General features: G+C 46.5%; 1 protein-coding gene across 4 annotated transcripts; it reads right to left on the bottom strand.

Annotated features, from left to right (window-relative positions):
* Positions 1–31,891: 31,891 nt before the first annotated feature.
* Positions 31,892–68,914, bottom strand: ARHGAP40 (Rho GTPase activating protein 40). Of its 4 annotated transcripts, none has more exons than XM_039728209.1 (15): positions 68,769–68,914; positions 47,250–47,452; positions 42,384–42,604; positions 41,477–41,552; positions 40,566–40,717; positions 39,823–39,988; positions 39,408–39,499; positions 39,212–39,289; positions 38,794–38,953; positions 38,032–38,114; positions 37,062–37,268; positions 36,648–36,788; positions 35,601–35,761; positions 34,744–34,799; positions 31,892–34,402 (listed from the first exon to the last, which is right to left on the bottom strand). In XM_039728209.1, exons 2-15 carry the CDS (start codon positions 47,428–47,430, stop codon positions 34,296–34,298), a joined length of 1,881 nt encoding a protein of 626 aa, XP_039584143.1. In that variant the 5' UTR covers positions 47,431–47,452; positions 68,769–68,914; the 3' UTR covers positions 31,892–34,295. The 4 variants fall into 4 exon arrangements, with proteins under 4 accessions (XP_039584143.1, XP_039584140.1, XP_039584142.1 ...); XM_039728206.1 differs by lacking the exon at positions 68,769–68,914 and adding an exon at positions 56,468–56,822; XM_039728208.1 differs by lacking the exon at positions 68,769–68,914 and adding an exon at positions 56,468–56,822 and having other exon boundaries at positions 40,566–40,714.
* Between the last annotated feature and the right edge of the window lie 2,621 nt (positions 68,915–71,535).

Below are 71,535 nucleotides of genomic sequence, written 5' to 3'. Positions count from 1 at the left end.
TGCTGCAGGGGTGCCCATCATAACCCTGGATAGCTCACACTGCAGGCAGTGCTGACCCCAGAGCCACTCACGGGGACAGCACTCAGTAATTACAGCCTAAATGTAACATTTCTACAGAGATTCTCAAATACTCTGGCCTGAAAAGCTTTCCTGTCAGCATTTCAGATTAGCAAAGCTGGGGCAGGATAATATTTATTGTCCTCATGACCAAGCTAGCAGTGAGTTTCTTGTCCAGAGGCACCAGAGGAGTCCAGCCAGCCCCGGGGGTCTCAGCAGCAGCCCCACAGGCAGAAGACCAGACCTTTGCAGAGGAGTCTTTCTTCTTTCATCTAGGATAATGTACAGAAAGAGAACAGATATTAGGGCAGGACTGAAATTACCCCTTGCCAGGACACAATAAGGAGGGAACAGACCATAAGCTGGAAACAGCAGAGGATGTATTTTTGGTGACACAGCACAGTGCCCAGCTGTACAGCTTACACTGACACACAGCAAATATTTCAGCAAAATAGAAATTTCACCTGTTACCACTGCAGCAAACCTCCTGTGGGGATTTTGGTCACTCCCTGGTGGGATGCTGGGCTCCATAAGAGGCAGAAATGGGCCCAGGACTAGGCAACTTGCAGGCAGGGTGGTTCTCACCCAGGCTCTGCTCTGCCAGGAGCCTGAGGGTCTCTGTTTCATGGGTATTACAGTGACAGATTCTCTGCCTTTCCATTAATTTACCTTAAGCCTGTGAATTAAGACAGGAAGGAAAATGAAATTAAAAAATACTTGCAAGTAAAGTACTTTCTGGGCACTAAATCAGGATTTCTGCCCACTGCCTCCATCCTTGCAGAGAGCTGAGGGCAGCAGCTCAGGGTGGTTCCCCAGGGCTCGGAGATGCTCGTGGTACCAGCAGCACCCTGCACTGAGCACTCCAGGAGCCCAGCCCAGTGTGGAGCATCCCTGTGGGACACCCTGCAGGTTATGGAGGGGCTTGACCCTCCCCTGCTGCTGCTTTTCCAGCAGGAAGGAAGCTGAAACCTTGGGGAGCCTCGCTGTGCTGGTTTGCTGCTCCCCCACACCTCTTTCCTCCTCGGACAGCTCCTAAGAAAAGGGGCAAGCTGTTGAAGTGCATCACTGCATCCCATGAAAGAGGGCATGAGTGTGCCAGCTGGGCTCACTCTGTGGCTCAGGAGCTTCCCAAACCCACTCAGGACCACCAAGACTTCAGGCACCTCTACAGCTTTGTGTGGGGATCCAAGGGTCTTCAGAAGTAAAATAACCAAAATTTTAGCCACATTTATAGCTTTTGATCCATTTGTATCATGTTGTAGGCCACTGTAAATGCATACCAGAATATTTATTTCACAAGGGAGTGTTAAGCAGTCTTTAAACTTTCAAACTCTGAAACTCTGAACTTAGCAGCCTGTAATCCCAAAGTATTACTATTAAAAACATCATTCTCATAATAAACTTTTGGCATCACAGCACTATTTGCTTTTAATAGAACAGTACTTCTTAAGCAATTTAGTTAATTTGATTTATGACAAAAAGAAATTTGGAGAGTATAAAACCTCAGGAAGAGAACAGCAGGGAAGGCAGCTCTGTGATTACCTCCCCCTGCACGCATGTAAACTGCAGATGAGGTTAATAATGAGACTTAAAGTTACTCCTTCTCCACGTGAGAACATTGAGTGAGAGGAGACTGCAAGGCTGGGAAAGGAGAGGGCAGTGCTGTCCCACAGCAGGACTGTGTTTCACAACTCTCTCCCCTTACTGAAACACCTCACCTTAGGACTGGCTATTAAATAAACATTTGGTGGTGCATCAGGGAGAAGGTCCTCAAGATTTGTTTCCTAAGGCTTGCAAATGTCATTGAACTCACCAGGCTGGGCACGGCAGCCTCTCAGTTTTCCCAGGAGGAGCTGACATCCTTCCTGCCACATCAAGGGTCTTTGGCCATTCAAGCTGGACACTTGGTTTTGCCAAAAACTTCTGTACACAGCACAAACCCCTGGTGGGGAAAGGGCAGCCCGGGATTCCAAATTTCCAACTTGTGCAGGAGGGCAGAGATTAAACTTCCTTGTTCCAGTTCCGTCGCTGTAGCTCTGTCACTGTAGATAAATCACCAGAGCCTGGTTCAGCTCACATCCCAGCTGACAACGGGACAGACGTGCCCAGAGGGAAAGTTAAACTAGAGGGTCTCACATTCCTTGGTTTCTCTAGGTTTGATCCTTCCTACAAACCAGGATTCCTTCCTGGTGCCTGATGTCAAATTTCTCCCTGACGTTCCCTCTGTCACCTCGCTGGCTGTCACTGCAGCAGAGCCCTGCACAGAGACCCCTCCTCACCCCATGGCCCAACCACTAGCCACGCTGGAGGCTCCTGCACATCCCAGTTCATGCTCCTCCCTCGCTCTGTCCCTTCTTTCCTTCCCCAGGAAGTCTCAATCCTGATGTCCCCTCTCCCAGCCCCTGCGAGGTGACCTGGGTGACACAGCAGAACTACAGGGGCCAGAGGTAACATTTATTTGCTCTCATTAACAGGCAATTACCCAGGGCTCTGAAGCTGTCAGATCTGATAAAGGGACATTAAAATAGTCCTTATCTTCCTTCACTTTTCCAGTTTCCCTCAGAACAGAGCAGTGGTCACAGAGTCCTGTCTGGGAGGACCGAGGGTGACCTTACAAGCCCCTGTCTCCAGAGAAGCTGCTAAAAGCAGCATGTCCTCCTGCTGAGTCAAACCAGTATCTGTTCAGATCCCCACCCATGGCTTCTCACTTTGTTTGTACCCATCAGTTCCATCTTTCCAAGGAAGTTCAATCTTTAGAATGATTTTTCCCATTAACCTTCACCACAGAAAGCCACCAGGAGCAGCAGTGAAACACTCACATTCAAAACCAGGTCTAAACAGCTGCTGGCTGGAAACTCTGGGGCAATATGAGAGGCTACAAGAGCCCAAAAGGGACCATTCCCCAAAGAAACAGCAGCCAAAAAGGGACTATTACCCAAATAAACTCCTTGAAAGCCCAGTTCTGAAGCAGGGAGGTGTCAGAGAAGATAATTCCGTGCCTCCAGGAGCTCAGGTGGTGCCCTGCAACAACACAGGCTGTCTGCAGAACCATCATCAGGGCTGAAAGCAGGGAAATAAGTCAATAATTGTGTAATCAGTAGCATCTTACTTTTTTTAAATGAACCTATGGGATGAGGGTTTCCCCCGGCACCCTTCCTCTCCTCTTTTTGCCAGAGCTCATCTTTCACTCTGTCATGCAATTCCCAGCTGGCCAGCTGCAGCCTGCCTCCATCTCTTTTCCATTACACACTCGGCTGAGCCCAGGACGAAAGGGCCCCTGGATTCCAGCGAGAAGGTAATTAATTGACTTTCTGCTCTCGTTGCTATGCGGCAAAGGTGGAAGCTGCAGCAGCTACAGTTCATTTTTAATCCGGGAAGATTAGTCACAAACGGCATCATTACCGAGGTGATCGGCTGCCCCAGCAGAGACAGGCTCGGGGAAGGGGTGTTCTCGGGAGGAGGAGGAGGAGGGCTGTGAGGAAGACACCTGAAGCCAGGAGCAGCTCACCAACCCCGCTCCCAGTTAACTCATCAGCCAGGGGTTAATTTTGTAGCTCATCTCCTGGGTAGTATTTCCCTTTGTATCTTAAGCCTGTCCTAACCTCCAGGCTGAGCAGAGCAGAACCAGCACTGCTTGGCTGGCTGGTGCCAGCCCCCCAGGCACACACTCCAGGTAGGAGCAAAAAAAAAAATCACTTTTGGGGGCTGAAAACAAATATGTGGATATCCTGTCCCCGGCAGTGTCCAAGGACAGGCTGGGCTGGGCTTGGAGCACTCTGGTCTCATGGAAGGTGTCCCTGCCCATGGAGGAGGGGGAATGAGATGGTCCCAAGGTCCTTCCCAACCCAAACCACTCTGTGGTTCTGTGACTGTGCCACTGAGCACCTTTCCCTGTCATGACAGCAGTGCTGTGCCCTTGAAGGCACAGAGTTCACCAAATCTTAGTGTGATGGAATGGAAAACTCTACCAAAAATTTTAAGATAATTTTCCCGTTCAAAATACTAAAAGCTATTCTCTAGCTGAGACGGCAGGACCAATCAGGAAATTATGCATATGCTGAAAATATGTTTGAATTTCAACTCCAGACATACACTGGAAATTAATTCCTCTCTCTTCAGCAGCAAAAATTAATGGCAAAAATATGTCTGTTATTTGGACACATTCATCCAGGTAAGGACTTCTTACTGCGCTGGAATTTGACTCCCCTGAGTAATCAGCTGGTTCTCTACAGCCCTCTCTGGCTTTTGGTGATTTCTCACTTCCCCAGCAGCACGATGCCTCCAGCCCCACAGGGCCTGGTGTGCTATTTGCCTGAGAAGGTCAGCAGCAGAACAAATATTTGCCATTCCTGTGTCTCATTTAGGGCTTTATAAGAATTAAAGTTTTATTTTATGATCAAACTCTGTATCTTTCTCTCTGTTTTTTTCCCAGGTTTCTTATCACTCTGAGATTGTTTCCTTTGAATTTCAGGTAGTACCAATGCTATTTTGCCAGCACACACACAGAACCTTGCCAGGACCCAAGTCTTAGTGATAGTACAGAAAATATTGTTTTCATGGAATTACAGAATGGTTTGGGTGTGAAGGAACCTGAAAACCATCTCAGTCTAACCCCCTGCTATGGGCAGGGACACCTCCCACTATTCCAGTTTGCTCCAAGCCCTGTCCAACCTGGCCCTGGGCACTTCCAGGGATGGGGGGCTCTGCAGGAGTGCCTCCCAGGTTTCTTATCACTCTGAGATTGTTTCCTTTGAATTTCAGGTAGTACCAATGCTATTTTGCCAGCACACACACAGAACCTTGCCAGGACCCAAGTCTTAGTGATAGTACAGAAAATATTGTTTTCATGGAATTACAGAATGGTTTGGGTGTGAAGGAACCTGAAAACTATCTCAGTCTAACCCCCTGCCATGGGCAGGGAGACCTCCCACTATTCCAGTTTGCTCCAAGCCCTGTCCAACCTGGCCCTGGGCACTTCCAGGGATGGGGGGCTCTGCAGGAGTGCCCTGATGTGGGGCCAGCTCGACACACTTGTAACAACAGAGGGGATTTTTCTGCTGCTGTGCCTTGTCCTCCATCAGCAGTGGAAGTTCAGCCTTTTCCACTCACTCATGTGCCAGGACAGACTCACCCTGGCTGGCTTTGGTCAGACCCCAAGCACTGCATGAGGAGCACACATGGGGATGTGCTGAGGGTGGAGGGTCACTGCCCACAAAGTGAAACTTGTCACTGGAAACAAGGCAGGGTCCTCTTCTCACTCCTGGCCAGGGTCATCATCAAATTTACAGCACCTGTAAAAGCACAAAGCTCCCTCCCCTGCCAGCAGAGCTGCCTCGTTTGCTGAGGTGGCAAATGCTCTCCCACATGGACCTGAGCACAGGCATGACACGCAGGGAGAGGTGGAGGGGCCTCAGCTGTGACAGCACCAGGAGTAAAAGCACATTGTTAAAGGTGTCATTTACAGCACAGGACTGGGGCGAGGCACAGATTCATTTTCACCTTTCTGAAACTGTTGCAAAGCCTGAAAGTAATTTTCTTTCACGATTCTTCCAGCGGTGTGAACTGCCTCCTTCATCCCTGCGAGGTGTTTGCTCTGAAGCTCGATGAAGGTGACCCATGTTCCTGTGCTGCTTGCACACAGCTGTTCTGTGATCCTCACAACCCCTGTGGCTGTATGAGCAGTAGCACAGCAGCAGCAGCATCCCAAGGAGCTGATTCCAGAAGTTCCCATCCCCCCTTCCCATTGCTGCATCCCAGGGATTTCTGCTGCCGTCACCGATGGCATTCAAGCCCTCACCTGCATAAGAGCCGTGCTTCCCCCTCCTCCTCCCCAGCCGTCTGCTCTCAGGAACTGGGACACACCTCTGACGTGCAGAGTGAATCTGAAGAAAATCAAGAGCTAAAATGTGTTTTACTGTTTGAACATTTAACACCTCGCTCAGATTTCGTCAGCTTGGCGTTTACAACCCGCTGTGCTTCTCCCGTGCCTGATGAGGCATTCCCTGAGCTGTGCTTTGTGCAGCTGGAGCACTTCCCTTTCCCTGTGCCCACGGTGAGGCTGCAGAGCTGCTGCACCGTGCCTCTGACGCGGGATTTGCATCAGCAAAAAACAATGCCTGAGGTTGTAAAGAAGAATTTCTGAATGGGCACACGCCCCTCAGCAGAGTACGGCATTATGAAAGAAGCAAGTTTATTTCCTGAGATGTAATAAAATGAATTGTCTTCAAACGTGGAGGTGGAGAAATGTACGCATATGTCCTGCATGTAGAATCAAGAATCTCCTGAGCTGGAAGGGGCCCATGAGGATTGAGTCCAAGTGTTGTCCCTGCACAGGGCACCCCCAGGAATCCCACCCTGTGCCTGAGAGCAGTGTCCAAGCCCTCCTTGAGCCCTGGCAGCCTTGGTGCTGACACAGATTCATCTATTATATACAGAATACTGTGGCTACAGGAGATTAATTTTTCCTCCCCATGGAGTTACAGCAGAATATGAGTTGGTTCAGGTTTTATGTCCTCAGACTCTCTCTAGGGCAGTTTCTGTAGGTTCCTGGGCAGATACTGAAGGTACAGCCACTCACCAACATCCATCCATCCATCCATCCATCCATCCATCCATCCGTCCATCCATCCATCCATCCATCCATCCTGCATCTGTCCATCCATCCATCCCTCCTCCATCCTCCATCCATCCATCATCATCCATCATCCATCATCCATCCATCCCTCATCCATCCATCCATCCATCCATCCGTCCATCCATCCATCCATCCTTCCATCCTGCATCTGTCCATCCATCCATCCCGCCTCCATCCTCCATCCATCCATCATCATCCATCATCCATCATCCATCCATCCCTCATCCATCCATCCATCCATCCATCCGTCCATCCATCCATCCATCCATCCACCCATCCATCCACCATCCATCCATCCCTCCATCCATCCACGCTAGTTCCAGCTGCCCTTTGCTCAGGAGGTCCCTTTGCCCTTTGGGTCAGTCACAGAGGAGCAGCCAGCACCGGCTCACAGCTCTCAGAGGGGTCGAGCGGGGCCGACTGGGAGCTCTGGATTTGGAACATTTTGTTGTGCTGCTGATACGCTGGGTGGGTATTGTTGGGCCGAGTGCCAAACGCTGGGCAAACACAGAGCGAGGGGCTGTGATTGTGTAGATAGGAGACAGTGAAACAGTGGAGGCAACGGGGAATCATTCCTTGCCTTATCTCCTCTGCTCAGTGCACGTCACCGTCCCTGATCTCACAGGTCCCAGAGGATGTGGCTGCCAGTGCTGCTCACCTGATAAGGGAAGCTGTGTCACATGAGCTTGTACAGTTCCTTTCCTTACATATTTTGCATAGCCACGACTGTTATTCTGCATTTCTTATACAAGGAGACACATGGAAGGCAGCACATGCAATGGGCTCTGATTAAAATGCATGTGTAGGCTGCTGCTGTCACAGCATCCACAGTGGGGACCAGGCCTGCAGACCTGATATTACAGCATAACATGCAAATTGATGTTTGAGGGGAAGCAGTATGATAATTGCCTCAGAAAAAAAATATTGTCTGCATAAGAAGATGTGGTGAGCACTCACCTCTCTGTCTCTCCCTTCCCCACATTTAGCAGCAGAGGTGAGCCTCAGTGGGAGTTTGAAATACTCCATAGAGAGCAGCCCATCCCCAAGGGCACCATTTCCCTGCACATCCCAGGTGAGCTGGAGCCTCTTCTTTCTCCTCCAGTTTCATTACACTGTAAATAAACAGCAGAGCATTTTAAGGTACTGTCACCTCTCTTCCTGCACATTCCTGTGGCCGAGTGATCTCCATTGCCACTGACTCATACAATGAAACCAAAAAAAGCAAGCTAAGAAAAGGCAGGTCATAGCTATCCACGTGGGAAGTTTATCCTCTACACATCCTGCACAGAATATTTGTGTGCTTACCCAGGGATATTTCCTGCCTACAGCCATCCAAATAGTCCCTGGTCCAGGGGACTTCTGTGCCCCATGCAGGGACACACTCAGCTACTGCAAATTGTGCCTGTGCCCAGCAGAGACATGGGCTGGGTTCTGCAGTTCCTGTTGCAGAGCCCCTGGTTAGCATTCAGACTGTCCAGGGGAAGAAGGGTCAGCCTGTGCTATCTCCTCAGCTGGAAAAGAGGGAGGCTGGCTAAGACGTGTCCATCACTCATTCAGTGGCCAGTGTCTGATTCTCAGGTGTGGCTCTTTTTAGGATGAAGCCCCAGCCAGCAAATATTGTGTGTATCATGTCTGCAGCACCAGGCGAGATCCCTCAGCTTTTGTGCTTTTAGCCAAGGTGAAAACACCACAATATTCAGGAGAGCTGGAGGTCCAGGTCTCATTTAAATAAGAGGTGACATCTGGGAAAGGCACACCATGGAACAGAGGGGTCTTTTCTGCCTTTCAGAACTCCTCTCTTTGTTGGAAAGAGGCTAAAGGCAACTTCTAGACAAGAAATTAGGGAAGGAGATGCTCTGGGCAAGTAAGATGTGCCTCTTTATTCATACATAGAAAAAGGTTTTATGCATCCACTTTTAAAAACATGGCAAAATACCCCAAATCTTTCTATATGTCTCAGCCTTCCTGTTCAAAAACTGGCAGTGCTAAGCCTACTTTTGTTCACAGCTTTTGGGGAAGTTAAATATTTTGATCTCTACCTTTAGATCACTGGGCCCTTGGTGTTTCTTTCCAGGCACCCTACTCTGATCCCATTGCCAGAGGTGGGGGAAATTCTAATGCTTTCATGGGCAGATGGATCAGGCTCATTGGCAATTTCAGACCTTGCCTCTTTGTTGTGTTTCATGCTCGTGTGTTTAAGAATTGGCTTATTGTCCAGCCTGCTAATGTTTTCAATTATGTGGAGGCCAATTCAATATCCCTACCTGATTGGGAGGCAGCAGGAGTTGGCTTTTTGTGTTTTCTGACCTAGAGCTGACTCCATTTGCTGCCTATCTGACTAACTAGTGAAGCAGAAAATGCTCACAATACAGCACAATTAATGACAGACTGAAAAACACACCAGATCCCAGCGGAGAGGAAGAAATTAGGCTCTTGCACAGTGAAGGAGTTTGTTGATGATGTTTTTCTATTTATAACATTTTAAAGGGCAGGCATGAGTTAGGCTTACTGGAAAATCCTGATCCTTATTTTTTTTCCTAAAATTAGTTTAATTTTTTTTTTATTGGAGAGAATAATATTCAAATTCACTCCAGCTGTGTGGCCCTGTGGAGTGCCAAGAGAGGGAGAGGGTTTTTCTGGCCTTTAACAATCTGTCTCCTTTGGCAAATATGGCAAAGTATTTAAATCTATATATAATGAGAAATACTCTTTAAAAATTGTTGGCAGTGGTGATATACTACCATTAAACAGGATTTTACAGCAAAGAATCACATGAAAAGATACATTTGGATTGTTGTGTCCAGTTCTGGGCTCCTCAGAACATGAAAGGGCTACTGGAGAGGTGCAGTGGAAGTCACAAAGGTGATTTGGGGTCTGGAGCATCTCCCTTATGAGGGGAAATAAACTGGGGCTGTTTAGTCTGAGAAGACTGAGAGGAGATCTCATCAATTCGTATAAACATCTCCAAGGGATGTCAGAAGATGGTGCCCAGTGACAGGATGAGGAGCAATGGCCAAAATACAAGAAATTTCACCTCAACATGAAGAAAAACTTTATACTGAGGGGGGAGAGCACTGGAATGGCTCAGGCTGTGAACCCCTCAGTTTGTAGGAAAACGCCAACACTGTGTCAGCTATCACTGATTTCATGAAGTTCACCAGGGGGATGGGTTGCTGTTGGATCCTGGTCTTCAGCCCTGGTGTGTGAGGTGCCTTTGACACTGTAAAAGAACCTACAGGAGCAGCATGAGCTCATCAGTGTGAGGATAATAGAGGGAACAGGACCCAAGGCTTCACAATGAGGTGTAACAAGGGGAAAGCACAGGCACATGGAGCACCCTCAAGGCATGATCTCTGTAAATCTGGAATATATTGACTTATTTACAGTGCCCTTCTCTCCAGGCTCCTTTAGGAGGAGCAAATGCTACTTTGGCAGATGGTCTTCACTAATATTTTTTAAACACTTCCTGCCACATTTAAATATCCAATCTAAATTTTAACTTCATTTCATCTCTACCCTGGAAAGTTTCCCCATGCCCTGTATTCTCCCATGGCAGCACACAAGTCCTGCTTCACATGGGAAGGACTGTGCTCCAGGAGGAGTACAGCAGCAGCATCATCCATTTCTGCTGTTCACTCTGTGGCCTCAAGCTCCATTCATTGCACAGAGGCAGACACTGTTCTCAATGATGAGTCTGTGTTTCCCCACAGGCTGCTTTTTCATGGCCAATAGAGCAACCAGATTTTTCAAGCACTGATAAATACATCTGCCCATGATTCAGTAGGACACAGCAGCATCAGTCCCACCTCACCTTGGCAGCAGAGTGCTTGGCTGTGTAATCAGCTCAAAACACTCAGCAGCTCCTGGTTTTCCAAAGGACTTTCATGTTCTCCCACCTCTGGTGTCTTCAAAATCCAAACCACTTGGGTTTAATTGCAGACTGGAGGAGTTGGACTACTCAAAAATCAGGTCTCAGAGTATCAGGCTGTGAAATGCCAATGTAGATCTTTAACATTTAGTGAGCAGTTTTTGAAAAGCAAATATTCTTTATCTTGATAACATTAATTTTAATGCTAATATCTTTCATGAACCCTCTCTGCAAGCACTGAGCACTGTGCCAGGCCAGGGCTATGACAAACAGGAGTATGGCATTTGGCCTCTTTGAACTTTACATCATTTGCATATTTTAGCAGTGAATTTCTATTTCTCTCCTATTTACAACAGTTTGTGAGGGTGGTTTTTTGTTAGGCTTGGGGTTTGAGTTTTGGTGGAGTTTTTTTGTTTTTGATTTTTTGTGGTTTTGGTTTGGTTTGTCTTTGTTTTGTTTTAATGGTAATTTAGCATCTGAACATATATTTTCATTAAAAAAGAAGGAAATCTTTCAGAAATTCCAGTTCACCAACTGCTTTTCCACTTTCCCCCAGTATTTTATTAAGAAGACATAACCCTGGATCCACGTGGTAACACAGGGCCTTGAGAGAGCCTGTAAATGGATTCTAAATTGATGTTTAAAAGCTTTTTTCCCCCCTAAATGGTAGAGGCTAATGAGTTTTAATTCCTTGAAAAGCCAGCTACTGCAATAAAAATATAGTTTTCTATTACCAGCAAATCATCTTCTTTGGAGACTGGTTTACTTATTTATGTAAGACCTGACCAAAAAGGTATTTGATTAAGGCTGTGTTTGGTCTTCCAATAAATTCTAAGGGGTGCTGCTGAAGCAGGCTGTACTTCATAAGCATTCATAAAGAAGGAGAGGTGGGATGGAATAGACATATTAGCCAAAGGGAAAAATCTGAGCATTCCTACCAGCACCCTGGTATATACATAATTTCCATGTGCTGAGAGCACTGAAACACACACAGAGTGGTTTAGGCCCCACAGGAAGAACAGCAGCAGCCAGATCATTCTCAAGACAAGAAAAGCATTTCAGATCTTAATTCACAATTTGGGCTCAACCTGAGGGTTGTCTGCCCATGGCAGGAGAAACCCTTCCAGTTTCAAGAACAGAAAAGACAACAGTTCTGCCTCTTGCCATCTTCACTGGTGAGAACCTGGTGTTGCCATGATATTTTAGTGAAAAAGCCTCTGCTAGGATTTTTCCTGTCCTGAGCAGCTGAGAGCCTCAGGAAAGAAATGTAAACAATAACTCTCTGCTGCTGTGGAATGCCACAGGTGCATCTTCCATTGGTCCATGTGGATTGTATTCAATTAGAGACCAATCACAGCCACCTGTGCCAAGGCTGTGAGAGTCACAGGATTTTTGTTTTTCATTCCTATTCTATTCTTGTCTTTGATCTCCTTCTCTCTGTTCTTTTAGTACAGTTGTAATGTAGTATTTTAGTATAATATATAGCATAATAAATCAGCCTTCTGATGAAAATGGAGTCAAGCCTCGTGTCCTCACACAAGGGGTTCTTGCCAAAACAAGACCTGGAGTGTCAGATAAACAGGGATGAGATGAAAAACCTGCTGCCCTTAGAGAACAAGGCGTTAAGGAGCGCTGGAATCCAGCTGGGAGGTCTGGACAGCTTCCAGCTGCTGGTGGGGCAGAGGAGAGCCATGGAAAGCCCTGTGGGAGGGGGACTGAAGCCCTGGATAACACAGCAGCAGCAGCAGAAAGAAGGATGGGCTTTAGGGAAGGACAGCAGCCTGTGCTGGAGCCCATGGAGCCCTGACCTGCCCCCAGCAGGATTCCCTCTGGACAGGCAGAGGTGCCTCCATGCAGGGACAAGGGGAGCTGGGTGCCATCCCCTGCCTTGCAGCCCAGAGCTGCAGGGGAGAAAACTAAAACTGGAAGCCTCAGGAATGAGATTTATTGCTTGGTTAATGACATCCTTCCCTTCCCAATGACCCCGGAGAAGCAAGAAAAGGCTGAGTGGCTTTATCTTTATTCAGTGCCGTGGTCCTTGTGGGACACTTGAAGCTGATTGCATCACTTTCGGTGTCAGCCTCGATAAGATGCTGATTGTGTTTCCCGGGTTTCAGCGGCAGAGGAGTCCCCCGGCAGCCTGGGTGGTTAATGGGAGCTGACTGGCTCTCCGGTTTGTCAGCAGCTCCCTTTGGCTTCCTGCTGCAGCACATTAGCACAACAAATTAACATTGTAATTGCGTTTTAACTATTTATCACTATGGAAAAAGGGGGGGGAAATCTAGAAAAAAAGGAAGATCACAGGCAAGGGCCCAAGAGACAGGTTAGTCAAGCAAGTCTGTGTCTGCACCTCCCTTCATTTCTATTTATAGCCAGCCATTAAGTTATGCTAATAAACAGCCAGCCACAGGCTATGGCAAATCCCCTGCTCAGACACAGGAAAAGCTGAGTGAAATACATGCAGCTTACTCAGCTGCCAGGACCAGTGTGACAGCTTCCAAACCCAAACCACAGGGATCTAAGGGCAGCTCCAGCACCTCTCACTGACACCCATTCATGCAGCACAGCCGTGGCAAGGCACGTACACTTGGCATTTTTATACACACATATGTAAATCTAGCACAGGATAAATAAAACATGGAAATACCAACAAAATACCCCCTATCAATGGCTCTGACTTAATCAATTATTTTGGCAAAGGCCAAAATAATTCACTACAACAATTCACTACAGTTCATAAACTGATTCATCTGGGAGACAGCAGCTCTTTTAACAACATAGCAGCATGAGGCATCTGCCACCAATTTCTCCAGAGCAATTGGAACAAAAATAGCATTTATTGCAGCTCTCCCTCCCATGCAATTGGTTGTTATTTTATTTCTGTCTATATGCAGCACTTCCTAAAGGGGATAGCATCAGGTCCTCACATAACCTATATATTTAATCAGATTATCCAATTAAATAATACAGCCTTAAATGAAAAGTCTGCTATTCCCTCGAGCAGTTCTGGGAGTGCTTTCATTGCTCATTCTTGTTTTTAAAATGTACAAGCAGCACTGCCTTCTGCAGCTATTTTTGGGCATCCAGACATTTGTAAAGCACCCATCATTAATTTTTAGATGTCAATACCTTCTTTTCCTCATCAAACTATGGCAGTCAGAAATGTCACATTCATCTGTAAAGTCACAGCACATAAAAATAATGAGTGTCTTTATCTTTTCTGACTGAGCAAACACAGGATGAAAAAGTGACTGTGATGATGGGGTTTTTCTTGAGGAAAGAGGGGAATCCCAGCAGGGTGGTGTGATTGTAGTCCCCTACAGGGCTGCAGCTTGTGCTGAGCTGCACGCTTGGGGTTTTGCCAGCGTGTACCTGGCAGAGGAGCAGCCAGGGAGGCTGGATAACCCCCGGGATTCCCTCTGACTTTCCCAGCAGCCAGCACAGTGAGGTGCTGTGGGGCTGATTCACATCCTGGGGTGCCCCATCCTGCCCCAGGACTGCAGCAGCTCTGATGCTCCAGCCTTGAGGCTTTCTGTGCCCCTCTGAGCAGGGATGTACAGGCAGGGAAAGGTTTTTATCAACTCTGAGCAGAAAGTGCTGGGGTTAGCAAATCCCCAGAGGAGGATTTCACAGGAAGGTCATCATAATGCTACAATGGTGCCACAGGGAAGGCTTTTTCCTGCAGGAGACACTGTGAGGATCACAGCACCCGTGGCTGTTTTCCCTCCCAGCCCCATCCTGGTAAAATATATTGCCTTACTATTGATGTACAGGTTAATCCAGTGTCTCCATATAATTTCTTAAATAGGTTACAAGTACTGCCAGGAGAGAAGGGGAGGTGTTGGTCTCAGGGAGGTGAGGAAGCCACGCAGTGGCTCAGCAATGTGGATAAGTGAACAAAACCACAAGTGTTATAACACTGTCTTGTCCTGTGGGAAAAACTGGGGGACAGTGACAGATTCTCCCTAGCCTGAGCAGGCTCTGCAGCACTGAGCTCCCTCTGAGAACCACTCACAAGGTCCAGGGGTGCCAATGGGACTCCACCACAAGGGTCTGGCTTGGTGCTCAGGAGTTTCTGCCAGTCTGGCTCTCCCAGAGTGCCCAAGCCTGGGCAGATTTGGAGGTGCTGGTCAGAGCCCAGAACACGTTCTGTGATCAGTATCAGTTACATTGCAGCTGTATGCACAGAACCATGAGCCTGCATGTGCCACTTCTGAGTCAAAAACATTATTCCCAGCAAATTTTCTTCACCCACAACACCACAAGGTAACAAAATGAATTTTTAAATGATTAATTAAAGAATTTGATCTATTTCTTCACTCCTCCCTACCACCCCAGTAAAGCAGGTGAGAGGCATCAAGCCCTGCACCAACCCCTGGGCATTCCCTGACTTCCCAGCCCTCCCCTTTCCTCCAGAGAGCAATTGGCTGAAAAGGGGCATATTTTGCAGTCATTAAAATTTCATTTTATTTTTAGCCAGACACGCTGCCATTTGAAAAGCCCCCTGGTGAGCAGGGGATTGGCAGTGTGGGGAAGAGAGAGCAGAGGCAGCAGGGGCTGGGGAGGAAGCAGGAGGTGTGGAATGCAGTGGCTGCAGGAGCAGCAGAGATGCTGCCTGCTCAGGGAAGGCTTGGCTTCTTGCCAGCCTGCTCTGTGCTCTGAAAAATAGCAAAGCTAATAACCTCAATTACAGCCCAGCCTCTCGGGGGCTGCTGCTGCTGCCTTTGTTTATCTGAGTCCCAACGTGAAAGCAAAGATTGTTTTTTGTCTGCAGGGGCATAGAGACACTGGAGAAATAAACAGCCCACGTCAGGGAAAGAAAGGTCAGAGCATCACAGGCTGGTTGGGGTTGGAAAGGATCTTTAAAAACCATCTAGCTCCAACCCCCTTGACATGGGCAAGCACAACTTCCACTAGAAGAGCTTGCTCAAAGTGCCATCCAACCTATAGATCCATCCAGCCAGTATAGATCAGCTACACTTTATTCCAAAATCCACTTTAAACACTGACACGCCTTAAATACCTTAAATACTGACTCTTTTAGGCTTGTAGATATTTTAATTTGGCACCCAGAATGCAGAAAATCACCTGTAAAGTCCCTATCAATGTCTCAGTCTCAGCTGAAACAGGGATGGGCTTTCACCCTGACCTGCTGTGGCTGTACCACTGTCCACATTTCCACTGCAACTCTCATAACACATTTCCACTCATAACACACATAAAAATGGTCTGCTGGCTTTTTAAAGAAGTTTGGAGCTATTCTGTAACAGCAGTTGGGAGCTGATTACCAAAATATTGATTTTATGAGTATATTAGTTAGAGAGGAATGCCTAGAAGAACCAGGTAGAAATTAAACCACCCAATGTCTGTTGGATACTCGAGACTGATGCAACATTTCTGGACTTCTTGCAATTTTTCCTGCTTGATTCTACTCCATATTCAGGAAATCTGGAAGGATGGGCTAAAGAAACCCTTCACCACGAGATGAGGGACCTGAAAATGGAGCATGGTGACACCTGTGCTGGGTCAAGAGAAATCCAGCCTGTGGTAAAGGTGAGATCTGCCTTCCTCACTGGGCAGAATTAACTGCAATAGATTTCACAGAAATGACTGTCACTGCAAAATCCTCCTTGTGTTTAGGGGCTGTTCCTGCTGATGAAATGAGCAGTGCTTTTGTTCATGCATGGCTGCCCTCCGTGTGTCACAGGACCCTGAGCCTGCAGGCTCAGCCACTCTTGGCCAGATGGTCCAGATGGATGGGTCCCCACTGCAGCTGCAATGCAGTTTTTACTGCACTGCAACTTCATTTTCTGTGCAAGAAAAGCCACATCAAGGCTTGCCAGGACCAGCAAAATCTGCTATTACAGGTTCCCCCTCAGCAGCCCCTCACAGCAATACACCTCCAGGCTGTATCTGTACAAATTTCAATGAAGGTGAACTTATGCAATGGGAGTTAAATTTTCTCAATTCCCTGATGAAGCAGAAGTAATCAGCCAGCACTCACAGCCATGCCACGAGTCTACTCTGTGCCCTGTGCACAACACAAGAAGCACAAGCTTTGTCCATCTGTAGCAGCATAAATCTGAAAACACCTCTAAAAATCCCCAGTCCCCACTCACCAGATACTGGAGGCAGAGAAACAAAACATTTCTTCCTGGCACGAGCCAATAAAAGTGCAATGCCAGCCAGCTGAGCAGCCTGCAGGGGGATGAGTTCTGGGTTACAGGTTACCAGGGTGGGTTAGACCAGGTTAACACAGCCTGATTAAACCCAGCACCCAGTGGGGCTGTGCCGTGGATGTGTTTTGGCTATGAAAAAACAGGATCTAACAAGCAATGTAACAGCTCAGGGTAGATAACCCTGCCTCAGGCTAGGAGTCAAACCTCTCCTTTGCTAAGGGAGCCTGACAATTTAACCTTTGCCTGATCTCACACATGGCTGGCTCTTAAAAAATTACAGTAGAAGGATTGTGAAAGGGGGAGGGGGAGTAATTTTATCTTTGACCTTGTTTGCTCACATTAAATAACCAAACACGGCAGGCTGAACCTCTCTGTGGACACACACTGGCTTTTCCATCAGCCACAGAGAGCTGTTGGGAAATGCACATGGACCAGCCATACAAGAGCCACAGAACAAGGCAGGAGTCATTGCCTTGTCCTCACCACAGAGCTGAACATCACCCAAGCCATGCTGGAGAGTGCTGCACTACCAGGGACTGGAGCCTTTCCGCCCTGGAACCACCAGCTGCACCTTCCTCTTCAGATCTCTTTTCCTCCTTTAAGGGCAGTAAAGATTGCACAAAACTTAGAGCTGGAAGTTTGCCTTGCACACATTATGTGATTTTTCAGTAAAGCCACAGAAACACCAAACACATGTTTAAGTTCTTCAGCCAAACCCTCCCTAGATGCCTCCAGGACCCTGAGTCCTCTCCTGCCTCCACACTGCTGCAGAAACACTTGTTGTTCCTACCATGTTTTGGTGCACTGATGACAACTGGGATATTAATGTCACAGGCAATGCGCCTCCACACTGCTGCAGAAATGCTGTTCCTACCATGTTTTGGTGCACTGATGACAACTGGGATATTAATGTCACAGGCAATGACAGCCAGAGCAGCAGGAGAAATAGGAATGGTGACAGGAATACTGAAAGAAAATCTGAGTTTAGTTTGTATGAATTTTTTTACTAAATAATCCAAGAAACACCAAGGTCAGAAAAATGGTCAGCTCCAAGATATCTGTGTGGGTGACAGACCAAATCCCAGCTTGGCCTGTCCTCCTGCAGAGGATGTAGATCTCACTAGAGCATCTTTCCTCTTGTCCTTTACTTGGGAGCAGTTTGTCACACAAGCCCCTTGGCACCTACAGTGGTCCTGACTGGGTTCTGTGGGTCACCAAAAAAACACTTGGCACTAACAGAGGGACTGACCCAGAGGTGACACCAACCAGCCAGCAACCAGGTTGGAGCTCCAAGGAAAGAATATTTGCAGCAGGTCCCCAAAATTAAAGGGGCTGGAAGCAGGGCTACACCACCCAGCACCAGTACAAAGACTGGTGTTACTGGTGCCAGAGGGAGACCTGGCCTTAGTGTTAAAAGCTAGGTGGGCAACATAAAACTCCAAATTCAAATTGCTCTGTTCTTCAAATTAAGGTTCAGCTAAATGCAGATGCAGCAGCTCAATAAGCATAATTAACTGAGCTCCAATTTTTAAGCTTAGGAGATTGCAGACAGGAAAGGATGTTCCCCCCTCCAGTCAGAAGAGAAGGAAATAAAGAAGAGGGAGCAGTGCAGATGCTGTTGATGTTTCAGGGAGATCTGTGTGCTTGAGGTTGATTAGGAGTTGTCAGTGTCCTTTCTGTGCCAGGAGCAGATAAGCCAGGAGCAGACGCTGCAGGCAGCTGATAGCAGCAATTCCCAGATCAGGCTTGTGGGGGCTGAGGATGCAGAGCAGCAAAGATTTCCTGCAGAAAACAACTTGTGATGCTGAATGGTTCTGAAGTTTGTGAAAAGTGCCTTGAGCTTACTAAATACAAACATGTCACTGAAATCTTCTTCCCATCCTAGAGAACAGTTTTGTTTTAAACAGAAAGCAGTCTCTCCCAAGTTCAAACCCAAACTGATTTCAAATATAATAAAGTTTGCCAAATACAAATCTTCAACCATCGCTTACAACATCAGCTACTTATAAACATGAAAGTTTATTCTGGAAAACACCACAAATCTTGTGCTGTCACTCCACACATCACCCTCATCAATAAAGCACATCAACTTCATTAAAATAAACAAGAAAAATCCCCAGCTTTAAAACAAAGCAGTCCCTCATGAACTCTGGAGGTTTACATGGGAATGTAAGTGACTGGAAGGACCTATCCACATTTAATTTCTTAAGCCTCTTAAAAGAGCCCCAAAACTGTTATGCAAAGAGATACAAACCCTGAGTTGCCAAGGAAAATAGAAAGACAGAGTTTCCAAGCCCCAGGCAGGACGAGTGCCCCCAGCCAGCTGGGCTGTGGAGGGGCTCTGCCTTTCAGACAGAGCATCAAACCCATTTCTGGGTAATAGCCCTGTAATTTAGATATCAAACCCAGGCCAATGAGGGCCCAGCAACCACAATCACCATGTTTTTAGCCATCCAACCTAGCACAGAAACCCTGCAGTAGTCCCCTTTCGTAGCACATTATCTTTAATCACAGGCATAATAGAGATTCAATTTGAGCCTTCAGCTGCATTTTCTTCCTTGTTATTCACAGTGCTGTATTTTCCTCAGCAATAAGCAATTTTCCTCCATTTCATTTTGCATTGATCAGCCTCAAAGAGAGTCTTTTAAGGTTTTAATAGCCCTATGTGGAAGACCCCAGCCAGTAATGAAGACAGAAACTCGGGGTTTTTACCCAGGAAATCACATTGTACAAAACAACTGCCAAGAGAGCACCCACTTCTGTTGTTCTCCTGCAGAAAACACCCTGGAACTTTGACAGGTATTTGCAGCCATTTGCCAACATTCAAGACCCAAATCCCACCATCAAGAGTTGCTCCAGCACAGGCAGGGGCTGTTCAATCTGATGGTTTCTCAGGGTGCGGTGACCACCCAAATGTTTTGTTGCCAGAGGTCTGGGCTTTATCTCCTTGCTCTGGAACCTCCTCCAGCCCCTTCTCAACAAGCAACCTCTTTGAGGAGCATCAGTAGTCTCAACTGTTTAAAAAGAAAGTTGCCAAAATGTGAAATGAATCCAGGCTGTGTAAATACACAGCTTCCCCCTAATTGACTCTTTAAATGCACCTGTGTCAATGCAGGCACCCAGCAATGTATCAGCGTGCAGGGCTGAAAGGTCTGCTCCCCCCCAGAGGCAGCTGGGCTAACATTTCATAAATTACAACCATGTTTTCCTTTTCTGTTAATATTTTCATTCCAAAGGTCATTTACCACACACACACACTCTCTCACAAAGCTGGGGAAGGTGAAGGAAGCTGCTCAATTCCCAGGCACAGGAGTCAGTCACTCCATTAATGAAGCAAACCCACAATCCTACTACAAGATATTTCTATCTGCACCTGGCTGGAGAAGCTTCATGTGGATCAGCTTGTGTCTGACACCCAGGCTCTGGGAGCAAGTGCAAGCCACCTCTCTGCACATTCCTTGGGCTCTGAGGGTGTCAGACCATCAGCAGGGCTTGCAGCAGCCTGCTCCAGGGGAAGGTGTCCCTGCCCATGGCAGGGGTTGGGTGGAGATGAGCTTTTAGGGGCCCTTCCAACCCAAACCATTCTGGGATCTCTTCTCACCCTCATCCCACACTGAGGCAACCAAGCCTCAGCCTGCAGGAGCTGCTGCAGCCAGCCTTGCTCAGCAAGGTCTCACAGGGGAGCTCTCTTTTTCCCTGGCAGGCAAAAAGGATCAGGACACACAGCAGCCATGGGGCAACACCAAGGAGGGACCCCAAAGGAGAGGGAGAGCCTGCCCCAGCCTGAGCTGGGGTCTCTCACAAGGAATGTTTGATCCCAGGAAAGCTGGCAGTGTTTGGGTGCAGAGAATATGGTTTATACACACAGCTCTGAGAGCCTCCCATGGTTAATGCCCTTCCTGAAATTTCTAAGGGACATAATATTTTCTCTGACTATTATCATATTAGCCTGAGAAGGCTTGTGTGCCCCATCCTAGAGGGTGTCAGGAGCTTAATATTAATTAAATAGCAGATTTAAGGTTATTTCTCATAATCACAGCTGTGATTTGAATTATTGCTTGATGATATTCTACTTTGGCCTGCTCGCTGCTTTTGATAAATTATTTGCATTTGCTGGTTTATAACATCCATGCATTGCTTCAGACAGAGGCATCTTTTTTGATTCTAACTGCATTATATTCTCTGGTCAGATGATGGATTGGAGTTCCCAGCATACCATAAACAGCAGCCTGTCCATGATATGTATCTATATCCCATATTCACTCCTCAGCATATCCTGTATTCCATCATCCTTATATTCATTTCTCCTGATATTATTATTATTATTAGCCTTAGGGAACTTGTTTTATAGGCTATTTAGTTTGAATTAAGCATGTGTGCCAGTCACTTCTTGTTTCCAGAAGAACACAGATGATAAATGGTGGGATTTATGCCTGGACTCTGCTTTGGACTAGTTCTCATCTTTACTTATATTTAAGTATTATTAGTGTTAGGAAAACAATGTTGTCAGGACCTTCCATGCACACATTTCACAAGCTTGTTAGTGGGTTCATGAGGCACAATTGGAAAATGAATTTTCTTCCTACCAACTTTCTGATTTAACCATATATGTTCTCAAGACAATGAGGGCTTTGCCATTATCCCCCTGTACAGCTCACTGCTACTTTCCAAAACTAAATTCCTTGATTGATCAAGATATTGATTATGTTTCAGCCACATTTCATCTTCATATTAAACTGTCCACACATTGAGACTTATTGAAGTTTTAATTATTTTTTAAATTAAACACACTGGGTTATTTAGGAACAATTGAATGTCTAGACTCTTACTTGGGACAAGTCTTTCTTTCAGCTTTAATGAGAGCAAATCAGATAAGCACACACAGTCAAACGGCCACGTGTGCAAGTGATGATGGAATATTCAGCCATATAATCCAACATTCCCCCACACTCAATGCAGCTACATCAGACTTTAGTGCTTTGTCCCCTTCCCACAAGCAAAGCACACTTCAGATGACACGATGCTCAAATTGCTCCCCATTATCCCTCCACTTTCTCATCCCACAAGTGACTCACAGAATTGTCCCTGTGGATGCTGGGGGTTGCTGGCATCCCTGGTGGCAGGGGACAGCCACAGCCTGCTCTGCTCCCCTGTGGAGCAGCAGAGTCCCAACCCCTGCTCCTGGCCCACGTTTCCCTCCAGCCCTGCAGTGGGCCAGGCTGCAGAGGGACAGCAGGGGATGTCACTGCCCTGCCCTGCCCCGGTGACTGCACAGCCACAGCGACTTCTGTGAGTCACAATTCCGGGTTTGTGTGATGGTTTTGCTTTGAATTTCCAACTGATACTAAAATCTCCCTGCACTTGCCCCCTTTCTGGAGGCGTTTGCTGCACCGTGACAGCCTTTGGCACAGCAGTGTCACACACCATCAGCCAGAGCTGTACATTAGTCAGCCCTGCTCTCCCAAAATAGAAGTGAGCAGCCTGATGCACGCAAGCGGATTATGAAACTATTTTGTCACATCTGCACTGGGAGATTAAAAGCTGACAAACGATTATCATCATGGAAATGGGTTCTCCAGCAAGGTGAAGATTGGAAACAGCTGGGACATCACCACCAGGGCTGAAGACTGTCGAGACTGGTGGATTATCTCCTGTCTCCATCATTTTTACATACAATTCCAGCTACCTGACCAGAGATTAGGGCAGGAAAGCCTAAAATAAGGTATGACTCTATTTTTCAGACAGAAGTTTTTCTTCAATATACAGCTGACAGGATATTTGGGAAGGAAAATCAAACAAAGAAATCATGTCCCTCTAAACCCAGATAGAAAGCAAATCCTCTGTGAGCCAAAACATGAACAGACAAGAAAAAAAGCAGCACCCACAATCTTTGCCTGGAAATATTACTACGAATTTAGATGATAATTCTCGCTCTCTACAAATCTTACAAAATGTAATAGCACATCTGAGCAAAATGAATCCCCAGATGCTGCAGGATGGCTTTAAATCAAGGGAACACAGAAGCAGCCAAGCAGCAGGCAGCAATGCAGGCTCTGGTCACTGATGCAGCAATGCAGGCATCCCTCCTCCCCACACTGGGACACCCTGGCAGCCCCTGGTCAGCCCCTGCAGCCAAACCATCAAGAGATGACTCAGAAATGGCTTTGAGAGCAGAGACATGCTTGAGGACAGGACTGCAGGAGGATGAGGCATAACACATCCTTCCCACTTAATCCTTGCCAGTGTAAGCACTTTTCCTACTGAAGCTTTACAAAATCAAGTCCTTGGAGCAGCAGAGGAGGGAAGTGTGTCCCTGTGCATCACTGCCTCCTGCTGCAGGTGCCCACAGGGCCAGGGCAGTGTGTGGGCACTGAGCAGGGGCAGAGGAGGGGATGGCAGATCAGGGTCCATCACGTTTCTGTCTCATTACCCTGCCAGCTGCAGCACTCTCATGGAAGAGATCCCTGCCCACAGTCCTGACTCATTGGGTCAGAGAGATCGTGGGCTTCAGGGCAGGAGGGAGGAAGCAGGCAGGGGTGGAGATATTTTTATGCCTGACCTTCCTGAGACATTCAGGAGCTGGGGTTTGTTTCTCTGAGGATCCAGGTGTCGGTCTCACACACAGCCTCACTGAAGTGCTGCAGCACTGAGAGAGAGCTGCTGCTGGAGCAGGCTCCTGGCAGGACCTGTGCCCCCATGGAGAGGGGAGCCCGTGCTGGGGCAGCCCTCGTGATGCTGAGGGGGTCCCTGAAGGGCTGCAGCCCCTGGGAGACCCACCCTGGAGCAGTTCATGGAGAGCTGCAGCCTGTGGGAAAGGCCAGTCCTGCAGAAGCTCAGGGAGAGCTGTCTGCATGGGAGGGACCCCTGATGGGGCAGGGGAGGACTGTGAGGAGTCCCCCCAGAGCAGGAGGGAGCAGCAGGGTCAGTGTGTGATGAACTGACCACAGCCCCATTCCCTGCCCCACTGTGGAGAGGAGGGAAAGAATCCAGGAGTGAAGCTGAGCCCAGGAAAAAGAGGGAGTGGAGGGAAGGTATTTTTAGGATTTGTTTGTGTTTTCCATTACTCCGCTCTGATTTTGTTGGTAATAAACTGGACTAATTTCCCTGAGTCAAGTCTGTTTTGCCTGCAGTGGTAAAGGTGAGAGATCTCTCCCTGCCCTGATCTCAACCACAAGCCTTTTGCTGAATCTTCTCTCCCGTGCCCAGCAGGAGGAGAGTGATGGAGCAGCTTGAGGGAACATCTGACACCCAGCCAGACCCAACCCACCCCAGCTCACACCATTATTCACCTCTGGGGACAGCATCACCTGCAGCTCCAGTGTCATCCTGACCACCACCAAAGCCTCAGTTTCAAATATGAAATTCCACAGGGAAGTCCACCAACAGGCAAAAGATTTTGGTGCAGCTCCTTCTGCCAGGCTGGAGAAGGGGAAGGTTAGTGTGGGAAGCCTGTTCAGAGCAGTTCATCTACCCAGGCCCTGCAGCCTGCACTTGTGAGATTTATTTAAAGTACCCTGATACAGAAAACATCTCATGAATTCCTAAGGGCTCACAGTGTGAGCTTCTAATGAGTGAGCACTCAGGAACATTAAGGAAAATGTTAGGACTTTTAAATAAACACTCAGACTGAGCACCTGATTTATAAATATTCCATTTAACCAAAATAAAAGCAGAAGCAGCTCAGCTCCCTGACCAGCCACAGCCCAACTTCCAGCTGGGTAGGAATGGCAGAGATAACCTCCCTGCCTAATTACTCACAGAAGTTATCCAACAGATACATCTGTTGAGTTTAATCAAGTTCAATATTTGGATAATCCAGGAAAAATCCACAGCACTTCATGCCTCACACAGAGAAGGGGGTATCTTTGTACCAGGAGGAATCTGAAAGGGTATGTGACCAACAGAAATCAATTTTCCAGTCCCTGTACACTAACAACAATCTGAGTATTCCAGCTTTTTGAAGCTTAATTACATTTTGAACCGGCTGCCCTGCACATGGGATATGCAGAGGAAAAGCCCTTCCTGAGCTGGAGAGCCCAAAGTTCACATAAGCAGAGCAGGACACAGCACAGAGGAATTCAGCTCAGTTCTTCTGCATGTTCCAGGCTTCAAGGGGAGATAATAAAACCTGAACCCACCAAAACCTCTGCCTGAATATCCACAGAGGGAAGCAGGAGATGGGTGAATGTTGCTACACATTCCACTTGACCTGCTCGGTGTCCCACGTGGTTTGTAAAAGGTGTTTTCAACAAATACTATTAACTCCCTTTCTTTCCTACATGGTACTGATTTCCAATATTTTAACAAGTCATTTGAAACACTCTGTGATGTTTGTATTTATTGCTTGAATAGATTGGAGGTCTCAGGTGCAAAAGCCTGCCTGGGGCTACGTGTCTCCTTCCACCAGGGACTTGATTAAAGGCAAGATCCAGACCAGTATGAAGAAGAATAATTTCACTGTTACAAGGAAACACTCTGGATGAGAGAGGGTCAGAATTTTCTCTCTTTTGTTGTATATAGCTCCAAAATTTCACTTGCTCTCAATAGTTCGATGGGGAAATATTGATTATAAGAAATATTTGTTTTCCAAATGAGCCTTTAATTTGTCAGACCCAAGAGCCACACTATTCTCTGCACTCCTGTCTGAACGTGTCTTTTTCCTTTTAGCTCCCTTCCACACAAAATCTGTCACCCTGCCTTATTTATTATTGACCCGTCACAGTTTGGAAACACAGTTTAAAATAAATGAGAGCCTGAATGCCATGGCTGTGGAGTTATTAAACTGCCTGGCATTGAGGAAATTGCTTTTCATAAACATCCTGAGCTTCTATGGCTTTTTTTTTCCTAAAGTGCTTAATACAATGAGAACCCAAGTTAATCTGAATCAGCCTTCAAACTGAATTGTTAATAAGAAGGGAAGATGTATTATTCTTCAATATTGAAAAGCTGAAGTCAGAGGACAGAGCAAAGAAAGGAGTTTTCCATGTACAAATAATATTCTTTGGGCTTGCTGTCACTCGATGCACAAGCTGCTCAGTAGCAGAAAATGCCTCCACACTCTCAGCAGGTGAGGCCACACAGAGGATGTTCATTTAATCTCTCCTCCACCAGGATCCCAGTGCCAGTACCAGCACCCTCCTGCTGGTACCTGCCCATCCTGGCAATTCAGGCAGCAACAGGTGAACAAAGAGTAAACCAGGGATTTCCACATTACTGTTTGGGGCCACAGAAGCACAATAAATATCTTGTAGTTGTTAATTCCCAATTAATCTTTTCAGCTGGGGGTACTCAGGCACACCCTGTCTGTTCTAGGCACCAGAGAGGAGTGGACAAGGTGAGGGGTGCAAATCCACACAGATTTTTGGACAGCCAGGTTCATCACCCAGTGGCACATGGAGCATGTGAATCTCTCTACCAAAATCTAGACAAACCCATTAGGGACATGACGTTTGGGCATCCCAGTTTCTCTTCCAGGGCAGACTGACTCGACACCACTGCTTTTACTGCACAGCTCACACTAAAGCTAAAGTTTGAAAAAGCTCTTTGAGCCCCTTCTGTGTGAAACAGCCAGAGCTGCAGCAGGACAGGGAGACCACAGGATGCTCTGCCCTACCTGCACACCCTGCACGCCTGGCAATCCCACTCACAGCTGGGATTTGTTTCTTACTTGCACCATATAATCATTCTGCCCTTCAAAACAGGCCTGTGCAGCCTCTGTTTGCCTCAATCTCAACATCTTTGGGTGCAGACAAAAGCAGATTGATGACTCTCTTTCCTCTCCTTAGATCCAGTTCTCCTTAACAGCCCCACAGGTATGGCACGTTTGTGGTTTCTGTGAAGTCTGAGCAATTCTGCAGCCTGGCAGGGAGACGCAGCAGCAGAACCCTGCCCTTCCTGCACTTTACTCTGGACAGGGCTCAGAGGGAAGAGGGACCATGGTCACCCTCCTGACCTGCAGTAACCAGCGTGGCACCAGGAAGGGCTCCCTGGAGATGCCTTCACATCAGGCCTGAAAGGAGCAATGAAATTTCCCATCCTCATCCCATTTCAAGCCCCAGCAGGACAAAGGGATGGAAACCAGCATGTGAAAACCCAAACAAAACCTGGGTTTTCTCGTTCATTTACCTGGTGAGCGTGCACCCACATGATGCTAAAACAAGGCCAACACCAGCTGCCATCTCTTTAAGAGATGTCAAACCTAAGCGAATCCTCCATCAGCAATGAACTCCGGTTTGAAATGCCTCCAAATTGAAGAAAATGAGTGTTTCTTTTGGTGGCCCGGTCCCCCCATCGGGGTTGCTATGCAACCGCCTCCTGCACAGGGCTGATAACACTCCCGGCGTTATTTCCCCGCCTGACTGCGCCGTCAGAACAAAGCCCGGCTAATGAAGCTTTCAGATGCTCCCGGCTCTGCCTCTGACGGTTCAACACGGGTTTTCCCTGCTCCTATGTGACAGCCACAGCAGCCACTCGCTGTCCCTCCCGGCCAGGGCTGCTCCGGAGCAGGATGGAGATGCCCGGGGCAGAGCAGAGCAGCCCCAAAGTGGAGAGAGCCACAGAACCAGGCAGTGGTGAGCAGGCCCTCTGAAATGCTGAGCCACCAGTGTTACAGGTCAAGGCAGACACACTCTGGTTGCCATTTATCCATATCTGCCCTAATACCCCATCACACCTCACTGCTGCCTGCAGGTGTGGGGACAGGGAGGATGAACTCCCTCTGCCCTACAAAGAGGGCCAGAATGAAAACAACTCTCTGGGTTAAGCTGTTCAGTTCCTTGAAGCATTTACAGATTATTTTTTTAACAATCTGTTGAAATAAATGTGACTGTGATGGCCCCACACATCACGTGCAGGCAAACCTAGGTGAGCTGGCACAGCAAGAACAACCACAGCTGGCAGGAGCAGCAGCTTCATCCTCCTGAGAGACCCGAGGCTGACACAGACCCCTTTTGTAGTGCTGCCTCCACACATCTCACGAGCACTGCCAGGGATGGTGACTCCACCACTTTCCTGGGCAGCCTGTTCCATTCTTTCAGTGAAGAAATTTTTCCTGTTCTCTAATTTAAACTTCCTCTGACACAACTTGAGGCCATTTCCTCTTATTTGTCACTTGTTACCTGGGAGGATAGACCAATCCCCACCTGGCTACATCATACCCAGTAGTTGTAAAGAGGGATAAGGTCCCCCCTGAACCTGCTTTTCTCCAGGCTGAACAATCCCAGCTCTTTCAGCTGCTCCCCATATTGTGCTCCAGACCTTCTCCAAATGCAGCAGATCTATTCTTTCCTAACTCGTTTCTCTCAGGGCAGAACACAGTGAAACAGAGCATTTCCTTGGAGCATCTCACCTCCTCAATGGGATCACCCTCAGCACAGGTGTGGATGTGACACAATCCTGGCGTGGCCAGGCAGGGAGGATGCGTGACAGCACGTGGAGTGTCTGCTTACCAGAGAGACAGACACACCACAAAAGCTTCAAGAGGTGTTGGAACCCTGGATACCTAGAATTTTAAACTTTCTGTGCTGAAAGGCACAGACTCAAAAGAGAGCACTACATTTGACCTGAGGCTGTGGAGAAGACTTCAAAAATTGATTGATAGCAATGGGATTATGGGTGTGTAGTTGGTTAGAAGTGTGTGATATCACAGGGTAGAAAACGTAAGAGTTTGGGGGTTTTAGAATACAGAAATAGATATGAAGCAAGATGGAGGTTTTAGGGTGGAGGCAGGTTATTCTTCTTTACCTTCTTCTTCCTTCTTCTTCATGGGTTTGGGTGATGTCCTGTAATTGGACAGAAAGTCTGCATTGCATGCTTCCAGGGATCAGTTATTGGGTTAAAAGAGAAAATACTCTAGGTGTCCTTTCTTAATTGGATAGTCGAGTCTTAAAAGACCACGTAACAAAAGACAGTTGGCCATTTTGTGCCTTGCTAATGAAAGGCTGAAGAACTCATGGTTGTGAGACTGTTTCACTGATAAGAAATAATAAACACCTGAGTCGGAACATGAACTACCATCTCAAGTGCCTTCAATCCCAACCTCGAGAAACTGATAAAGAGGGACAAATTCCTGTCACCAAATGCTTCTCAGGCAGCACATGGCTCTGGAAGAAGGGCTGGGGATGAGTGTCTCCCACCCCAGGGAGCTGAGAGGATTCCTGGAACTAAAAGCACAGATATCCTCAAGACACCAAAGCAACGTGAGGAGCAGCAGCTGGGGAGCTGGAGGAGGTGACACCTGCTCGACTAAAGACAACCTGAGGAATCAACCTTACTCTCAAAGACATAAATTCTGCAAACAGCCTGGTACGAGTCACAAGTGAGCACAGCACCCAGGGAATCCAACCCAGCCCTGCTGGAGGGGGAGGTTTTAACCAAACAACCCACCTGGCTGCTCACCCGCTGACTCTGCCTTGCTGGGCTGAGCTGAACAAAGTGCAGCGTGGGTGCCTCTTTTTCGGAGACAAAATTGCCTAACAAGAGACAATTATGTGACATTACCATTAAAAGCAGTGTGTGACAAAAAAAGCTCTGAGCCTGTGTATCCTGAGGTCTGCAAACCCCTTTCTGTACTTTTGTGCTAAGTAGGTCTCATTTAGCCCATTTGTTCTGTCCCAGGCAGGCAAAGCGAAAGTAGGGTTGATCGATTTGTTAATTACAGTAATTTTATCTTAAATAGAGACAGCTGAGTGTTCATCAAGTCACAACTCTGCCTGTTACCGAGAGCCCTACCCCCTGCTCAATAATTAGGGATAATAAGTGGCTCATAATAAATGCAACCCACAACAACACGCTCTGAGAGGGGGATGCAGAATCAGAAGGACTATTAGGGAACCCCCAGGTCTATTTCTCCTTTTGAAGAAAACAATGTAAAATCTTAAATTGTCTCTCTTGAAACCCTGAGACAGCTCTGCCAGTTTGTTGTAAGTAAAAGGCAATTATTCCAGTTTGTGGCTGTGCTTGTGTCCAGGGAAGGTTTAACCAGAGTCACCAGGGCAGGTGAGGGTGGCCCTTTCCTCCTGCACTGGCTGGGAACGTGCAGAAAGCTGAGGTGGGAGGTGACACCAGTGGGTTATGGACAACCACAGTCCTTGGGAGTTCTAAAACCCTGGGTAAGGCTTTAAAGATTAAGTTTCAATACAAGGCATGAGCAGTCCATGCTCAGCTTGGAGCTTCCACCACACACATGGGCAAACAAGAAATATATCCAGCATGGAGGGCTCACCTCACCCTTCCAGCACAGAAAAGACACACTGGCAAAAGCTGGAAGCAAGGGAAAACCAACCTTTCCTCCTCATCCTGCACAGGATAGGGAATTTCTGAAGCAGGTTTCTACTACAGCCTGCCAAGAGCAAGGTTTGGGATGAGTGAGGAGAGAGCAGCAGAGCTTGTGTGCATCTGTGTCTCTTCCAAACCCTGAAAAACAAACAAAATTACACACAACCCAGAGAGATACACCCACCCCCTGCATTTCTGTTGGGTTTCTTCCTCTTTTCCTGCTTTAACCCCTGGTAATTACCCCTGCAATTTCACCAGCTAGAAAAGTGCAAAGGGCCAAGATGGTCACAGAGATGCAAACACCACCACTTCCAATTGCCTTCCAAGGACTAAGGAGAAAAGGAATACCTTCCTCCACTCCCATTCTTTGGATCAGCTCTGGCCAGAGCTACAGAAGAGAGCTTAGTGTGGAGGGAAAGGCTTCAACCCCCTGAGCTCAGTGGCTCCTGCCAGGTCCAGGTGCTGGGGAGGGACTTTGGCAGGGGAGGTCGCCACTCCTTGCTGTCCTGGGGAAGGACAACCAGCACAAAGCTGCTCTGGCAAAGGGTGTCTGCCACCACAAACAGCAAAAAACCCATACAAACCTGAGATTGGAGGGACTAGAGACTGCCCAGGCCTTTTCCCAGCTGGTAAGGCAGTGCATTTTCTTTTCCAGTGACTTAAAACATTGAACTTCAGCCTCTCTTTCCCCCCACAATGAGGACCTGTGCAGCCCTCATGTGCAAACAGCATTTGGAGAGAACTTTAGGGTTCCATCCTCCCAGCATGCAAAACCACTGATGTCATTTGTCTTGTTTTCAGCACTGGGGAGTGCACAGGGGTAAAGAAATAGATTTAATCAAATGCAGTTGTATTTTATTTACAACAGTTGCTGTCACTTACTTTGCTCCAGGAAATGTGTTTACTTGTGACATTTCCCTCCAAGAGCTGAAGCTTCACTTATTCCTGTGAGGATGATATTTTTGCAAATACTTAAGGCAATCTACTTTTTAAAAATCATTATTATTATTGTGATATTTCAGTTCCACTTCAACAACAACAACTACGTTTAACCAGCATTTGCAAGATTCTTTTATGCTCTGTCCCTTATCTCAGCACAACATACAGTTGCATTCAGAATAAATCCCGGGCTTCTGTTCTGAGCAGGGGAGAGCTGTGTAATGATCAATCACAAAAGCCCTTGGGGATGGGAGAGATTAGCACTTTGATACTACTGAAGATGAATGGGTGGAATGAGTTTGATAAACTGGTGTTTTCCTCAGATAATTGCTCTGGAAGCTTTTTGAAGCTGCTGGGATCCTCCTCCCCCTTTCTTTTTGTGTCTGGGTAGGAGAGCAAGCCCTGCTTTTCCAGCAGCACTGCTGGACAGGCTGCTGCACTGCTTTTAAACAGTTCACAGTGATCCATGCCACATTTCATCACTATTGAACACTTTTAGTTGTGATTTAACCAAAGGTCCAGGCTGGATTCCTCTGTTCTTGGCTGGGCAGAGCTCAGCTGAGCAGGGCTGAGGGGTGGGAAGGGGATTTCTCATGGGATATGGACACATTTCCTCAAGCTGAAATCTTGAACCACTGCTCCTCTTCCTTCAGAAGTCACTAATCCTTGGTGCTCACCTTCTGCTCCCATCCACCTTTCCTTAGGGTTTTTAAACCCAAAAACCAGCCTCCTCCTCCTGGAGCATCCTTCTGCAGCAATGCCACAGGACCAGCCAGAGAGGAGCTGCTCCTGCAGCTGTAACACAAAACTCATCCTCTTCATCCCTCTTCAGGCATGAGACAAATCCTGCTGCATTCACAGGTGTGGTGCCATTTAACGTGTTCTCAAGCACTAATGGAAATGCAGTCAAGAGATTTTACTGTATTTTTATTGTTCCACTGAATAAATGACATTTAAATACAGAATTAAAAAATCATAAAAAACAAAAGGTATTAAAAACCATCCTTCAGGAGTGTGTTGCACATCATTGACTGAAAAATTTACACTTTTTGATACAAATATAGGAAAAAATTTTAAAAGCAAATCCATCATCTGGAAAGAGCTGGTTTGTTTTATTCATTTATTTTTTACATTTCCTTTCATATTTAAACCTGACATTTGTCTCATGAGAATCTCCCATTAACCTTGTTTTTCACATTGTTTGGTGTTCAAAAAACCCCACTCATTTGTAGTTCAGAGCAGCAGTGATGCAGTCATGACCCCTCAATACACATGGACAGAAAATTTAGTAAACCAACATATGAGGGGTGGAAAAAAATGCAGCATTGTGTGATTTGCAGGGTGCAATTCAGCTTGCAAAGGAACTTTGAGCTCATGGTGATACCCTGAGAAGTACCCAACTCATAAAGATACCACATCTCTGGCATTTCCCCTTTGCCATCTTTGCCTTTACACTGCCACAAAGAACTCCAGAAGGGATGCTGAATAGGTACCTTTGGTTTTTAAACCCCCAGTTTAAAGCAGCTTGATCTTTCCAGAGAGATAAATCACCCATTCTCAAGGAAAAGAATCAGGCTCTTTCAGGCACAATTTTAGCCCTATAACAGAGGCATTTCAAGAATTGTTGACACCGGGGTGAGGGTTGGGAGGTTCTTTACAGGTTCTTGAGAAGACATCAATGAAGGTGATCCAGCCAGCCAATGCATCTGCATCATCTCAACCAAAAAGAATAGACACACTCTCTAATAGATGGATAATTTTAAGATATCTGCACCACTCACACAGAATTCACAAAAAGCTGGAAAGAATATGGACTGTGGCTCACCTGTTCCTCAAGGATCTTAACCACCAAGAGGATTTAACCACACAGACAGAATAATCACAGAGTGAAGAACAGAATCTAGGAGTTTGAGATAATGAATAAGGAAAAAACCTACACTTCATCCTTAGGAAAAAAAAAAAAAAGGGAGACGAGGGGAAATTCAGATTGCAATGGAAACAAACTCCTCTAACAGAAGAAATAATACTGGAGATTGTCACTAGTGCAGCTGGGATTTGGCAAATGAAATACTTTGAGTATACACTTGCAGGGCAGCCCTGCTTCTGCCACATGAATAAATATCCAACCATGTTTAAAAACAGTATTTAGAGAAAGGAGTCCACATTTCCAGACAGTCTGGGTGTTTCACCCCTCACACTGCACTGTGGGTCCCTCACTTGAGGTATTTCAGCATCACCACGAAGGAAAGCAACACTTCTGCACCCCTCCTCACAGGCACAGTGCTCTTGGAGCTTGGATGATGATGATGGTGATGATGATGATGAGGATGCAGCAGCAAGGTGTGAGTGTTGTGCTCTACCCTCACCTGTCCAGCCCACAGTGACCACACTGTGCTGAGTGCAGTGGAAATGTGCAGCAGAGCAGTGAGGGCTTAGCTCAGCTCAGCCACCTCACATCTCAGGGGAGGTTTGTTGATTTTGAACAAACACATTCACACAGAATCTTCCACAAAGAAGTTCAGTTCACGTGGCCAGGTCAGATTACCAACCTCACATTAGCTTCAGGATATTTCCTGTGTTGTCTCTTGATATTTAGCTTGTCCATCAAAATAAATGCATGTTTGTTTTAATTGCCACTCATCAGTGGCAATTTGGGTGTGCATGACCAGCACAGGACAGGCACCTTCCTGCCACACTGCACATCTGAAAGGCTGCTGTATTTTCCATACCTTTTTTCAAGGAAAGTTATTGTCTTGTGTTGCATGTATGTATTTAACTGCAGTCATGAAATACACGATGTGTTGGTGTCACATCCCATCTGGCCTTTTTGGAAACATCCTTTTTCATTCTTCAAAGAACAGAACAGGAGCTAAATAGTGAAGCCCAGGATCATAAACTCTTCTGGTGACATGCCACAGGACCTTACCCAAGGGATGTCCTTAGTACCACTGCAGCATTTGTCTGTCTCTCCTCCAAAAGAAGAACAAATCCAGGATACACAAATGCCTTCTAGCATATTGAAGATAATATTTTTCTTCTGTTCCATCTTTGCTGCACAACCACTGCAGCTTTGCCTGCAGGGTTTGTTTTGGGGAATGTTTTGTTCAGGAACAGCCATTCCCCCTGCAAACTCTGCTACAATGATAATTGCTGTTTGTTCCCAGCACCCTGTCAGCACAGAGGCTGCTGTGCTCTCACTGCCAGCTGCCATGGAAGCAGTTAATAAAGGTGCTTTTCCTTCCAAGAAACAAGCAGTGTCTGCTCCTGCACTACAACAGGAAAGTCTCTATTTCCACACCTTCCAAAAACTGTAACCAAGTGTTTTGTTTTGCTCGTGTTTTCCTTAGAACATCCGAGGGCAAGATGGGTTTTGCTTAATTATCCACTCAGCATGAGGGTTGATGTGGTACAAGTCCAAGAGGTAAGTGTCTGGGTCCAGGCAATGTTCACCTGTTAAAAGAAGACATTCAGGAAAAAACCCCACATTTTTAAATATCCTTAGTCCTTTAGCTGCTAGATTTGTTTTTTGTTTGCTTTTCCCCCCACCTAAAAACTAGGATTTGTTCATTTCCATATTACAACCTTTCAGAAGCATTTCCACAATTCTGAGGCGATGGCTTTGAGAGGAAAGAGGGAAGATGTACATTAGCTATTGGGAAGAAATTCTTCAGTCTTAGGGTGGTGAGGCCATGGCACAGCTGCCCAGAGAAGTTTTTTAACTACCTCCTAAAAGAAGCTAAGCATAAAAACTGGATATCAGAGTCCTTATTTCAGGTACCATTTGTACTCACCAATATTGCCTCCCACTTCATACAGGAGCAAGTTTGTGCACTCTGTGGAGTTGTTACTGCAGAAACAAAAACACACTGAAGGTTAAAACTCTACAAAGACAGGTTGGGTAGTTTAGGAATATTCCTCCAAAAGGATTGTTTGTGGTTCAGAGACCAGCAATGATCAGAGGCCATGGTACAGAGGCCTTGCTGATCCTCCTGCACAGTGCAGGACACCCAAAACTGGCAAAAAAGAAAAAAGGCAAGCTGTTGGTGAGAGAGCAGCTGAGCCATATCCAGCCAGCTTCCCCTCAGCCTCCTTGTCTGGACCCTCCTGGGACACAGGAGAGGCACTGCCACGTCACCTGCTAAAGACAGCCTGCAGGGCTGGGACAGAGGGGGCAGGAGCTCCTCTGCTCCTTCTCTGGGTTCGTTCAGCAATTCACCACAGGAGCACAGGAGGGAATTGCAGAGTTTATCTTAGGAAATCCCTACATTAACATAAGCACACTGGAATTACTACTGCAGGCAATGATACAGGTGATGTTTTTCTGCAGAAGAGTTGGAGGGGGTTTGATTGTCAGGGTCAATGTTGCTGCCTTTTCCCTTCCCTTCAGCAAGGATTCATTTGGTGTCCAGCAGCCCAGAGGGCACCACTGACCTCCTGACAGCCTCAGCACTGGGTGGAATCATTCAGAATAAAATTTGCCTTCCTCATCCAGCACCATTTCCTAAGCTTAGAACAGAGAACAATCTCTCCTCATCCCTGTGTTTTCACCTCACCTCTACCTCAAGAGAGAAAACAGCAGCTAGACCACTTAGTTTTTTGGGTTTTGGATTTTTTTTTTTCTTTTTTAAGCAGAGAAAAGGCCATTTACCACTTGAGGAGGTTGACAGTGTTGACAATATTCCAGCCATTCTGGCCCAGGTTCTTCTGAAACTGCCTCAAGACATCAGCAACCCTGGTGGCATTGTTCAAGTGCACCTCCAGAGAGTCCTTCAGGAGGAGTGATGCGTGGACTTTCACAACCTTAGAAGGCTGAATAAGGCAGGGAAAAAGAAAAAAGTGCTTAAAGAAAGACTCTTATCAGTCAAAACATTAATTTTCAAAATAGATTGGAGAGGGTGAAGAATTAAACCTGTTCAGACAGCTCTTCAGAGAATTTAGGCTTGTTTCTTACAGTACAGGTTGAAAGCTTAGGGGAGCACCAAGGTGAGCATTGTGAATAAATCATCAATGTTTTGTGCTGAGGCCACGAGAGGAGCCCTGTGCTCTCCATCAGCGTGTGCTGCTGCTCTCTGCTGTTCAAACACAGCACTGACATTAGCTCGGATGAAAATAGGATTTGTCAGAAGAAATTCTGACAAACTGTTTTGCACAAATGTGAATGACTCTTCTGAAATTCATTTAAATTACTTGGAAAGGACTTTAGAGATCTGGGTTGCAGGCTACTGAATTTCAGAAAGGTCCTTTCCAAAGAAAGGAAGCACAAAGTGATGTGCCATCTTAACAGACACTGCAGAGCAAAAAGCAAATTAGGCAATAGCCTGAATTTATGCTTTAAAAGATGAAAATAAGCCTGCCTTTATCACAGCAGACATATCTCTGCCAGCACATGGGACACTCAGAGCCATAAGAATTCTGCTCTTAACATGGAGAAAAACATAATTTCTGCTCCTGGTCTCTTCCCTGCTCTTAACCAAGTGTTTTGTACCCTGAAATGTGTTTAGTGCTCTTGCTGTTGACATCAGTTTTTGCCACAACCTGGCCAAAAGCATCTGGGAAACTGTTCCTCCTAATTCTGCTTTTTTTGTCCCTCTTGCTCTTTTCAAGGGTATCACCCCTTTCATCTTTCTGAGTCCTCAGGAAAACATTTGATGCTGCCACAAAGGGGTTTGGATTTTTTTCCCAAGCCCTGACTCACCTCTCCCTGGTTCTTCTCCACCTTGTCTTTATCAGTGTGAATCTTCCGCAGCAGATTTTTAATCCGCTTGTCACAGAACTGGTACCTTTTGCTGTTGCTCTCATTCAGCTTTCTCACCTGAGCCACCAGAAAAGAGGAGACCTGGGCAGGGGAGAAAGGTGAAAACAGGAATTTAATCAAGCAGAGACAAGGATGTCATTTAGGAACCTGATCATCACTTTAACTCCTTAAATAGACCAAAAAAAAAATAAAAATCTGTGTACCTTTGAGGACAGGTGGCCTTAGAATTCAGCCAGAGGTTTTCCTCACAGCTGTGTCATTCCTCTGAAATTTCCAAGGCTATCCCTTCCCTATCCCAATTCTAACAAGACCAAGACACTGCTGCAGCACAGCACCCAATTCCTTGGAACTCACTGTCCAGAGCAGATCCTGGTAATGGATCATCATCCGCACCACGTCAGCCGCCCCCTCCGCCAGCTGCTTCTCCTTCCCCTCGGGGATCTTGTTGGGCAGCCCCTTGTGCATGAAGAGGTTTGGGGCCATGACTGTGGAAACGTTCCAGAGGTTCATTTTGTTGTTTTTTTCCCTGGCAACCACCTTGCTAAGAAACTCAAGAAGGGCCTGAGAAGAGGGAAAGAGATGTAAGCCATCCATTACTAGTAATGCTCAAAAAACTACCATGGTAATTGCTGGAGAGATCATTAATTAACACCTTTTCTTGATATAGATCAGCAAATCCCATTTCTCCAGTCAGGAAGTGCAGTGATCAATTTCTAATACTAGGACAGCAACAAATAACCACACCAAGAGAGGTTTATCCAGTATATATGAATCAGGAAAAACAGCCTGTGTGGGAAACAGATGAGTTTTTACTCCTTAGCAGGTGATAATTTACAAATTCTAGATGTAAAACTCTCTGAATCCAAAGATGAATCCCCCCTTTCCCTCTGTGTCCCTTCAAAGCCATTCCCAGATGTGGAAAACAAACCTTTTTGGATTATCTCTTTCTCCTCACATGTCCACCAGAGCCATGACAGATCCTTTTTGACTGAATTATTATATTTGACTGAATATTCCAGTGCTCTAAATGAGGTGTGCAGGGTGCTAAGTCAGCCTTACCTTTAATACTTGGGAGCTGAACTACTCAGGAGGGAAAAAAAAATAGGCAGCAACAACCACCACAGCTCTTATAAAGCACAGAAAGGCAGAGCTGGTGACTATTTAAAAGCCACGTAGCTGTGGCACTTGGGAACATGGCTTAGTGGTGGCCTTGGAACTGCTGGGGAAATGGTTAGACTCAATTATTTTAAGAAGGTTTTTTTTTTCTGTTTAAACAATTCTGTGATTCTATGTTTTATCAGCTAAATCAAAAGCAAGCAGTTACCTTCAGAGTGTTTCTGTTGGACTCTGGCAGAATCAGGATCAGGAGGTTTAGAGCTTGCAATCTTTGCTTCAGGTCTGGAATATCTAAAAGGAGAGTAACAACAGGACAGAGGATTCAGGTTTCTGAGCCTTCTTTTTGAGCACAAGAATCCTCCAAGGAATGAGACAATTACTTATTGAATGGTTGGTCATCCAGAATTTGAGACCTTGTTTCACTGAAGTAACTCAAACTTGTACTGTCCTTAAGAAGGGAACTACCCATGTTTTTGAAGACTGACTCATTTCCTTTAGAGTACACAATCAACCAGCAACCCTCACGCCCTTGAAGGGCTGCAAAAAAACCCCACAATTCCCCATTTTTTGAACAAAGAACTTGTTCACTCAAGATTAACACATCCAAACTCCTACTCTGCCCTTCAGGGTCTTAAATCTCTAAGGGAAACACACACAAGAGGTTCAGCTCAAGTTATCTCTATTAATCCCACGTGCAGAACAGCACATTACCTGCATTACACGTGTGCCCTGGCCAGCTCCCACAGCTCAGTCTGTGTGTCACTATTGATCAATTTGTCCTGACAGATGCAGCAACCTTGCAGGCTCAAGTGACACGAAACTGAAGACCCCAGGACAGCGCTGCTACAGAAAGGCGCCAGCGACTGCAACCCTCAGCTGGGCTGTGCTCCCATCTCCACAGGCTCCCAACAGCTGACAGGAGAGCTTTGCACAGACCAGGCTGGTGCTGGCAGGCAGAGCAGGCACTCACTCTGAACAGCAGCAAAGGCAGGCAGGTACTCTGCTGTCAGCAGCGGGGCCGGCAGCTCGCGGATGAATCTCTTCAGCAGCCCCGACACGTCGTTCTGGTGGACGTCGTCCCAGCGGAACAGGCCGCTGTAGAAGTCCCTTTCCAGCTTCTGTTCCAGGCTCTATCAGAAAGGTGGAATTTATCACATGTTTTAATGAGCAAATGTAAGAGAAATGTTATAGCTGAGCGCTGGGAGGGTGAGGCATCGAGGCAAAATGGTGCAGAGAGCCTCAGCACACGCTCCAGTTATTTCCCAGCTGTGGGTGTTTCTGGTTGTACTGGGAAGGGGATGGGATAATTCAGGTCAATCAAACACTTGCTTCAGCAAATGCTTCCTGATCACCCCCAACACTCCCATACAATTCTAAAGGGCTCATACCTTAATTCTGGTCTGGGACCCAGAAACTCTCAGGATGCCCTCTGTTTCGAGTCCTCTCTTCTCCAGGCAGGACAGCAGCTGTTAGAGGGGGAGACAGAAAACTCTCAGGCACGGAGGAAGAGGAGTCAGCCTGCCCTTATCACAGACTCCTGACTCTGAGGACCAGAGGTGTGAATGAAACCAGCAGAGAACTTACAGCCTGGAGTAGCAGAGGGACCTTGGTGTTGGGCAGCAGCTTTTGGTCATTTTCCAACAGGGTGTTGAGTGGAACTCCAAAGAGTCTTTTCTCTACAACAGAAACAATATTTCCAAGTCTGTATCAGCTCTGACAGAGGTGTAAGGGATAAATCCCCCACTGCAGACTAAGGTGGTACTTTTGTAAACATTGATACTGCAGAAAGAGAGTTAAACAGGACAATTGCAGCCAGACATAAATGTGGTAGTAGTTCTTGATGTCATGATCCACTGACTTCCAGGAGAAATCCAAGGAAAACACACCTGTCACAATGTTTCTTATCAAAGCCCCTCTGTTCTAACATTTGAAACACAAGTGATTAGTGCATTTTGAGAAGATGAGTGGAAAAAAAGGCACAGAAAAGGGTACAACTAACCTGTTGTTTTCAGTTTTGCTGCTTTGTTTCTCTTCAGCTCAAAGCCCAGGATATCACAGAGAGCTGTAAGCTCAATGAGGGCCAGTGTGGGGATCTTCTTCATGTCCTGAGCTGACAGATCTCCAATTCTGGTCACTCCTAGTCTGCCCTTCGGGATCTTAAATCTCTAAGGGAAACACACACAAGAGGTTCAGCTCAGGTATCTCTATTAATCCCACAAGTGAACAACTTTTGCTGTAGTCTTTTTTAAATTTTTTTTTATTCTAACCAGGCATCTATTCTTCCTGCTGTGTTCAAGACCAGACATATGCCCAAAACTACTCCTACTCAACCACCAGCTGAATAAATATTTTCCCTTTTCAATATTGCTCTTTAATCATACTAGAGATGCCAGTTTTTCTAAGTTAAAGGCAGCCTGATACCCACACCCCAACCTAGCTGAACTTTGGAGGCAGCCCAGTTCATTTGCAGAGAGAAAACTTTAGAATTATGAGTAAGAAAGTGCAGTTAGTTACTCTCCTCTTTTCAGAGGAAATAACAAGGATGTGTCAAAATAGGGAGTTTCAGATAAAAGTGTCATTTCTTTTGATCCTCCTCTACACAGTGTCTGTCCTTGCCCGATGTTGCAAAGATAACAGCACAACACACCCCAAAACACCACCAAACACAGACCCATTGCCTTATACCACCGTGACAAGCCAAGACCAATAAATTCTAACAAGAAAAATTCCTCCAGTGCTTACTGTTAGAGCATTTCCATCCTTCAACTTCCTGGATTCAGACAGGAAGGATCCCTTGAGCAGAACAGCTGCTTGCTCTGAGTATGCAACATCCATGTTGAACACCTCCTCCTTCCCAGGGTTTCGAACTGTGCAGGAATAATCCTGGGTTTCTGCTGCAGAGGAGAAACTGTCTTCAATTTCTGCAAGCTAAGAGGGTGAAGCTTAGAAAGCAAAGGTGCTAAAAATGCAGTTTGAGTTATGTTTGGTGCCCTTGCTTTTAAAAATCCTGCAGTAACACATGAAAAGAGTGTCCCCACAGCACAGAGTGATCAGCAGGGTAAGAGTCTTCCCTGAAAGGGTGGTCAAGCATTGGAACATTGGAGCAGGCTGTCAAGGGAACTGGTGAAGTCACCATCCCTGGAAGGGTTCAAAAATTACATGCAGATGTGGCCTGGGGATATGGTTTAGTGGTGAACACACTGGTGCTGAGTTGGTGGTTGGACTTGTGATTTTAGACATATTTTCCAAGTTTAATGAGTCTATGATCAGTGTGAAGTCACAACATTATGGCTAAAATTACCTGGTTATTGGTAAGCCAAGACCTTAAATTAAAGGACACATCTATGGCTAACATCTCTTTACAAAACTGCTCATGGCATTTATAAGGTTTCACTGACTTTACTAGACTGATTTTATTTTCATCTTTCAGTTGCTTTATCAAGAACTTACAATTATCAGTTTGAGTGACAATTTTAACAACACTGGGGCCTGGAAAAGTTTATTAATCCACAGATGTGAATAATCACATAAAGAAACCCACAGCCTAACACAAACAAGTTTCAGATACTGTATACACTTAAATATGTGTGGCTTTCCTTCCAGTTCCAGCCCTACTTCAGATCCTACTCTGCATTTAAAAACTTCCCCCTTACTTCTCTGGGTGTTTGAAGTCCGTAGATTGTGCCACAGTGGATCTGGGCTGGACTCCTCTTTCTCTGCTGCTGTGTCCTGAGAAATAAAGAAAGAAGTTGTTTGAGCCACAACCAAAAAGCAGAACTGCAGGAAAACAGGCAAAAAAGATGGTGGTTATGAATTCTTTTTGAACTTAAAAAAAAAAGAGAAAAAAATCTAAATAAACCAACGAACCCTCCCCCCCCCAAAAAGGCATCATTAGTCTTTCTCCAGGAAAAGTTGGTGGTTATGAATTCTTTAACAAGTAAAAAAAAAACAAATCTAAATAAACCAACCAACCCTCCCCCCCCAAAAAAGGCATCATTAGTCTTTCTCCAGGAAAAGTTGGTGGTTATGAATTCTTTAACAAGTAGAAAAAAAAAAAAGTAAATAAACCAACCAACCCACCCCCAAAAAAGGCAGCGTTAGTCTTTCTCCAGGAAAAGCTGGTGGTTATGAATTCTTTATCAAGTAAAAAAAAAAAAATCTAAATAAACCAACCAAGCCATCCCCCAAAAAAGGCAGTGTTAGTCTTTCTCCAGGATTTCCACCTCTACAAGGTCAGCTTATCAGAACTGAACTTGGGAAGTGCTCTTGTTTTGTTTCATGGTGATTTAACACGTCACTGGAACAAAGACAACACAAGAGGGCTCCAAACGATACCAGTGCTCCACGAGGCACTATACAGCAGGAATGTTACCCCAGGCTGGGAAGGCTTTGCCTCTGCAGGCTTCCAGTAACTCCTCAACGCTGCCACCAGCACTTCTCCAGTCTCAACCTCTTGAACTGAAAGGAAACCAAGCCACACCAGGAGCCCTAGACCCAGAAAGCCAAGCCAAGCCCCGCGAGGCATGAAGCTCTTTTAGGAGACCCCAAAAACCAACGCACCTGGGAGCTGCCCACGGCGAAGACGTCGCGCACGTCGCGCACGGGGGGCTTGTTCCTCCTGCGGCGCGAGCGGGAGTAGGTGTCCAGCCGGCGCTGCACGGCCGCCGCCTGCGTCCTGGTCAGCGTGGACAGCAGCACCAGGTTGTCCTTGTCCACCGCAGGGTCCCCGAGCAGCTCGGACAGCCCCGCGTCCTGCAGCCACTCGGCCTCGGCTTCTCCCTCTGCCAAGCGGGGCGGGAGAAGGCAGAGTGAGCAGGGAGCAGAGGTCTGGGTGCTGGCACAGAGCAGGAGCCTGGGCCGTTCCCTGGCTGGGATTGTCCCTCTGTTCCCAATGGGACAGCATGGCAGGGTGTCGGGACCCAGGACATCTCTGGATGCCACTGACAGCCGACCCGGCAGCAGGGAGCCACAGCTCTGTTCTGAATACTGTTCTCAAAATCTCAGCCCTCATCGTAAGTGCCCAGCTGGGTATGGGGTGACACCAGAGTTCACACAGCTCTTTCACACTCTGGGGTGACACCAGGTTTCACACAGCAGGTATGGCTGCTCACACAGTTCTTATTGCTCATTCCAGGTGAGGAAAAAGGAGAAGAAAGAACTGTGGTGGTAGAGATACTCCCAGGAGCACAGGTCCCAGAGGAGCTGGGCAGGAGAGGGCACAGGTGTGACTCTGGGTGGTATCTAGGCAAGGATTGTGACAGGATATGGGAGTGAAGGCAGGTGGACTTGACAAATCTGCCTTTCCATGGACTGCCTGTGCAAAGGGGAGCTCTGGCAGCAGCACACAGCCACCCCAGGAGGAATGGCAGAGCTTCCCTGGATCTCAACTGATCTTTCAACAGCTGAGACTGGACAAAAGGTCTGTGAGAAGCCACAGCACACAAAACTGCATATTTGGCTTTTGTACTTTTCCACATGGCTTGGTTGCTTCTTTTACTTTTTTGGTTTTTAATCTATATGCCTAGGTATTCACAATTTTTAAAAAAACTATATACAGATCCTGATCTGGTAGGTTCAAATGTATTTTACTTAATATACTTGCTGAACTATTTGTGTCCATCATCCCTACTTTAATTTTTTTAAGTGGATTCGTATCCATACACTCAACTAAAGCAAAAACGTTATTTTCACTCTGTGTATTCATTTTATGCCTGGGCTATTCAAAATATCTCTAAAATTAAAGACCATTCCAGTTCCAGAAGGAAGTGTGAGAAGCCTGGAGACAGTACAGCAGCATTACTCAAACAAGCTCAATTCCACTTCATTCTTCAATACATATAAAGTTGCACTTCAAACACAGAAGACTTTTTTTTCCTTATGGGATACACTCATAAGGAAATGCAAGTGAGAAAGTGCCTTGAGCAAGGCAGCTACTTGAAATTCAAAGATGAAAGAAACAATTTAGCAGGTGACTTCAACTTTAACACAGCAAACACCACAAAGCCTTTATCTTTTCAATTCCATCTAGCACATTCATTCACTGCAGGCAGCTCCAGTACAGCCCTACCAAAGGTTATACTGGGAAAAAGAAAAATCACGACTGAACTGACTGGCACAGAGCAGCTCATTCCTATGCAAACTCCTCTTCCTGTCCTATGCAAACTCCTGCCTCCTCAGTTACCACAGCAGCTCAGGCCAAGTTTTATTATTGCTGCATCAGTAAAAAGCAGCCATGAAGCTCTCCTTGAGAGATTAAATAATTTCATTTTTCTGGAGAAACCTCATGTTGATGCAGCTTGCAAACACATGTTGTGACGCAATTAAAACTCAGTCTTCGGAGTGTGGTCTTTGTGATTTTTGGTGTCATAAGGAACAGAATTTTTTCATCATCACACCACAATAAATAGAGCTGAACTCGAAGTCAAGTATTTCCCTAAGTGAATCTTCTAGCAAATTGTCTGGTTTTCCTCCATGGCCCTAAGTTCTGGTCTTTTCCCATGTCTGGTTTAACCAGAATTTAGCAGGTAACAGCATCCCCTGGGCACAGCCAGCTGTGGTCCCACTCACAGCTCCTCACCAAACAACTTCTTGTTCTACATCCATGGTTCAACAGCAGAACACCAAACAAAATGTCTCTGGTTTATTTTGCCTTTGGGAACTAGAGGAAGTGAAGTGTATTGCTTGCAAATATTGAAAATAGCCAATTCCAGTCATAACAGGAAACTGATCTTACACACAATCCCACACAGCAGCCCCTCCATCGGACATCCGTGTGAGCCTGCTGCCCCATCTGGTGCCAAGCACCAGATTGTAATTCCTCTAGTTACTATTTTGGCCCAGTTATGTTTGCCAGTAACACAAAAGGAAACCAGCAAAATGGGTTATTTCTGGGGAAAAGGGAAAAATTGGAGAGAAACAGGTCAGAGCAGAGATCCACAGAAGATGAGCTGCAGGTTTAAGCCTGGGGAGCTGCTAAGATTTGCCTTGTGAGTTCCAGGCAAGCAGCATTTCAGGAGGGCAAAGTTAGGACTGATTTTGCAAAACTAAAGAACATAAATTCCACAAATTTACTTGAAACATCACCTAGTCAAAAATAGCATTCATAATAAAGTACTCACTTCCCAAATATTTAAAGGACAGCTAGAGAATCCTACATTTTCAGACTAAACATTAGGCACAACTTCCTATCTAATTTTTGAAGGTGAAGAATCCCCCCTTTGCAGGCAGTTCTCAGCCACAGTTATGTGCTGTAAGGTCACAAACAGATATTTCAGGCAGAGTGCCTGTGTCCTCAGCTGGCTGTGCTGTCAGGGCCTGGCCAGAGCTGGGCAGACAGTGACAGCAAGGACAGCACAAAGGAAAAGCTGCTTCCTGCTCCCACCAGCTGTTAGCAAGGCCACGAGTACCCTCAGCACCTTCCAGCTGCCCCAGACCTGCAGTTCCACACTGGTCCCCCAGTGCCACCAGGCCAGCAGCAGCTGCCCAGGACACCCCTCCTCACCCAGGGCTGGCACAGGAGCGTTCCCAGCTGGCTCAGGATGTTTGCAGTGCCTTATCTGCACAGCCTCCCCCGACCCTGTGCCGTGGTTATCACCACCATCTCCCAGGCTGAGCCATGCTGTCTCCAGACAGAGCTGCCCAGCTCTCAGTTCCCCAGATTTATGCAAAAAGTGATGGTGCCTCTGGCTCTGAGGAGTCCCACAGCCTCCGTGCCCTAAGCAGGAGCTGCAGAGATGTCAAACCCTGCACCCTGCACACCATCCAGAGCTTCCCCACTCCCAGCACAATGTTTATTTGCCTAAGCTCCTTCAGAGAAGGCATCAGGAGCCTGAGCCTGCCCCACCTCCTTCCTCAGGGTGCTGGGAAGGCTTTGCTACTTGGAGCATCATTTCAAGCCTGTCTGGTTTCAATGGCCAATTAAGCACTCAGCTCTTACCTGCTAGATTAATCTACAGCTTTAAAAGACTTTTCCTCATATCCCTGCTTATACACAGTAATCAAATTGCCTCCAGCATATCAGTCTTTAGGATATCCCAGACAGTCTTTCATCTCATGGGATGGTCTCTTTCCCAGTCTCCTTCCTGGTGCACTCATTTTCCGAATCACTTTGCATCTCTTCCACTTCTAAAAATCAAACTTTTGTCCTTTATAAAGGGACATTACAGCAAACCTTCATGCTTACCATGTCCTGCCAACGATGGCAGACAGGGACAATAATATTTCCACCCTGCTCCCCAGAGCCTCTCTATGTCCCCATGAGAGAAACTGGCCTTTCCCAAGCCCAGCAGCACACTGGGACTGTCACACAAACATTTCTCCAGGACACAGATCATTCTCAATACCAGGGAGCACAGCAGCTGTGCAGGCTGCAAACCTATGTTCAAAGGGGTGTACATTTCTTCAAAATGGGCCCAGAAAGGTGTGATCCCCACGTGTGGGATGTCTGGGTGTTTATCAGCACTTATCAGCCCTCCAGCAGCCCAGGGTGTTGTACTTCCCATGGGACTGCTCATCAGGAGCTGCAGTGACAGGACAAGGAGTAATGGGTTCACACTGAAAGAGGGGAACATTGTGTTGGATATTAGGAAGAAACCTTTCTCTGTGAGGGTGGGGAGCCCTGGCACAGGGTGCCCAGAGCAGCTGTGGCTGCACCTGGATCTCCGGAAGTGTCCAAGGCCAGGTTGGACAGGGCTTGGAGCAGCCTGGGACAGTGGAAAGTGTACCTGGCCACGGCAGGGGTGACACTGGATGAGCTTTAATGTCCTTTCCAACCCAAACCATTCTGTGATTCTATAGAAGGAAAACATACCCCAAAAGTTTTGGAATAACTGGCCCAGGTTCCACTGGATAACAGTGCTCCAGAAAGTGCATTGGAAACAACCCATACACATTTCTTCCAAAGAAAGAAAAAAAGTATATGCAGGAAAAACCTTGGGTGGATGGACTCAAGGCTTTTTGGATGTTTATTGTGGTTTCTGGAACAGGGAATTAGAGAGGGAACAGTCTGCCTGCCACAGAAGAAGCTCCTACAAAAGCCACTATGATGAATCTCAGAACCACGCACACAAACAAGGCTTCCAAAACAGCCCCAGCTCCCACAGAGTGCTTACCATGCACCACCTGAACTGGCACTGAGAGCCCCCACCCTTGGTGGGGCTGCTTGAAAAACCTGGAGCCTTGAACATGCTCCTGGGACAGACCTCTGGAGTCAGCTTTGCTCCAGAAGCCGAAACCAGGCCAGGCCAACCCTCCCCTTCTGCAGGGCATTATCCACCACCCAATTAAAATAATATCTCTATCCCTGATTGACTGATAATATTCTAACCATACTCCAACATGCTTCTGAGTCGTTCAGGTGCATAGGCAAATCTTCTGTTTCAGATGTTCACATTCCTCTCCTCACTCCCAACATTTTTGGCAACCTACCCTCCTGTGTTTTGACATCTGCAAGGCTGCATTCCTCCTGCTCCGCTTCAGCGCTCTGTTTAATGTTCTCCACTTCCAGCCAAAAACTGTCCATTGACAAGTTGTCCAAAGCCTCTACCCTGGAATTCGTGCTCTCTGACACCGGGGATGCCACAGCACTCTTCGGAGGAAGCTGGTTCATTTTCCAAGGGCAATGTCTGCTGCTGAGAGAGGAAGAGATAAGGAGAGAGAGATTAAGCTCCACGTATGACACACGGCATTCGTGTCCAGCCTCCACTGATTAATGACTGCAGCAAAGCCAAACAGAGGTAAGTGCTGAACTTCCTCTGCTTAGTGTTTAGCAATACAGACAAGGCTGGGACTAAATCCCCCAGAGAATGGGGAAAACTGCTGTCCAAACATGCAAGAGGACAGAGATCAACAGAGTCTTTTCAGTGCTGTCCCTCCTGTGACCTCCAACACACCTCACACTCACTCCAAGACCTCCCTGCAAGTTTGCACAGATGCCCTCTGCATTCAGAGCCACCCAGGATGTTCCAAGCTCAGTGCACGTGTGCTCCAGGACCTGGCACAGAGAGGAGCCTGGCAGCTCCCACCACACAGCCCAAACCCAGCAGGTTTGTGCTTCCTATGCAAAAACCAGCACAGCTCCATCCTCGGCACTTCAGCTCACACAACAAACAACTCACAGGGCTGAGGCCCCCTTTTCCTGCCTGGACCAGATTTTTCAGCTGTGAAACAACACAAGGTGTCCTGGGAAACCCAAGCATATGGAATTTTCTTACCACCCTGCTGATTCATTCATGTGCAGCTGAAGTCCCAGACTGGCCTCATTCAGCTTTCAGTCCGGGTGCTCTGAGCTTCTCATCACTTCATAAAACAGTGCCTCTCCTAAAATGAGCTATAATTGTCTTCAAAGAGTTCCAAGCTATTTAAACCCTGCTATTTTTCAAAGACTTACCAAAAAATGGGGTAAGTGGAACATACTTATAAGAACACATCAGTGGTTCCACTGATGAATACAAAAATTAAAGAGATGGAATATTACTCTAACTGTGGGTGGTTCAAGAAACAGCCATGAACAGCCACCACCACCAAACACAGACCAAAATTCCTTTCTAGTTTCATTAAAAAAAAATAAAAATCAAGTCTAAGTCTTACACCTTGAAAACCATGACAACAAAACACCCATGAAATGCTATGTAGCCTCCTAGCTCTAGGAGCCAAAAGTTATAGATGGCAAAATATCTGGAAAGTTTTAGCCCCTTTCATTCCAGAAAGGCATTATTAGCAGTTCTGGCACTAACCTGCTTTAGTTGAGGAGCACTTTGAATTTTAAAAAGCTGATTTGAAGATCTAATAACTAAGAGACAAATGTTGTAAGCCATTCTGCACTTGTGTTTACACACGTGCATGCACATCACGCTCACACCTCACTCACACACGGGCAGCCCCTCTCTTCTGGAGGTCAGAACCACAGCAAAAGCATCACCCCAGGAACATCTGGAGACAGCCACAGCATTTAGAACAAGAATTTAAGAGGTTTGCTTGTTTGTTTTACAGGAAAACAAAAGTGAAATACTGACTTGAGCTATTCTGCCACCCAGCAGGCAAGAACAGAGGCAATCTACTTTCCTATTTCTGGATATCCAAATAACACTCAAGATACCAATTTATAGCCTGGTGGAGCACTTAAATGGTCAATTCAAGACTTATTTTTTACCTCCACATTTCATGTCCAACTCTCTCCATTCCATTGCAGCTACTAACTCAATTAATTTTTTTCACTTTTCATCTTTTTACTCCAATCTTTACCCATTAAGAGTTAGAAAGTTAGATTGCATCCCTCACCTTAACTCTTCCTCTTTAGTACTCCTCTCCATTTTCTCACATTTGCTGACAATTGTCTCATAAAATTTAAACCAAGACTCCTTGCTAGCATCAAAAAAGATTGTTCAACACCTTGCTAGGATTCTATTATGAACCAGTCAACAGAACTCATCACTTGAAACATGAAACTAAGTGGAAGGAGGAACTCAGTTTATTTTGAGGGAGTTGGTTTTGGCCATATGAGGAACACTGGAAGACAAACTTGCACTAAAATCTCCCAGTGCACATTCAGGAACCATCTTACAAACTCTCCATATTGCTCTACTGCAGGCTTTCAGCAGGCACAAAACAACTCTTCTTGCCCTAAGTTGCTGCCCTATATTCCTGTGGGATCTAGGTTATTATACAGATTAAAGCAGCTCCAAAATGCACCTTTTCTTTGTGTTCATCTTGGTTTGGAGCTGGCTCACAACACCCCAGAAATCTCCAGGGATCAACACCAAAACAGAATTGAGGTTTGCAGCTCCAGCAGAACCTGCCCCAGGCCTGACCAGCAGCTTGCACCCAGCAGATGTGCTCTGTGACAAGCCTGTGTCACCCACGGCTCTGACAATCCCTTCCCCATTCCTGCCTGGAGAAAACAACACCATTTTAAGCCAACATAAATAAAATCTTCAGCTCTTTCCAAAGGTGGTTCTTGACTTAGATCTTCTGCATGGCTTACCCAGACACCAGGCTCTGAATGCCAGTTTCAGCCCAGGAGATGCTATTCCAAGTGGAGCATTATTTATGTAAGGCATATTCCTGGAGCACATCTGAGAAGGGTCACAGTAAAGTCCTCACAGCCCAGGTTTCAGGCTATGCCAGCAGCTGGTTTTGGTCTGCCTTCAGTCCATATCACAGAGTTCTGCTGCAAGGATGGAGCCAAACAGGGAACTGCTGCACCTCATCCCACCCTGGCTGTGCTTCTCACCATCCACAGTTACCTGGCTTCCTTCCACAGCTAGAAATACAAATGTTCCTAGACTGCTTTCACCAAAAGCCCACCAGTCACACAATAAACCTACTCTAGGAAAGTCACAGCTGAGCTACCTGTATGTCAAACAAAGCCATCCTAAATTTTTCCCCTCAGCTGGCCCATTTACTGATGCACCAAACTTGGTTTCAGTGAGCTGCAGGATGCTGATATCACACAGCAGCTCTACAGAGAGACAGCAGGACCCAAAGCCCAGCTCTACTAATGTTAAACTGGAGCTGTTGCTCCTGTCTCACAGGAAAACAAAAATCAGGTCTTCACATTTAGAAAAGGTTTTATTTTCTGGTCTAAATTCCTTTTTTTTCCCCTTGAATTCAGTGCACAGTGTTTTGCAGATCCAGCTGCCCAGGTGGAAGGCTAATTTTAGATTCAGCACACCTAAAAGATTGCTCTTCCTCATTGCATACCCAAGTCAACTGGAGGGCAGCCTGTGACGTGCAAGCACAGCAACAGCTGAGATTGAAAGCAGAGATTGTTGGTTTAAAATGTTAATGGCTCAGTGCAACTGGGCAAAGAGGAGGTGGAATAATCAAGTTCACTCCATTGCACTGTCAACCTAGCAAAAAGCATCAGGTTATGAAGCTTTAAAAATTAACCCAACAGAAAGGAGACCGGCAGAAAGATCTTGTTAAGGACAGCCATACAGGAAGGGCTCTGTGGAAAGACTGAGCATCTTAATCCAGCCTTCTCCTCTTGTTTAGGAGCACATCCAGTTAAACAAGGCTCAAGACTCACCTGGCACCTTCAGCCTAAGCCTGACTTCGCAGCATGAATAACACAGCTGTGAGAAATTAGGCTGGCACAGACCTTACAGTTAATTTTTTTCCCTCTCCATGTCCCCTCCACGAGGATCCCAGGAAGCTCTGCAAGCCTGGCTCAGTGCTGGGGGCTCACTGACCCTGGGCTGCAAAACGCAGCCCCAGAGGAGTTTCTGATCTGTTCCTAGATACTGTCAACACACTGCAAATATGTTGCAAACACTCATGTAATTCTTCGCCCTCTTGAATACCAAAATACAATAAACACTGTTGCTATGTTCACTCCAGGCTTGAATCACTCCCATGAGAGAGTTTCTCAAAGGACCTGGAGCAGCTTGGGCTTCTTTTCTGCTTGCTCAACATCCCTCCCTCATTGAAATACCTCTCTAGCAGATGAATAAATAAAAAGGTTCCTTCTCAAGCATTTCAAACAGACCAGGAGGCAACAAGTGCAAGCCAAGAAAATGGAATTCCTTTAAGGTTTCTGCTTCCAGAAAACTCAGATGAGAAAAAGGCAACAGGAACAGAAGAATTCAGGCAGACAAGGCAGTCCTGCCACACAAGCAGCACTCAGTCTTTAAAGACATTTCCAAAGATCTGGAGCAAGCACAAAGCCATGGAACAAAGAAACAGAAAGCCTCACTGGGCCTCGGGAGCAGGTTGGGAGCAGCACACCAAGTCACAGCATCATTCACAACAACCCAGACCATGAGCATGGAACTCAAGCATCTTGTAAGGAAAACAAAAAAAAAAAAAAGAGATTAGTCTATTTACTGTTTTCAGTATTTTGACAGATAAAGACCCTCAGTCAGAGAACAGAACTGCATTAATGTCACACACACACATCCTACCTGCTTTCAATTTACTTCAAGGTCAAAAACAACTCATGAGCACAAAAGCAAAAATTGAAGAAATAACCAAAAAATCCATGCAGGCTCTCCTCACACTGCTTCCAGGTTCTTACCCTAAGCAAGCAGCTTAAACCTAAATGATAGAATGTGTAGTTAATTCTGAAGAGAAAAAAATCACCTAAAGATCAGCACATCAAAGTTTATAACATACTAGGTTTTCTTGTTTAAAATCATGTAGTGGGATAAAGGCACCAGGAATAACAGACAGGAGTATTTGAAAAACTGAGAAAATCCTGAAGCTGTAACTCATATATATACTTTTTTAAAAAACATAGATATAGCCATTTTGCTTATTTGAGGCTTAAACCTCACTCTATCAAAATTATCAATGCAAATATAAAAGCAGGTTGCTGTATGGAGGAAGTCAGTCTACTCATTATCAAAACCTTGCAAGAAATACATATGATCACTATTTCATTCAGACACACAGAACTACACAAAACTCTATTCCTACTACAGAGAGCAATTTTATGCGGGAGATGCCTCATGAACAAAAATTCCACAACTTTTCTACTAAAGGTCTAAACCAGAAGAAAGCCCTACTACACTTTAATGCTTGGCTTAATTACCCTCAAAATACACCAAATTTTGTACATGAACACCACTACATATCCCTTCCTTCTCAGACGAATGTGCAGAAAAGAACTACTAAGGCTTACTCTTAGGAGAAAATGGAAAGCACATGGCTGGTTCAGATGCCTCAGACCAGGCCATAAAAGCAAAGAGAGGCTAATTATCAAATTACTGCAGTGGCAATGAACAGTAACTTACCCAACAGACTCTTACCATGCTTCCCTTTCCCTGGCTTAACCCAACCTAAGCAGCTAGAGCCAGAATTAAAGCAATTTTAGCAGTAGTCTGCCACTGCTGATGTTCATCTGCATATCTCTGACCAGACTTTTGCTCACATATTTAGTAGTTTCACAGAGAGTATCCCCTGTGAGAAGTCACAGTGCCTTTAGCCCAGGCTGTTTTGTCCAGCACTGCTGCCAACCCCCACTAATGTCCCCATTAAGGCATTTTATCAAGGCCTTTGCACACGTGGGATGGCACAGTTGAAGGTCTGTCTCTACAGCACCAGCGAGAATAGCTAAGATGTCAGTGCCACAATTTACTAATAAGATTACAGCTTGTTTTCAGTAACACAGCAATCAGCTCATCAAGATCTTCCATTATGCAAGCAGCTCTGGGAGCAGCGTCATTTCAGGTTGTTTTGAAGAAGCCTGTTCTGCCAGTGATAAAGAGGACATGCCAGATCGTGCTCTGTGCGTGCAGCAATTCCCACCAGCTGCAGCTCTGCCCCAGAGCAGCAGCAAGAAGGCACAGCCTCACCTCCTGCCCTGGCATTCCCAGAGAGAGCAGAAAAAGCAAACAGCAGCCCTTTGCTCAGGGCTGTGTGGAGTGGAAGATGTCAATCCTGAGGTTTGTGTGTATCCTGCTGCTCCAGCCTGGCACCTCCCGTGGTTTCTGTGCTGGGCAAACTCCAGAGGGTGGTGGAACACTGGCAAAGAGAAGCTGTGGATATCCCATCCCTGGAAGTGTTTGGAACAACCTGACCTGATCATGGGCATCCCTTCCCATGGGTCACTTTAGAACTTTGACATCTTTAAGGTCTCTTCCAACCCAACCCATTCCATTAATCTGTTACCTCCACACAGCTTTGGATCTCAACTAAAGCAGAGGCTGTAACTTTCCTGACAATAAGTGTCTCTATCAAAGCATTTAAGAAACTCCATCTCTACTTCCTTGTCTCAGGTCTTCATCTGGAATTGATTTGTCTCTCCTCCATCTAGTAAGGGGCTAAATAAACAAGCTAAGGAATAGGGAAAGTTGCCTTTAATTACAGATCTGCCTAGAGGCATCTCTGACTGAAACTCAGAGCAGAACAAGAACAGGATTGATAACCCCATGCAGATACAGCCAAATTAAAAATATTCAAAGCATGTTTAGCTCAGACTATTAGGTGTGTGTCTGTCCCACCACGCTAGGGCTTGTTTTGGCCTCAGAAGACACCAGCCATCCTCTCTGTGCATGGCTTTGTGTTTGACTGTAAGGTCACAGTGGACGAGCCTGTTGTTCACTTTCCCTGCATTAGCAGGGTAAGCCAAACAGGAAAGGGCTTTCATCCAAAGGGAAATCCTGCTGGGAGAAAGAGGTACCTGGCCAAAACAAATCTTTAGTAGTACTGGGATCTTTAATGTGATTGTGAGTTGATGAAGCTGATCTACAGCATGATTAGATGTCAGCCATTAATTAAAATGTGGCATTCCTAACGTTATTTCCATCTCCACTGAATCCATGTCCATTCAAACACATCAGCAGGTTTGTCCATGTCCTTGTCCACAAGGACCTGCTCTGCCTTTCCAATTCCACCTATCAGCATGGCAGCAGGATCCCAAACCCCTCAGCCCAGCTGGCATGGGGCTACAAACCCCACAGCCCAGCAGCTCCCACACCTTGTCCTCACCCACTCCCCTCTCCCGTACAGAAGCAGCCCCGGGCTGAGCCTGTGCACAGGAGTGCCAAGAGGAAAGCAGCAGCCAGGGAATCACTGCCCTTTGGTGACTTTGCTGTCACAGCCCCGAGCACACACTGCCAGGGATTCTGCTGAGGCCAATGAGTCAACACCTCCCAGTCACTCACACATCCTCAAAACACACCACCGTTACCCCAGCTGAGGCACCTTTACTTCATTGCCATCACTGCTGGCACTTCAGAGAGATGCTCAGCCTGTGCACACCTCAGACACTCAGCTGAGGGACCAAGGGCTGAGGGACCACTTGGCTTCCAGAGGAAAGGCTGCCAGCATGTTTGAATCCACTCTGGAAGGCTGTGAACTTATTTCTTGTGTGATCATTCATTAATGCCTTTGCCTTTTACTGAAGCAGGTTCACACATTGTCCTACAGCTTCCCAAATGTTGAACTTGGAGTAAATCAGGGTGTTAGAACTCATCCTTATTTCTTCTTCTAGCCCATTCTACCAGCTGTACCTGCAGTAGAGCACAGAATGAGTAACTGCAAGTTGTTGCTCAGCTGCATGAGAACAGCCCAGAGATGTTGGAGAGGTCACAAGAGTGACGAGCTGACCAGCACAGGGGAAGGAGGGGTGGAGAGGTGTGCTGGAATCCAGCTATGCTTCACTCACGAGAGCTTCAGGGATGCAGGAAGACAGGGAGGAGTCATCAACTCCTCGCTTGGATTTCTCAGGCCAGAGTTATTACACATAACACAAAGTGCTTGGCTGTAATGCTGCCATGAAAAGCTCTTGGCTGGGATTTATAACCAATTCTGTTACTGGAGTGTCACCAGCCAGCCCAGGGCCACCAGCTCTGCCTGTGACTCACCCCAGGTCCCACGAGCTTTACAGCACTGAGAGGAAGAGGAGGAGGGAGGCAGACCTGGCTCAGCAGTGGCTTTTTCTCAGTGTTGTTTTGGAGCCAGGACAGCACCACCAGCCCCTTGCAAGCCAGCAGGAATCTGACTGGGAACTCAACAAAGCAAGCCAGAGTTGCTGATCAAAAATAAGCACTGATTATGGTCAACTAATTAGAAGCAGGCTGGCATATCCTTGCCCTATTGGACAGGTAAGTTTTAGGTCAATCCTAGGCAAGAGGCTTAGCTACACATAAACACACAGACACCTCACCTGTGGTGAGTCCTGAGTGAGCAGGTGGCAAGTGCCACTTGGCTGGGGTTCAATGTTTTGGGCAAAGCTGTGAGCAAGTTTGAGGTTTGTGCTGTAGCACCTCCTCAGAGCTGACCACAGAGGTGTTCTGGCACCAGCACAGACACTGGAACTCAACTAACTCGTTTGGCAAAAGCCTTAAGTTGTTAACAAATATTTTGATTTTTATCAAAGAAAGCCTGCAACACTGAAGGTTTTAATCTCGTTCTCTTACACGTGGGTAATTTTAAAGTAGTTTACCATATCATTTCTGTGTCAGTCCCCCTGCAATTATTATTAATTTTTTTTCACAACTCAAATTTTGCCTGGGGTCTTCTAAAGAGTTTCTGTCTCGCTTTGAATGCACAGTGTCATCAAATTGGACTGGAAAAAATGAGAACTCAGATAGACACATGAAAATGTAAGCTGTGATTAGAAGTAAAAGCACTGTCAGCACATTCACCTAAAATCAACAGATTCTGACCACTACAGCAAGGAAACATTCTAAAATTCAATTCAAACTTCTCAACTGATGCAAGTACACTTAGACGAATTCTTAACTCCTATAATACCTAGTAAACAAAAAGGCAGAACAATGTTTGTCAAGCAAAGCAGTTCAAATTTCAGTTCTGTCCTCCACTAATTGCATGATAAATCAGCAGTTCTTACATCCACAAACCCCTGAAGAGCCCGCAGATCCCAAGGCAGGTTACACTGGGTCACAAGGAAGCATTTCAGCCCCTCAGGTGCCACTTCCCCAGCTTGCTGCACTCAGCCCAGAGTGAGCACAGAGAAAAGAACAGCGATTTCCGTAGGCTTAGTATGAGGGGGGAAAAAAAAAAGGGAATTTCCACAGGTTTCATTTCAGGATCAGGGCACTCAAAGCACTATTTTAAGAGCACACAATAGCCTGCTCCCCTCCAGAAATTCACCTTGCCCCCACCTGCCCCATCCCAGGCGCTGCCCGGCGCAGGGGGCAGAGCAGCGGGACCACCCCATGCCAGGGATCGCTCCGTACCTGCTGAGCAGCTGGGCACAGCTGGCTGCCCGCACCGGGGCCAGCACCCCCCGGGGCCGGGCCATGCCCCCCCTGCCCATCCTGGAGCCACACTTGTCCATGTCCAGCCGGGAGGAGCGCGGCAGTCAGTCCATCCGTGCCGAGCACACGCTGCTGGCCACGAAGAGCTGCTCCCCGTCACCCACGAGGTGACAAAGGAGCATCCTCTGCTCCCTGCCCGTGTCCCCCCGCCCGGCAGCAGTGACAGTAAATCCAGGCGAGCCCTCGAGCAGCGCTGCCCGAGGCGGAGCCGCCCACGCGGGGGACACGGGGGACAGCCCACAGGCAGCTCCGAGAGCAGAAAATAGCACCGAGCTCCTCCCGAGGCTGGGCTGCAGCTCGGGAGGGCTAAACATTAACGTGAGCCTCAGCCCACGCCAACAAGGAACTCCCAAAGGCAGCCCAGGGAGGAGGAGTCAAGCAGCCCATTCGCTCCTTAGCATTTGTACTTGAAGAGAACATCAAGAAAAGAACAAAATATCTGCCCGGGGACGTGGGGAGGGCAGGGGAAAAAAACCCCAAGTGCCTATTAAAAAAGCAATTCAGCGTTTCTTGCCATAGTTGAGCAGTGAGTAAACCCCAGCTGGATGTAAGACACTGGTGTTGAAAGAGCAGTGTAAACTCCTAACACCCACAGAGAATATTTTGCAAGATCCAGATTATTCTTTGAAAATCTCATTGACAATCAATGCACAAGTGAGCAAAGGGTTAAAGCAATCGGATGCCCTGTAGCTGTTCCTGACAGTTTTTGCTCTTTCCTTGTTATTCTCTCTGCAGTGTTTCAGTAACTCTCCTCTCTTCTGGCATTTTTTTATTCAGAATCTCGAAGTTAAAGGGATGAGTAACTTATTCAAGTTTTTTTAGTGAAGGCATACAGAGCTCATCCAGCACAAGTAAAAACCCCACTCTGTGCTCCCCATATTCCCAGTCAGGCTGGGTCATCAGCTCAGCAGCTTTGCCTCCTACAGCTCAAAGGGCAGCAGCAGCTGTTTTAGAGACAATCCCTCATCATAAAAGAGCCCATCTTGGTTTTATTCCTACTAACACAGTTTTTTTTTCCCAACCAATGCTGGAGCTCACCCTGCTGCTGAAGGAACATTGCCTCACTCTCCAGCTTCAGACCCAGGGCTGGCACTGGGAAGGTGCTGGGTCTGGGACATTGGCACTCCCCACACTAACTATGCAAAAGTATTCGTGGGAATCTCCTCTCTTTTCCTCCTTACCCACAATTCCTGTAAAATTTATTCCTCCACCCATAATTCAAAACTCAGGTTTATCCACATTTAGCTCCTCCTACACCAGCACCAGATCAACCACAGAAAGTGCCAGCTTGTAAAGCTCAGTTCTAACCAAAACCCAGAGAGCACAGGTTTTACAGCAGCACAGAATCACACACAGGCAGGTAGCACAGGAGGGACCTTCAGGACCACCTAGTCCCACCCCTGCCATGGCAGGGACACCTTCCACTGTCCCAGGCTGCTCCAAGCCCTGTCCAGCCTGGCCTTGGGCACTGCCAGGGATCCAGGGGCAGCCACAGCTGCTCTGGGCACCCTGTGCCAGGGCCTGCCCACCCTGACAGGGAAGAATTCCTTCCAACTATCCGTCATAAAAATTCACCCACTAATGAAAATGGTAGGAACACACAGAAAGCAAATTAAATATTTTTCATCCTTTTTTGCAGCTACACAGACTACAGTCGCTGCAGAAGCGTCACCATCATGTGTGACCACACACACTGCTCAGGATGTGAGACATGGGACGGGAGAGCAAGGAGGGATGACAACAAAAACACCTGCAAGAGAAATGTGGCTGCTCTTTGCTTTCTGTTTTTACAAAATTTCAAAAGCATTTTGTTCTCCCCAGGGAACAATCAGCTTTTCCAAACCGCTCCCCGCCGAGCACACCTTGCCCTGAAACAAGGGGTTGGGTTTCAGGCCATTCCTTCTCCTGGACATAAAATCACCTCTAACCTGCCAGCACGGCAAATAGATGGGCACCACAACCCATAACTTTATTTCTTTTGTCCCTCAGTGGTGTCCCTTGTCATTAAATGCCTTTTAATAACTCCAGCAGCCAGCTGATCATCCTTTTTAATGGGTCAATTTGCAGACAGAGCCTGCCAGACACTCGTACCAGGCAGTTTCATCCTCAGGTTTCTCATACAGTAGTAATAACTCAGCCAGGCTTGTTGCACAACTGGGCAAATTTAAAGCATCCAGATGAAGACAGAATTCTTTTAGAGTACATTCAGCTTTGATTACTCACACAAAGAGTACACAAGCACTGCTGAAAGTTTCTGATCTCTGGATAATAACAGCTGCACTACAGCCTTTCACATCTCCCCTCCTGTCTGGCCTTCAGTTATTCATGGCATTTGAGAGGAGTAATCAGTAAGTTTATCTCCTAGATTGTGCTTGTGAGAAAAAAGGTGGAGGAATAGAGGCCAGCTGAGTCTGCTTTTTCCAAGTGAATCAGAATAAATATTCCAGCTCTGGTTTTGAGCTCTCCAGCATGTTTCATGCTCCAGGACAGTCTTCCTGGCATCATCAGAGATGAGACAAGCTCACTAGGATAAGATTATCTGGATCACAGGAGCTGAATCTTACTCAAATATGGAGACAAAGAGACACATGATGCTCTCAGCAGCCAATTAGTTCAAATGAATCACGGGAACAGACCCAGCGCTGTTACCGTCACCACTTTAGTGCACAAGTTGTTTCTGAAGGTATCCACACATCCTGCCAAGCTGACATGACTTGGCCTGACTTTTTCAGGATCAAAAGGAGCTGGGAAAACATCCGACATGCTTTTGGATAGTCAGGAATTTCAGCAGACCTAAAGACTGGAGGAGGTCCCTGCAGTCTGGGAGAGCTGCCTCTGCATGGTGCCTGGCAGAGCTGGGCACCAGAGCCTTCAGGTCAGCTGGAATAAAACATCCATGGGCTGCATTGCAAGATCTTATGGCAGCTTTACATTTTTCAAGCATCCCAAAATCAGTTTGTTACCCTGAAAAATGAATGCAAGTGACACACTGCAATGTGGAGTTGGAAAACTTATTCAATTCCTTTTTTCTCAGGTTTATTTTGAGGATATATAACATTAGGAAAATCTGAAAATCATTTATCCCCGTTCAATCCATCACATAAGGAAATCCTCAAGTGCTGCTACCCATCCATCACACAGACTCAGTGAGATTAAGGGATTATTCCAGTTTCTGGAGTCACTAAATCAGTGAGATTATCCAAGCCCAGCTTGCTCCCAGTCTGGCAGGGAGCAGCAGCCGGGCTGTGGCCTGGGGCACAGAGTGAGCTGCAGCCAGGTCTGGGCAAGGCAGCAGCTCCCAGCAGCTGGGCCTGCCACACATCTGGTTCTGCTCTGCCTGAGCTGGGAGGGAAAACCAGCACCTCACAGGGAAAGAGCTGCCAAAAACAGCCCCAGCAACACTCAGGCCCTACAAAGTGTTTCCACTCATGACTTCACTGCATGAGACAAGAACTAATCTGTCATCCTGCTGGGAGGATGCCCAGGGAGCTGGAGGATCAATAATCAATATTAATAAAAATCAGTATCTCCAGCTGCCTACCCTGTTTGAAAATGTCCTGCCTTGGGAGAATCAAGGAGGTGGGATAGGGAAAAAAAAAAGTCTCTTTAGACACAGATGTATATTCAGATAAGTCAACTGTAAAGTTGCTTACACCTAATTACTACTGTAAATGTAATTTAAATCACCCCAAACATTTCCACTGCTCAAGGAGGAGCTGCAACAATAGGAGGAAGCACTAAGGCAGGAGCTATTCTTAACACTCAAAAACATTTATTCTGATGAATAACCAAGACTTACTTATTAATTTAAATTGAATATGCCTCTGCCTCCTGGGCACTGAAGGCTGTATAAAATTAGAAGCCTTAGCGGGTTTCAGAGGATGACCTCGTTTACCTCCCTGCTCAAACACGTGTCTGGTACCTACAGGGGGCTGTGCCTCGCAGGAAAATCTCTCCCTCTGGACACTGAATGCAGAAAGCAGTCACAGGCACCAGAGTAATGACCAGCAAGCTGCTTGTTCACTTCCTCCAAGCAGGGGGACCTATTATCCCTGCAGCCAGGTGACAAGGGCCACACGTCCCTCTGGAGGAGAGGCAGGTGGGACCAGCGAGCAGCAGCCAGTCCCCTCTCCAGCTGCAGGGAGTGGCCAGCACCTCGTGCCAGCCCAGCACACAGGAGTTCTCTGACTCTGCTCTGCACAGATCATCCCCAGCACCACCTCCACAGAGCACTTTGAACACCCTTCATTTTCACAGAAGGAGAATATGCAAAATCTCACGCCCCAGCTGGTTTCACAAACCTCATTTTGATTTTTGCACGTTGGATTTTCTGTTCCCTTCTGGGAAAGGGATGGGGCAATGGAGCAACAAATAGAAAGAATGGCAGGAATGGACTTTCTTCCTGGGGTGCCCCAGTTCTCAGCCCAAAGATGTGATCGATCAGGTTGTCATCTTGTTTATTTCCTGCAGCATAATCACTGCAGGGGATGGGCTCTCTGGGCTGAGCTCACCATGAGTCAGTTTGCGGGCATCCCGCAGGAGCTGCTGCCCAAAGAATGCCAAACATCCACTCCTGGGAGAAGTCATGCCCATGGCACGGCCCCACAATCGTGCAGCTACCAGGGTTATGAGACAGCTCAACAATGGCTACTGATAAGCTGGGTTTTAGTAAGGATGGTAAGACGATGAGGGGAGGAGAAAAGGAGTGACATGATCATAATTCCACAACTAAGCTATTTGTTAAGATTAAAAGTGAAACACCTGAGCATGGCCTAAGTACAAATAGAGTTTTCAAAACAATGTTTCATTTAGGAGGTTTCCTTGTTTGTTTGTTTTGACAGATTTTAGCCTATTATGGCTTTTATAATCACCTCATAAATTTTTATATTGGGCCAGACTAGCTGAAATTACTTCAGAAATTCAGCTGCAGAACCCCTACCTCCCCCCGTTATTGAAGCTTATCTTGTTGAATGATTACATTAAAACCTAAATCCACTCACCTAAATACTCCAGGATTCAGAGAAAAATAATTGCCAAATAAGTCCCCACATACATTGTTATAGGGAGTTTATTTGGGAATGAAATGCCCCTGTGCCCATTTGTGGGTAGATCCACCAGACTCTGAGCAGGGGAACAGAAGGACACCCCCTCTCCAGGGGAGCTCCATTTTCCCAGATCCTGATTGCTCCATCAGCTATTTCCAACATAAAAAGAAGATTTAATACAGTCAAGTAGCAGAAGCTCTTATTTAGCAGCCAGGCAATTTTAAGTGCCAATTATTCCACTCATAGTGGAACAACAGTTTTGTGGTACTCCAAAGTGCCATCACTTATCCTAACAGGCTTCTGTTCCACTTTGTCATCTCTTCAGCTGCAACAGGTCTGCCAGGATGAAGCCAAACTTCTCCGTGTGGAGAGAGATTACAAGTGGCCTGTAATTTATATTTGTGGGCATTCTCCTCATTTGTCCTCGAGAAGAGAGCTGGACTGCTGTTTAAAGGCTCAGAAGTGAAAAAAGAAGTCAGCATCCACTATTTTTGCTCTGCTGGCGCCTGGCTCTGAAGTCACCGCTCAGAGCTTGTCTGTACTGGTTTCGTCTATAAACGATGCAACAGCTGGAACAAAACTGGTTGAGATGCTGGATCTGATTGCACAATTCAGCTCACAGCTCTCACAGAGCTATTTGTAGTCAAGAGCCAGTTAACTCATTAGAAGAGGGCTTGTTTTTCCGAAATTTGAATGACGAAGTTTAATTACGCGAGTCTTTATGAAAACCAGGACTGGAAGATGCCAGACATGATGTGGCTTGGGGGCCGAGGAGGGGATGGAAGAGCTTGCTACAGACTTCCCAAGCAGCTTGGTAGTGCAGGATTTACAGGAAGAACTGAGGGCAGCTGAGGCTGGTGGTGTAAGATCATCTCAAAGGTCAGTCAGGGATTAGAGCAGTGTCTCTAAATCCCCACGTGCTGTTTGCTGTGTAAAATCCTCTCCTCTAACTGGAGGGCCAGAGAGGAGATGGGACACAGAGTCTCAGGTATCAGTGTCAACTGATGCAAGACAGATTTTTATTGTTCAGTTTACACCTGGTGTGCAAGGTCAGACTGGTGCAGTGCTCAGTGCCAAGGCCAAAAGAAGATTTTACACAGATCAGCCACTGAAAAGCCACAGTCAAAACCAACAAGTGAAAGAAGCAGAAATTCAACCTGGACTCACAGGTGAATTTAAAACTATGAAGTTTTCATAAAAATAAACCTAAAAACACACGAGAAAGAAATCGAAGCCATTGTTTTACCTCATAGCTCTAGTAATTTTGAAGAATAAACACTTTAACCCAACTAACATTCAGAAACACACATTTTAACACACCCCGGTGTAAGCAACCAAACTTTTGTACATTTTCTGACACAGGCATCACCTGGCTGTGTTTGCTGACCTGACTCCTACTCATGTTTTGGCCCCAAAACTGCTGATACAGCTCAGCCTGATCTGCACTGGGAGCAGCCACTGGGCTAAAACAAGAGCTACACATATGGCAGAGACGAAGGAGAGGAGGTGATGACAACTGCTGCTCTTGCAGCTCTGCAAAAGCAGCTCTTGGGCAGTTTCTGATAGGACAAACTCTTCAGAAATAACTGGAAGAACCCATAGGAATGGTAGAAATCAAACTTCCATGGTGGAAGCTGTAAATACATCACCTTACCAAAATGTTTTCAATCTGCACTGCTGAGGCTCCCAGGCTGCCTGCTGAGATACTTGTACCATGCTCAAGGAGGAGGGAGGGGCATTCTCACCATCAGATGGGAAACTGGCTTCCTCATAAGCATGGGAGTTAGGGACTTTGTCAATTAACTAATTAATTAGAGAATTAAAAGCTACCATCCCATAGAGAGGGGACTGAGCCCTTGTTTGAATTTTTTACCTGATGAGCTCACGTAATAAAGCTGGCTTCACAGTGTACATCCTCCTGGAACTCTGAGAGATCCAAATGAGCTGTGATGCCTGACTTAGGGCCAGTGTCAGAAAAAGAACTTTTATGGGGTTAAATGATATTCATAGACCCCCAGCTAGCAGCTTCTTGACCTTTACAAAGACTGGTTTTCCTTTGCCATCTGCTTTGGTAACAATGATGCTAATCCTTTAGAAAACTGCACAGACCACATTAGCAGAATTCACAGAAATGCCTTAAGCAGCAATTCCTTGATCTTATTTACCAGTTCCACTCTCCAGTTAAGTTTCCTTCCATCTAACACATTATTACAGCTAGAATGAACCTTGCAAAAAGGCATTCTCCAAAAAAAGCTTTTTCCAGGGTGAGTGCTGGTATTTCACCAAGCCTTGGATTCTCCCAGGGGAGCTGGCAGCTCCGTGCTTGCTCCAAACCCTTCCTGGCCTGCAAACATCCGGCAGCCTCGTGCCTGCAGTGCTGCCAAGGCAGTGTAGGAAGCACGGAGTGAATGAACTCCAAAACCCTTGGATGAGGGATATGGCTGCTCCCAGGAGGGATCCTTCCTCTCCCGTTACTCAAAGGAAACACTGCAGCTAAATACAGCTGTTACCTTTATCTCGTTTTACCCTGCTTGTGCACAGGCTGGAGGGAGGCCAGGGCTGGGGAATGTTTGCCCCAAACAAGGGGCTGGGAGATCAGCTGCAGGGATGTATACACTGCCCTGCATGCCTCACCTTCCGCTGGGGGACACACAGGGATTTCCTTCCACTGTGTCAGCCCCGCTGCTTTCAAACAGGAACATTGTCCCAGCTTTACCTTGACCGAGAAAAACAACTTTCATCAGCAAAGCTGTATTTATTTGTTGCCTAAAGAGGATATCCTTCCAGTGCCATTATACATTGGCCACCTGCTATGGGCTTCGCGAGAGTTCCAGGCTCATGTTCACTCAAGGGCTTACATACAAGAAATCCCACCTTCATTTCCAGTGTTCACCACTTGAAATCTAATTCAGAAATGAGAGCCTTCAAAGAGAAAAGTACAGAGGCAAGGGAGTGAGCAATACTCCAGATTTGCGCCTTTCCAATGTTTCTCAGTTATAATGACACATCACTCATGCTTCCCTAGGTGATCCAAGGATAACTGAGGAATATAAAATAACTCTTGGCCAGCAGCCTCCTGTCAGTGCTTCATTCATACCCAGGCTGCCCAGTTTGCTACTGCTGACCCACCAGTGTGCAGTGGCCAAGCAGGCTACCGTCACTTCACTGTGTGATGGGAGTGTGCATGTCCATGAGCACACCTCCCAGACCAGAACTGAAGTTATCACAGATGGCCAAAATTCCGTATTATAGAAGAACTAAACTTTCAGAGAACTAGTGAATTCACAGGGGGCTTGCCAGATGTTATGCAGGAAGATTCAAGGGTTCTGAAACTTTTCCCTCTAAAAATTTGAAAGTACAGGAAAGAAATACCAGAATATTATTTGTTCTAAAAGATCCCCAGTGGGGGCTGCCCTATTATTTTTCTGTATGATGAGAGCAAAGTTCCCTTTGCACACAGCTGGCACAGAATATTTAGTGGGAAAGATTGTCATTCTTACAAGAGACACAGATTTTAATAGCTCAGCAGTCCAGGCACTGGCAGCCCTGGGGGCTGATGGAATAAGTCTTGCAGATGGAAACAATTATTTAGGAAGGGAAGGACTCCTGCATGCACGGAGCAACATCTCACTAAAACTGAAGCCTCCCACCAACACATTCCAGACTCTTGGAGTAATTTGCTTTGGGGAGTATGCTTTAAGCTACATCAGCTTTTGTATTTCTTTCTCCAATCTTAATTGCAATCACAAAACACACTCCCCTGCAAACTGACCCAACGGTCTGACCAAACAGCAACAAATACCAGGAGATATTGCAAACATCTGAAGCTCAAACCAATTTAGAGACCCAACTCTTCAAGCAACAAGTTCTGATTTCAGACAAGCTTTCCACTACACAACACACCTGGAAGGACTTACCCACCCCATCCATAACTCTTTAGTAGATGACTTACACCTAAAGTCTGTGGAATGAATAATTAATAAATCACCCAGGCTGTACTTGAGATGTAGTTCACCAAACTGAAATGCTTTACAGAAACCAAAGTCATGAGTCTTGGAAAGGAACAGAATTTCCAAAAGCACTAATTGATTAGAAATATCTAATTAAGGCTTAGTCCTTTCAAGCCAGCTGCATAAAGAATATTTAATATAATATGTTGAAGGAGAAAAGTAACTCCAGCAGGTTTCAATTAAGCCTTGTTGCCATATGGATTTTGCATCCGCAGCAGGAAGGTTCAAACATCATGTCACAACTAAGATATTTTTATGTCTCCAACTGAAAGCATTTAAACTGCTTGGAATAGAAGCATATGGGCCATAACATCCCCAATTAAAAAATATTTTGCTGAACTGAGAGCCTAAAAGGCATATGAAGCTAAAATATACAATATTGTTGCTCAGGTATGGTAGTTTTTAGTGTTTAAAGGATGTAAAAAGCTAAGAGTGTATTGCATGTATGCCCTAGTGACCTCCCTACCCAGAAGAGAAGATCCCAGTGCAAGTCACAGAGTGATTTTTAAGGAGGCCCTGGAGGGGTGGGGGCTCCTTTTCTGGGCAGACAGGGAAAGGCGCTGCTCCTGGAGCAGTTTGCACCATCTCAAGCAGTGAGGGGCTCCTCAGGTCACCACCTCAGCCAACCTCCAGCTTAAAGCAGGGTCAAACACAGCCAGAGCAGGGTTCTGAAAGGTTTGGCCAGCTGGGTCTTGTAAAGAACCGAGGTGCCAGCATCTCTTTGGGCTCCCATTTCAGCACTCCAGTGTGTGATATTTTCCTTAAGGCAAGCTGGACACTCACCCATTGCAGTTTATAAAGCTTTGACAAGTAACACAACTCTCTATCCAACTAATCAAATCATACTGCAAAGTGGGAAACAACATTTATGGTTTTTTCCTTCCCATATCTTAAAAAAATTCTTCAAAAATGTGTTTTGATTAACCCAAGAGCTCAGCTGCTGTTGCTGCTGCGCCCTCTTGGGATCTTGAGCCAAACATTCAGTGTTATTTTTCTTTATACAGCTTGGACCCAAGAACCCAAATTCCTCTTTACTGGAAACAGATGTCAACCAAGTTAAATCATCCCATGACTCCTGCAGGAGAAGGATGTAAACAGCCACAGCTCACCCAGCTGTTACTCAGAGAGGTCCTGCTGACAAGTTAGGGTTCCCCACATGCTGCAGGACCTTAAAAATGCTTTGACATAGTGATTTCAGATATGTTTATCACTTAAATCCACCAAAACACATTAGGTCACTTCAGTTTACACTAGATTAGAGTTTGGGTCTTTTTACCAACATCTTCCAGAGTTTTGAGGCCAGAGGAGAAAGAAATTGTTATCTATGTTTTTATACATACAGTGCTTCCCAACAGAGTCTTAATGTTTAACAGACCCCACCCCTGCAAAAAAGGGCTTTACAAACAAGAAGGGGGGAAAACAGGGAGATTAAATGATGTGCAAAAGGTCACAAAAGACGTGCAGTACAGTTTGGCACAGAGAAATGCATCCTCCACCTCCCAGGAGGCTTACTTCAGCCAAAAGGAACTACCAAATTACAACTCTCACTAATACTGTGCTCCAAAGTGTTCAATCCAGGTTTTGCTATCTTTAAAGCTGAGAAAAATACCTGCTTGCTGCAGCATGGAAGAGCTCTGGGACAGAGACTGCTGGATGCAGATGAGAAATGATGCACCAGGTGAACAAGAAACCCTCAGGTGAATTAAATCCAAAACTATTCATGGTCAGTGTCAAAAAAACCACACTGGCAGGAGCTCCACTACAGCGTCCAAAGCTGCAAACTTTCTTGATGATGCCCAGGAAGCAACTTTTGCATACAACAGCAAAAGGAAATTAAAGCACAAAGTCATGGATGCTATTGAAGCACTTGCAGACTACAAGGCAGCTTCAAGGTCATGCAAAATTCATGCTGAGAGCTCCAAATGCCCAGCAAAGACAGGCACAGGGGCAGGCATTACAGCCAGATTCAGGAAAGGAAATATTTTAATAAATGCTTTCACAATAAAAAGTCTACAGGATTCAAACTGAGACCCCTCATCTGTAGGTCTGTGTCCATTCTCCAGGCCAGGCTCACACACCACCAGCCTCTTGTAAGAGGCACTGACCCACAGCATAACCAAAATGCCCTTTCTATACTACTTTTAGCTAAATTCACACACAAAAGTCCTATTCTTAGCAGCCAAATATTTATTTGTGCATTATTTTTCATAGCTCAAAGACAGGAAAACCAGGTTTAAACCACTAGTGCCATCAGCATAGCTGTGGTACTGGGGAACTCTGCAGGAACTAGGAGTGCTCAAAGTAGCTTTCTCAAGCAGGTTTTTGCAAGCTGGCACCAACCTCCCTGCTATAACAGTGACACTGCCAGGGACAGCCAGCCCAGCCAAGCTGAAGCTATTCCGAGTGTATTTACACAGACTAAAAACTACACAAAGCATACACTTTGGTAGCACCAGGCTTTAGAACATCATCATGTAGTACAAGAGGCAATATTCTCCTAGACCTTTAGATTGTTTATTTACCCACCTCAGTTCGTTCACTTCTTTGCAGTGATGGTCCCAGTATAACATTTTTAAGTTAAACTGTGGCATTCTGGCAACTACCTCAAGATAACAGGGTTTCTTTTTGAGCAGAGGTTAACACAGTCTAAAAGACCCAAGAAGCCTAAACAAGTGAAATCCCACAGAGAGAGGAGATGTCATCCCCAGGGCTTCGGCTGCAATAGAGGCATCCCCAACAATGCAGCAGCCAGATGAAGCCTTTCTGCCAACACGTTTTAAGGGTGCATGGTGGAAAAGGTGAAGAGAAAAACCTTGACCCCCACCAGCAAACATCCTTCTCGCTGGCTCAGAGAAGACAGCTTTAAGATGTCAGTACAGCCGAGACAATACCCCCATTCCTCACCGGGGCAGAAGCCAAATTCTGCGGGAAAAACGACAATTCAGGGGTGCACAACCTCGACATCCAGACCCCTGGGGCTGCGGGGCACGGCCGGAGCCCCTGAACAGCGCCGAGCATCAACCTTACCTGGGGCTGTCAGTGCCCCTGGGGCGGTCAGAGCATCCCTGGAGAGATCAGTGCCCACCTGGGGCTGTCGGTACCCACCTGGAGAGGTCAGTGCCCACCTGGGGCGGTCAGCAGCCACCTGGGGCCGTCGGTACCCACCTGGAGAGGTCAGTGCCCACCTGGGGCGGTCAGCGCTGCAGCGCACGGCCGGAGAGGAGGAGGAGGAGAGGAAAGCGGGGGGCTCTCCCGACCCGCATCTCAGCTGGCCGGAGCCGCCCAGGGCCGGGCGCGGAGCTCGGCGGAGGCGAGAGCAGCAGAGCAGACCCTTCTTCCCTCCGCCCCCGTCCCGCCCCTCCAGAGCTCGCCCCGCTCCCCGCCCGCTCCCGCCGCATCTGCCCGGAGCATCCAGCCCTTCCCGTTCGCCGCTGGCAGGCGGGGAAAGAAACGGGGATCCCCGCTGGAGAACCACGAAGCTCCCTCCCGGCAGAAGGGGATGTCCTGGGCAAACAGCTTTTCTTTTTCTTTTGTGTTTTCCTTTCCAAAGAAAGGAGCCGCGAAAATAAAGATGGGGGAAACAAGTTTTATTTAAGAGCATGGCCAAATATTTGGCCACGCGGGGCTCAGGGCATGGGGTGGGAAAAGCAAACACAACCAGGGCAGGTTTCATCATTTTTGCGGGCTGGTGTTGCACAGTGTGCCCTGTAAGGCTCTGGAGAGACAGGCACCGCACACGGGCAGCAGGAACAATGATCGTCACAAGCGGCAGCGCGCTCATTGAATTACTTTGTAATTCAGGTCCTCTTGAAAACAAAAGAGTGTGTTGGACGTGTGCATCAACACAAGAGCACACAGCTGTTCTGTTCAAACCCAGCACCTCGATAAACCCTTAGGCTACAAAACCCCTCCCTGTGGTTCCAATAACTGGTTAAATGGAGCTGTTTGCGAGTGCCTCTCTAGGCTGTAATCTACCTTCCATCAGCCTGCCAGCTGTGCTGAAAAACAAAGCCTGAACGGAAATCGGGGACATGCATGCTCAGCTTCTGCTGAGGGCTTAATTATTTCTTGTTAATTGGAGGTAGGGCTGCTTAATTTCTTAGACCTGAGCGTTGAAAAGTCGTTTCCTACTTTGAGAACTGACGAGCTGCAGATGAGAAAAGTGTTAATTGAATTATGAGTATAATAATTCTATGGCTGTATTGCATTTAAAATCCAGTAAGAACTACTACAGAGAGAGATTGTCTTGATCTTATTTATTTGAAATCAAAGATTAGTGTTGATGAGCAGAAACTATCACTGGTCGAGTGCTTGGTCCTTGCAAAAAAGGAGCTTATCCCTCAAGAAATTGGCAGCTGTCATCCATTTCACATTTAGGCAGCCAACACTCTGAAAGCAGCTGAGGTGAGCTAAGAAGGTGCTTAGTCTGGAGTGGGTTTCTTTCTCAGGAATTCCCCTCCCTCTGCCATCCTGCAGCAGCTGTCACCAATGCTGACCTGGACTGCCATGGGACTCCCTGCTTTGTTTTCACCCTGAGGTGGTTCTCTGAGCCTGGCTCAGCTGCAGTTTCCTCCCCAGGACTGAAAGCAGCAGTCCTCTGCTCTCCAGACTCAGGGAGCCCAGGATTTTCCCAGCTCTTTCACTCAGCAAAGCAAACAGCTGAGCCATGTAGGTAACCAGATAGGATGGCAGCAGCAGAGTCCTCAGGGTGTTAAAGGTCTGGAGCAACAGGCAGACAAAATTCTGGGTGAGAGAAGAAAGCAAGGAGCACAGCAGCTGGGGAAGAAAAGGAAGAACTGAATTGTCACTGCAATGATGTCTTGGGAAGAGGTTCCATTTTCAGCAGGATTTTGCAAACACCAGTGCTTGTTCCCTTCCCTCACCCACCCAACAAATGTTATGTCCTACAAAACACAAGTTCAAGCTGCTGTGTCCAAGTCAATGGTTGTACATATGAGGAATTCTAGGAGCACTAAAAGGTACCCTAGACAAGACAAGCTCATTGTTAGCACTGTTACCTTTTGAAAAACTAGGAAATTAATGAATGTTAAATAAGTTGTTACTACACTGACTTGGTACCACCTTGGTGGTGTTAATGGTCTTAAAAATGCTTTCAACTGAGGTGTTGCTGATGCCATGCTAAAGCTCAGCTTCAGGGTGTGTTAGTCAAATAACTGCAGTGGTTAAGATGATTCCAGGGCTTGGCTACTCCAGCCTAAGCAAGGTTTGCACTCCAGCAGAACTGGTGGAAGGAAACATGAGTGAGTACCTCAGTTGCTGCAATTCAAAACTCCCAGCAATGTAACTGAGCAGACAGGTCTGGGAATAGTGACACTGGAGGCACAGAGCAGCTTTCCCTTGTGAGCCCCTTCTGCAAAGGAACAGACAGTCAAGGCACAGGGAAAGAGAAGACACACAAGACACGAAGCTCTTCCACTGCTTGAAATTTATCTTTTGGGATTTGTGTAAAGCCTAAAAGGATTAGGGCTGCTGTGCTTGCAAAGAGACTTCTGGCCTCAGCTCTTATTGAGCAAGTGAAATACATCTTATTTTCAGTCACATGCTCCACTGTAAGACATCTGAAGCAACTTTTTAAAAGTACATAGTACCAGCCATAAATACCAGGAGAGTTTTTACGCACGGTTGAGTTAAACTTCTTATCTCAGAGGAATAAGTAGCAAATTTTGCCATTTTAAATGCAGTTCTCAAGGACTTTTAAAATATGCATATGTACCTTTAAATATACACACACACACATATTCATGATAGTTATTCTGCTCAATTTTGTGTTACCTTTACCTCATCTACAACAGGAGTCATCAGAAATAGGGAAGGCAGAAAATAAAACCTCCGGTTAGTTATTAACCAGGCAGAAACCTGGTTGAAATCTTGGAGCTTTGTCTTGCCCAAGAGGCCTCTGAGTCAGGCAGAG

This window comes from Passer montanus, unplaced genomic scaffold (assembly GCF_014805655.1).
Source record: "Passer montanus isolate IOZ18808 unplaced genomic scaffold, ASM1480565v1 scaffold64, whole genome shotgun sequence".
Lineage (NCBI taxonomy): Eukaryota > Metazoa > Chordata > Aves > Passeriformes > Passeridae > Passer > Passer montanus.
This window is presented reverse-complemented; position numbering and strand designations above follow the sequence as displayed.

Bases quoted from the DNA above. Each gene is read 5' to 3' on its own strand.
- ARHGAP40 (XM_039728206.1), bottom strand. From the start codon at position 56,568: ATGGACAAGTGTGGCTCCAGGATGGGCAGGGGGGGCATGGCCCGGCCC. The intron at 39,989-40,565 runs GTAAGCACTGGA...TGTTTCCCTTAG, and splicing joins AGGATGGAAATGCTCTAACA to AGATTTAAGATCCCGAAGGG. The intron at 38,954-39,211 runs GTATGAGCCCTT...CCTTTCTGATAG, and splicing joins GGTCCCAGACCAGAATTAAG to AGCCTGGAACAGAAGCTGGA.